The sequence below is a fragment of the Neovison vison genome, chromosome 5, assembly GCF_020171115.1.
Source record: "Neovison vison isolate M4711 chromosome 5, ASM_NN_V1, whole genome shotgun sequence".
NCBI classification, from domain to species: domain Eukaryota; kingdom Metazoa; phylum Chordata; class Mammalia; order Carnivora; family Mustelidae; genus Neogale; species Neogale vison.
The window spans coordinates 91,776,887-91,837,834 of record NC_058095.1 but is presented as its reverse complement, the minus strand read 5'-3'; the positions used below and the strand labels follow the sequence as shown (position 1 = coordinate 91,837,834).

The window sequence follows — 60,948 nt, the reverse complement described above, 5'->3', positions numbered from 1 at the left end:
GACTGAATGAGGCTAGTTGTGGGCAGGACCCAGCATGCGGTGGGCGTGGGAGAGATCTGGCTCCTCCACACTTCACCAGGCCTTCCTGGGTCCAGGAGGAAGATGCCCTCAGGGCGACATCTCTTTTCCCTCCCCCGTACTTTGGCTGATCAAGGTGTGGGGTGTGTCCTGATGCTTGCTCTTTCCTGGGATGTTTTCACTGAGGAGCCTCGAAGGCTGGCCTCCTGGTGGGGAGGCGGTTATGAAAGGGTGGGGTGTAAATACCTCTATGAGACCTGTTCTTAAAGAATAAAGTTCTGATTCACAAACAAGCACGCTCCTAGGTCTTGCTAATTCCTTTCCCAACTGCGCCCCTCCCCATCCAAACAAAACCACAAGGCTCTCTTTGTTTCAGTGATGGAGGATCCGGCAGAAAAGCACAGACTTAAGGAGTCTGTGCCTGCCTTTCCATTTCAGAAACCAAAGCATTTGTGCATCAAGGCCAAGGTCATGAAGAATGCAGGCATAATCACCAGATTTAGCAGGAACGTGAGCAATCGGAGACAGTTCCCTGGACTCCAGGCTCTGGTTGGGGGGTCTTCTTGATTGATTTGGCTGAAGAGACAGAGGAGTCTGAGGGCTTGAGTCCCTCACCAGCTGGTTCTGGGACCACAAGTAGGTCAAGTCACATTGGGGGTCTCAATTTCTCTTCTGTGTCCAGGGGTCCTGCACCACCCACCCCAAGCCAGCTGATTGTCCAGAGACACAGACATTGGGAAACCCTCAGCTGAATCATTTCTCCCAGCTGTGACATCCTGAGTGTCTCCAAAGGGACCTCACTTCCTCCACGTGCCAGGCGAATCCGATTTTCCATGTGGTTGCCCACGTTCCCAGGAGAGGGAGTGGGATAGTGGGAAAGAGCTGGCCAGGGAACTGGACAGAGGTGGGTTCAGAATTCTGATCCAATGGCTTTGAGCTTTGTGTCATCTGAGCCCCAGTTCCTCACCTGGAACATGGACACAAAAGGCTGTGTCTCAGGGCGTCGGAAGGATGAGAAATGACACGAGCACCCAGCAGAGCGCTGACACAAAGCATCTTCAAGCCCAACAGCTACCAGCTCAGCCTATGTGGTCAGACAGACTTGGATTTAAATGCACTTCCATCACTTCTGGCCGGAGGTCATGGGCAAGCACGAAATAAGAATTATCATTATTATTAGTGATTGTTGGGGGTGGGATTTTGGCAATACATAGAGGTTAAGAGGGGCTTCTTGTTTTCAAGTGGGTTTTGAGGAATATAGTCATAAATCACAGTGCATTACAGAGCTCTGAGTTACAAAGATAGGGCACAGGAAACTTAATCCAAAGGAGCAGAATTGCAGGGAGTAGCAATTTTACTTACATAGATAATCCTTCTGCAGATAAGATCCAAAGCCCCTTCTAGCCATTAATCATAGTGTCTTCTCTTGTGAAAAGATTGATTAAGCTTCTGGGTTCTATGCCCACAAAGCCAAGCTCCCAGGGAAAGCCTGAGAGCAGCCAGTTCAGAAGGAGTGGGTTGATCCCAATAAACAAGGCAGGGTTCATACCTGGGGCCTCCCCCACCTGTGGTGTGGCCATCCCCCAGGGGCTGAGGTTCCTACAGAGATAACTGTCTGGTCATCCAACTGCCCCCAGAGATGGCCGATCAGGAAGGTCAGGTGACCACCATGGAAGAATGTGGCTGTCGTCCACACCCAGAGGGCTAAGCTTTGTTCCCCAGGAGATCAGGACCACCTCCCAGGTGAGTCCCTGGAAGACTTCCTCACACTCCAAAGCAGATTCTGATTCTGCAGATCTGGGGGAGAGCCTGAGGGGTGTGCCTCTGGACCCAGAGCCCTCATCCGGGGAGACCGGCTCTTCCTTGAGAATCCCAGATGAGTCTAGGCAACCCAGAGGACTCCGGACTTACTGCCACCATATTGCAAAGACCACGACGAGAGGTAGGTAGCTTTGACCCCATTCCCATCCTTGCCAGTTATACCTGATGTGACAATCACACGATCAAATTAAAGATGACATAAACCATTGATATAGGATTGCAGAAAAGGCAATAAAAACCAAATTGAAAATCTCAGTCAGAATGAGTCACTAAAAATAAGAACTGTTGAAATCGATGTCAGGAGGTAAGTATAAAAACCTGGGGTGGAGGGGGGGGATCCAGATGATTCTGCATTCCTATTGCTCCCCAGATGTCTTTAGTTCCTGACAGCACAGTGTGGAGTGGGTATGACTTGCACAAGATTATGTGGCATTTGAGGCAGTAGGGACTCACACTCAGAAGGATTAATCCAGGGGCACCTGGGCGGCTCAGTCATTAAGCATCTGCCTTCTGCTCAGGTCATGATCTTGGGACCAAGCCCTGCTCCCCTTCACCAGGGAAGCCTGCTTCTCTCTCTTTCACTCTCCCTGCTTGTGTTCCCTTTCTCACCGTCTCTCTCTCTCTCTCTCTCTGTCGAAAAAATAAATAAATAAATAAATAAATAAATCTTAAAGAAAAAAAATAAACCTTAGGGATGCCTGGGTGGCTCAGTGGGTTAAAGCCTCTGCCTTCAGCTCAGGTCGTGATCCCAGGGTCCTGGGATCAAGCCCCGAATTGGGTTCTCTGCTCAGCAGGGAGTCTGCTTCCCTTCCTCTGTCTGCCTCTCTGCCTCCTTATGATCTCTGTCTGTCAAATAAATAAAATCTTTAAAAAAAATAAACCTTAGTCTACAGAAAAAGGTGGAAAAGGAATGGAACTGTGTATTTTTAAGGTAAAAATAAATACTGTCTCTGATATATGTACAGTTTTTTAAAATCACTGGCTCCAACTGAATTGCACAGGAAGGATTCCCTTGTATCACCTCCAAAAGCAAGTTAATAACCCCCTGTAACATAATTTAGTACATCATTGGGTTTTGCTGTCATTACTGCTCCTTTATATCATTTGTAAATTTTTAAAAATCATGCAACAATGAACACTTTTTAGGCATAAGGTTTTTTGCTTATTGAAATTTTTTATGATAATAATAAAGAATAGGATATCTGCTTCAAAATGCCTTTCTAGATTTTGGTTAAGGATTACTTTTCTGCTTTCCAAAAGAGTAATATTCCCACTTCCTTAATATAAGTCTGACCCCCATAACTTATAAGTGACTTAAAATGACCAGCATTTCATTATCTCCTGTGGTTCTGAGTGTTGACCATGGTTCAGCTGGCCGGTTCTTCTGCTGGTCTCACTTGGGATCTCTCCTTCAGCAGCGTAGTCAGTAAGGACCTGGGCATGTCCTGAGACTTTGGTGTGAAATCTCCAGGCTTCTGGCAAATAAGCTGCTGAGCTAGGCATGGATAGGAAGGCTGAGAATTCAAAAGCATGAGAAGGAAAGACTGCTTTTAAGATCAAACATTTCAATCTACTCCTTCTCCCTCACTCCCCACCCCAGGTGTGCATGAGGGAGGAGGGATAAAGCATCAGAGCGCAAGTCAGAGCATGGGCCCAAACTCCAAAACATGGCTGGATTTCAAGGACACGGAAGTCCTTATTTAAGTTATGCCAAGAACCTTGCTCTAGCTAGAAATGAAGAGGATTCCAGCTTCCCCCTGAAGCAGTGGGAGTACAACACTTATGTGAAAGTTTTTGTTCTGAATTGATTCTGATACCCGCATTGGGGTGTGCAGTTAATAATTACTACTTTCTTTTTTAAACACCACTTCGGCAGAGCTGGCACGGAGACCAAATGTATAAATAGCCCTTCTGAAGGCACAACAAAGCCTGGGCTGTGACCTCCAGGGAGGAATCAATATTTCCAGTGAGGCTCAGCGCTTCTGGAAACATAATTCTGTCTTATCAGCGGGGCCCCATCACCACCCTCCACCATGCCGTTCCCTCCACATTCCACCCCTCCCCTTCACCAGCGTCCTCCCACTTCCCACCTCCCAACAAAAAAGCAGAAGCTCAAATATAATTGCAGAAGGTCTCCAGCAGCACGCCATGGCATGGCTCTCAGTGACAACTTCTGGAAGGAATGCAGGACTTCACAGAAGGCTCTGGCATCCACCCTCCATTTAGAAGTCAGCAGTGGCTTAAGAATGCCACGGGAAGAGTTCCCATGATTAACCCATCAAACAATCATCTCTCCCCATGGTCCCCTGCCCCCTGCTGACCCGAAATTCTTCCTGGGTGTTAGAAGGGTAGAGAGAAGGTGGAAACAAGTTATGGGGGGCAGGGAGACAGCCATGAGATGGGGAGAAGATCTGTGGCCCTTATGGTGAGGCCACGTCAGGGATGACCACACGTGGCTGCACCCCTCTGAGCCCCAGCGATGGCCACCTTGGCTGCTGTCCTGCTGAAGGCTTTCTTCTCGGGCAGACCCATTGTGAATGGTTCTAGTAGTTTCAATATCACCAGCTTGTGGAAATCCCAAACCTGCCCACCCTCCAGCCCTAGATGAAGTACTTTATCATAAAACCACAATAGCACTCAAATTGTATCTAATATAGATGCAATGTTCCAGCTATGCATTAAAATTATTTATCCCCATTGGGCAGAGGAGTACAACACCATGCCCGTCGTAACCACTGGCAAATGGCAAGGCCAAGGTTTCACCTACCAGCAAACCTAGGCTCTTTTTCACCTTGCCAGGTGGCCTCTGTTTGGGAAACATGCCAAGCCAGGAGAATTGCTCAGGGTCTCCCCATCTAAGAAAGCTGTGATCATACCCTGTCATTTGAGTTTGTCCATGTTCCCAGGGGACAGCAGCAGACACTGGCAGTCACTGGAAAGTAGGTGTTGCACAGAGCCCACCATCAAAATGGAGCTGTATTGAAGCAATAGTCTGGAAAGAATGTTGTTTACCTCGTTTTCCTGACCCTGTGCCCTATTCTGGCGGCAATCAGCAAAGTCAGGTCGTCAGTTTTAGGTAGGGACTCTAAGCAGTCCTCAGCAGGGGTCCCTAGCCGTCACCCTTCAAAGGGTGATGAAGGATTGGTGAGCATGATGAAATATGTGCTGTGGACTGAGTTCTACTAATCACCATGCGACCTACTCAACCACCACTGTATACAGCAAACTCCGGGAATGGGTGCCTTGCCATTTACTTGCTGTTTGGTTTCTCAGGAGGGTTTAGTGGAAATAGCTCGTGTTTCGGGCCCCTGTCAGCCCCTCGAGGGGGCATTGAACAGAATCTTGAAGAATGAAAAGGAGTTCATTAAGAAAAATATTCTCTCTTTAAGGATAGTAATTGTGTCTTACTTATCCTCCCAACATGGTCTTTTCTAGAGATACTCCACCAGTACTGAATGAACGAATGAATGAATGAATGAATGAGTGAAAGAAAACCTGTCTGCATTGGTGCGTCTCACACTTTAGTACACATCAAAATCACCTGGAGATTGTCACAGCCAGGTAGCTGGTTCCCAGGCCCATAGTTTCTGAATCAGTAGATCTCTGAAGCGGCCTGCAAAATACCATTTCTCACAAGCTTCCAGCTTCCAAGCTGCTGGTCCACAGACCCTACTCTGAGTAGCGCTGATTTACGTCATATCTTCTCTCAGGTTTATGCCCAGAAGTCAGAAAATACTCAGAGAAAAATATTTCGAGGGAACCTGGATCAGGAGATGAATAATTTCGGATATTTGTATACTGATTGGCAATTTAAAAAATATTTTAATACATCTAACTTGATCCCTACAAGCCTGTGACACCATTACCCCATTTTACAGAGGAAGAAGCAAGGGTCCGGAGAATCAAAATTAATTGCTCTAGGAACCACAGCAGGTAAAATAGGGAGTTGGGAAATACATAAATGTACCCTGATTCTCACTATGAAGCTCTATCCTCCCCACTGAAATTTTTAGCATCAAGTAAACAGTAATATAAAGATTATCTCATGATTTTCGGTATGGCCTTCCTGGCAGTGTTTTTGAGAAGGAAAGGAATTATAATTCACTTTAAGCAAGACCTAGTCCCATATTTAGTTTAACAACAATAAAAAATTACTATTTTATTGTTATTACATAAATAACATACCACAATATTATTGTTTTAGCTATCACTTCTGGTTTGGTAGCTAAGAGTATGAACTCTGGAGACAGACCTCCTACACTCTAATCCCAGCTCAACCATCCACTGCTGTGTGATTTTGGACAAGTTATTTGACCTCTCTTGCCTCAGCTTCCTTATCTACGAAAGGTATAGAAGAACAATACCAGTACTTAATCATAGGATCTTTCATGGGAACTAAGTGAGTCAATATATGTCGAGCCGCTTGACATACATGGTAAGCTCTATATCTGTGTACGTGTGTACATATTATTACCTATTGTATCATTATCACTGACAAAATGCACTAAAGGTATTTAGCCTTTAGGCTGGGGTCAAGTGGGAGGAGATATGGGAAGTCGTAACTCAGGGTGAGACCCCTGGGTGTTGAGGCTCAGTTTTCTGATCCAGAATTCTCTTTCTTCAAAACAAGATAGAATCCCTCCATCCCCAAGACCAGAGAAGAAGAATTCTTGAAAAGGAATATCAAGGAAGAATTTGCAGAGCAACCCAGACCCAGGTCTGGTCTTGGAGGCGGGAAAAGCCCAAAGGTCCCTGTGGGAAGGGAGTGTGGGACCGCCAGAGGAGCAAGATGGGAAAAGCTGGGCAGCCTTGCTGGGTGAGCACCCCATCCCTTTCCCCCCCTCCCCCAACTCCCTGCCTCCATATGTACACTTGGCTGGGTCACCCGGGTTTGGGGCTGTTACAGTGTCATTTCCAAGAAGGCACCGAGGCTGAAAATTAGGCAGCTGGGGAATGCAACCCCTAGTGGCCAACGCTGCCACCAAGGACACGCTCCTGGTCCGAGCCAGGTGTCGTGCAAACCCCAGGTACGCGACTCTGGGAAGTTACTTCCCCAGGTTGATTGAGCCCCTCCGGTACTCACTTAGCCCTGGAGACCTTTTTTTTTTTTTAAATTTATTTATTTTCAGAAAAACATTATTCATTATTTTTTCACCACACCCAGTGCTCCATGCAAGCCGTGCCCTCTATAATACCCACCACCTGGTACCCCAACCTCCCACCCCCCCCCGCCACTTCAAACCCCTCAGATTGTTTTTCAGAGTCCATAGTCTCTCATGGTTCACCTGGAGACCTTTTGATCATCATTAGTGCTCCAACCAGCACATCCTTTCTGTTGTCAACTGGGCTCCTGCACTCATCTCTCCTTTACAGCTCTCCTGGCGGCTGTGCATGCTGCCCCCCCCAGGAAACCCAGGGGTCATTTGTCATGGGATTAAGGACAGAATTCACCACGCCATTGGGCTCCCTTACTCTGGAGCCTGACTCCTGTTGAGTATAGTATCTTCAGGCCATAAAAATGATTCAATAAGTAGCATTATTTTGTGACAGAAACCCTTAAGCCAGTGAGGCAAGATGTTCATGAAAGTGTCTAACAACAGAATGGAAATTCTGGAATCTACAGGAGTACGTCGCAGATCCAGCTTCTTTCTATGGACATCTTAGACACTCAAGCACTTTGAATGTGAAGGGTCAGCTCTAACCTGGCCTCCTCTCATTCAAATATTTTAGACAATCGGCAAAAATAAGAAATCTCTATTCTTATTGGGATAATGGAATAATAAGCTTTGTTATTCATACAACTTAATTTATAAAAGAAATTCATTTGTGCACGGCCTGAACTTGTAACATTATCTGTCACTAAAAGTGTGATTCATATGCAGTCTAATGCGAAACATAGCTGTGTTTCTATTCTTCTTGTACATAATATTCTATCAGCAGTAACCAAAATGATATCTTAAAGTTATGAGAGCTTTTAAACATAAGCTTCATAAAAATTTTGCTATAATTGTATTTTTTAATTACTGAGGCAAAGTATAAAACCTGAACACCCTCAATCCCATGAGATGCTGACACACTAGGGAAAATGCATTTCTACTCATTACCACATAAATTGGAATAAACACAAACTGCACTTTTGCATGATAATAATTTTAGAAAATAGAAATGCTGATCATATTTAAGATCCCAGTAAGTATTCACTGAGACAAAATAAATGCAACACTGAGAATAGAACTTTGGTAAAATGACCATTTTATTATATAAGATTTTCCTACAAGTGTTTTAATTACTTTATTATTAAAACAGCCTTTCTTTCTTCTTCCTTCCTTTCTTTCCTCTCTCCTTTCCTCCCTCTCTTTTCTTTCTTCCCTTTCTTTCCTTCCTCCCTCCCTCTTTCCTCCCTCCCTCCCTCCCTCCCTCCCTTCCTCTCTTGCTTCCTTCCTTCCTTTTCTTTCTTCTTTCCATTTTTCTTTTCTTTCCTTCCTCCTTTTCTTTTCTTTCTTTCTTTCTTTCCTCCTCTCCTTTCCTTTCCTTCCGTCATCTCCTTCCTTCCTTCCTTTCTTTCTTTCTTTCTTTCTTTTTTTCTGTTTCTCTCTTCCCTTGAGTAGGCCCCAAGCCCAAAGAGGGGCTTGAATTCCCTACCCTGAGATCAAGACCTGAGCTGGTACCAAGAGTCAGATGCTTAACCAACTGAAATACCCAGCCATCCCTTCTTTGTTTTCTTTAAAAATAACTTTATTGATATATAGTATTGGTACATGCCATAATTCTTACATACCATAAAATCACTCTATTTTAAGTGCATAATTCAATGAGTTTTAGTAAATGACACAGAGTTGTGAGACCATCACCACAATCTAATTTTAGACCATTTCCATTACCCTAAAAAACCCAAATCCTTTTCCTTTGATAATTATTCCCAATTCTCACCCCTGTCCTAAGCAACCATGAATCGACTTTTGGTTTCTATAGATTTGCTCTTTGGGGATAATTCATATAAATGGAGAAACGGTAAGTGCTCTCTTATGTCTGGCTTCATGCACCGAATGGAATGTTTCTGAGTTCATCTGTGTTGTAGCATGGATCAGTACCATTCTTTTTTTTTTTAAAGATTTTATTTATGTATTTGACAGAGAGAGTGAGCACAGGCAGATAGAGAGGCAGGCAGAGGCAGAGGGAGAAGCAGGCTCCCTGCTGAGCAGGGAGCCCGATGTGGGATTTGATCCCAGGAGGCTGGGATCATGACCTGAGCCAAAGGCAGCTGCTCAACCAACTGAGCCACCCAGGCGTCCCGGATCAATACCATTCTTTAGTTGATGGGTATTGATGGGAATTTGGGTTATTTCCACATATGACTATTGTGAATAATACTGCTATGAACATTCATATACAAGTCTTTGTGTGGACATGTGTTTTAATTTCTCTTGGTTAGTACCTAACCAATGGAATTTTGGGATCCTGTGGTAAGTCTATGTTTAACTTTTAAAGAAACTCCTCAACTGTGTTCCACAATAGTCACACCACCAGCAATTTATAAAGGCTACCAATTTTCCCATATCCCTGTCGACACTTGGTATTGTTTTCTTTCTAATTCTAGCCATTGCAGTGGGGTGAGAAGTGGGATCTCATTGTGGTTTTGATTTGTATTTCTCCTTCGATTTTAAAGATCTTTATATTCGTCCAAGGTCAACATCGAAAACTTTTTATGCCTTTTTCTGATCAAAAAAGTCAATGACTTTGAAGTCAACAACTCTGTTGCCCTGAAATGGTGGCAACTGAAAGATGTATAAAAAGCCATAGGCTACTTGTCATTAAGATTCACTCAATCAGAGAAGCCTAAGACAACGAAGCCAAATAGTATGCTCAAGGTATAAGAAAAATAAATTCAACTGAAAGAAAATGAAGAAGATTACTTTTATAATCCAGTTTTAAATCACATTATCAACAAAAAAATAAAAAGGTGGTAGAAGAAGATCAGTTTGGGATTGAGGAAAATTCAGCCAACACAGTCTAATCTACTGCTAGTCCCAGAAGGCTAGTCTGGGTCTTTCCTGGGAATGACACACTTACTTTCCATAGGTCTGTTTTCCATGTATGACTTTTATAGCTAACGTTCGTTGAGCAATCCTCAGGGCCAGGAACTGACCAAGTTTGCATGTGTGTCATGTGTATTTTTTAAATGTTCACAAGTCCACGCAGAAAATACTTTTGCTCTCCCCATGTAAGAGACGATGAAACTGCTCTACAGGGTAACGTGAGCGAGGCCACACAGTGACCAAACCAGTGGGACCTGAGGTCCCAGCTCCTGGTTTGCACTCCTGCTGCTGAGCCTTATGGGTAACTGGCGCTTGGCCATGTGGCTCTCCAGGTGTCCTTACACATGTAGAATTAATTCCTTGTTGCCCTGTGCTTCCTTCTCTGGCTTTGTTGCATTAACAGCGTGAATGTGTTTCTCAGCCTTTTTATCCTTTCGTCCTTGCCATCGGTGTGCAAGCCCTCTAGCCACACTGGATGTCCAGGAAGCGAGGAGGGCCTGGCTGACCCAGACTTTGGCTAAAACGAAGGTCCCATTAGACCAACTCTAACTTGGAGCTCTCTCCCCCATTCCAGAAAGCAGGTGAGTGAGAAGCCAATTATAAAAAGAATAATTTCAAATTCATTCTAATTGGTAAAAAAATAATATTAAATGAGTGAAATCAGTGCCAACTTCTGTGACTTGTGCTTTTATTAATATAAACTTAGGCCTATCAGTGTGTCATGATATGATGGTTGAGTGTGAAAGGGGTTTGAGGAAAGTCAAAGGCTATCAATTATAGACTATAAGTGATGTATCATAAATGTGAGGCACACATACCTTTTTCTTCATTATCCCCCATTACTCTGTTGCATGCCTCGCATTTATGATGCATCCTTCTAGACTATAATAAAATTACAGTTATAATTACATGTGGATCTATTTTATGGTGTCAGGGTTTTGGTTTTTTTTTTTTTTCCTCTGAGCATTAATACCCAAACCTTTGACTGAGCCAGTCACAAAATCCATCAATTATGTACAGAACATTAAAGAAATGGTTAGACTGGATTTTCTACTGGGCTGTGACCTTCCTGCCTTAGAAGTAGCAAGGTTAACCCAATGTTACACATGTGTGATCATTTGATAATCTTTTTGAAAATGATGATAATGATTATAGGCCATGCAGGTTGCAATTATAGAGTCTATAATGTAGTAATTAATAAAAGGAATCAAAGACCTCGTTATTACTCCTTTACGAGACAGACTGTGATTTTTTTGTATATTTTTTAGACTCTCTGCAGGTCTCATTCAATAATTGTAAATCATGAGGGTCACAAGTATACTACTTAGCATGGAAGTTTGCTTCAATAAAAGATGCCTACCTCAGCCAAACTTCCTATAGTGATTGAAAGATTCCTCCTAAAACCATAATAAGATACCTAGAGGTCTCTTATTAAGCGCTCTCAACTCAAAGCAAGAAAAAAAAAAAAAAACCAGTAAGGGAAGCCTCTACAACATACAAAGTCTTGCCCCAAACCTCATGTACTTCAACCAAGAGAGTTCACTTTCTCTTATTTCAGAGACCATTAGAAAAGGCTTAGCTGTGTACTCTATAGCCCACAACTCTTCAGCAAATACTTAATGTACACTAAAGGTATGCAGTTTGTTGCTAGAACCAAACTGGCAAGGGTACAGTCTCTCCCTCTAAGGGGCTGGCAATGCAGAAGGCAGGACATGCCAAGTATTCAGGCAACTATATTGGGAGGCAGAGGAAAAAGAAAAGCCACAGAATAAAAATATATAAAATGACAGGGGTCAGAAAAAGGGAGAAATTCACCCAGTTAGACTAAGTATGGGAAGGCTTCATGGAAGAGATGGCATTTGGGCTAGGGCTGGAAAGATGGCTCTGTTCCAGGCAAAAGGTAGGGCAAAAACAGAATAGCATAAAATATGGTTAGGGAACAGCATGTAGTCATTTAGCTGCTTGGCAGTGGTGGAAGAAGAGAGAGTTAGAGCTATAATGATTTTGGTGGCACTGATAGAAAGGTGTTGTGAGAAAATCCACCTAAGAGGTATGTACAGGTGGAAATGCAGACCAGTGGACTCCATGGAGACTGGAATCAGAAGGTTAGACATGAAAGCTTCTACCCCGTTTTTCACCAAGCCCCACAATCTCCTATTTTTCTGCATGGTTCTTTCCGCATGTCTGTTTTATTCTCCTGCTTCTCTCTGCAGACCAGCTCAGCTGCATGAAAACTCCAGTGTGCGTCACTGGCCTGAATCATAAAATAAACAACTTTATATGACTTTTTGTGTGAGTGACATGTTGCAGGGGTAGGTTCAGCTGCAATATAAGAGCTTGTTTCTCTCGTACAATCAGTAAATCTAGAAGCACCATGTGCTGGCGTATAAGGGCCCAGGTTCCTTCTATTTCATTGCTCTGCCATGCACGCTTTCATTTCCAGGAGCCCCTCATGCTCCAGGATGCCAACCAAGCTCCAGCCATCCTGTCCACCTTTCAGCTGGCAGAAATCAGGAAGGAGAGGAAGAGCACACTCTCCTTCTAAGAGAACTTTCTGGAAGTTGCACATACCACAGCTGATTTTTTTAGTGTGGCCATGTGATATGCCATGAAAGAGTGAAAAGGATGTTATTAATAATTATACTGGGATAATAGGCATAAACGAGGACTCCTCGGGACTATGGGATAAGTCACATGGGAGTAGGTATACATATATTCCACTGGCCAGAACTCAGTCATGTGGCCACACTATTTGTTGGTGAGGCTACACACACTGTCCTTATTCTGTGCAACTTTGTGCCCAGCTAAAACCTGGGAAAGAGCAGAATGAATATCCAATTAGTATCTCCTGCCACATTTGACATCCAGCAAATGTCCCAGTCAGAATATGCAAGTTGTCACAGTCTGTGGACTGGACTCCTGCAGGGCAGTCTTCTCCTCTGGTCCAACCAGTTGTTGAACAGGAAGAAGGAATGAGGACAGGACTTTCGTTCTGCAAAGCTCCCCTTTGGGGGCCTGAGGAAGGGGCCTGGGCAGCGCAAGCAAATTGACTCACTTGCCAACCCCAGTAGGTTTTAGATCCATGCAGAGGGTAGTAAATGCTAGAGCGGAACCTCACAATCCAAGTCAGCAGGTGGGACGAGGAAAACCGTCACAAGGAAAGTGTGCAGGTGGAGCTTTCCTAAAATAAGGTTAGCCTGGCTGTGCTGTGAGGGCTGATTTGGAATAAGGACAGATGGAGGGTAGAAGTCCCCTAAGCAACCCTTGCATTAGGCCAGGTGAGACTGAACTTGACTTTGAGCAGAATGTTAGAAAGTGGGGAGAAACATAAAGCTAGGTAAGTGAATATAGCAACAAGAAGGGGGAAGTTAGCAGTATAATGGTGAGAGAAAAGTAAGAAAACCTATGACGAGTAGAAATTACAAATTCAAAAAAACTGCATTTTGGACAGTGGTATTTGATACAGGTATGACTATATTACATAGCACTGTATAATAATGTATAGTCATAACAATGCCCTCGTTCTTAAAAAAAAAAACAACTCATTATACCATGTTTCAGAATGCAATGCTTTGTAATAAGTTATATAAAATACTTTTACTCAAAACGGTAAGACACTTTGAGTTCGTTTGAGAGGTATGGATAGGCATCTGGAGGATTCTCTGAGGGGCGCCTGGGTGGCTCAGTGGTTTAAGCCTCTGCCTTCAGCTCAGGTCATGATCTCAGGGTCCTGGGATGGAGCCCCACGTCGGGCTCTCTGCTCAGCAGGGAGCCTGCTTCCCCCCCCTCCCCCGCCTGCCTCTCTGCCTACTTGTGATCTCTCTCTATCAAAATAAATAAATAAAAATCTATTAAAAAATCATTAAATGGAGGATTCTCTGAGACAAAACATCTTATTTCCTAAATAATAATTACATGAGTCTTCATTGTATCTGAAGCAAACATGTTGTCAAATGCACAGTATCATATAGCACTTAGATGTGTAGATTACACTCACACTTCTGACTGTCAGATAGAAACCATGGCTCTGGAAACCCAGGTTCAGCATTCTAAAACCTCAACCATGTGAATGTATAAAACTCTTTCAAAAAAAGTCAAGCTGTGTATTTATCATAGAAATGCGGCTGAAGCCTTCCTATGATCAGCAAGACAATCAACATCAGTTCTAGGTAAATCATACCTATCGAGAAGTGTGAGTTTCCAATTGAGAGGCTAAAGCTGACCTGACTCTCTTTCCAAAGACCAAGAGTTGGGCCCTTGAACAGAAAATATGGATACTAGAATGAGCAGAGCGTGAAGGACTTATGCAGAAATCTACAGCCCTGTTTTTTTTTGCTCAAATAGAGAAACAATACACAACTAGTTATGCCCAGTACTAAGTTCTAAATTTAGAGAAACACATGTATGGAAATCCAAGAGGGGGCCTCTTTGGTCATTTTGAAAAACAACTGGTGGTTGAAAGTAAAATACACACAAAGAAACTTCTAGAAATCTGAGCCCCTGCATCTGACTGCTGAAGCATTCCTCCATTTCTAGTGGAGATTTTTTCCCCCCCGCATCCCTCACAGATTATTTTTGACTTAGCCAAGCAGGGAGTCTATTTTAAAGCTCCCAATTCGAAAATCATGGAAGCTTTATAACGTCCTCCACCTGCACCTCTCTTTAGGAACACAATCCTTTATTCTCTAAAGGATGAAAACCTCCAGCATATAACAACTTTGTTAAGCTGTCACTATCAATAGGGGAAAAAAAAATAACAGTTGACAAAGAAGAAACAAATTGCATCTTCGAATAAGTTTTCTTGAAGCTGTTGTTAAAAGCTATAACCTCTGATGTTAACTAAATTTAACCCATTCTGACCCTTGTGGTGGCCCTTAACCTCTTCTTTCTTCTGCTTCCCGTGGCTGCTGGAGAAAACGGGCCCAGTCCTTGGAAAAGAGTTCTCTGTAGCACACAAAAGGCCCAGCCTTCCTGCTACCCCACCAGGAGGCCCTGGATCGACCGAGGGGTCAGCACCTGTGCACAGAAGCAGGTGACAAGGGACTGCCTTCATCCTTCCCCAGCAAGCTGTAAGAGTGGCCAGCCTTCAGCCACCACGCTGTGGTTTCAAGCATTCAAGCCCCTGCAGTTCAGGTTTTCTTTGTGAACACAGACTTTACACAAATTAATCTATTGCTGTTCAACTGACTGTAAAATTAATAGATTTACTGTTGCAAAAAAAAAAAAAAGAAGAAAAAGAAAAAAGAAAAACTGAGAGCTTTCACTTCCACTTTGGTAAGGTCACGCATGCGTCCTAAGCTGCCAACAAAAAAAGCTTTGGAAATCCTTGCAGCAGAACTGAGCAACTTCCAGGGAGGGGACAGGAGCAACCAGCGCCGTATAGTGGGACATCCTCCCGATACAGGAAGAATGTAGAACTCCGCACTGGAGATGCTTCTCGACACAGTACAAATTTGTTTTATTGTGAACATTATACTGGTGGCCAGTCCTGCCTTCCTTGAAGGGCCTTGTCACTAGCAGATCTCAGGTGTTTTAAAAACATTATTGGGTTTTACTTAAAATGTGAAATGCTATTAACTTGTTTCTGTTTTGCTCTGAGTTACACAGTAGTTCACATTATATATGTTTTAGGGTTTCTTATGCTAGCTCTCTATATTTCTTCAGGACACTCCGCAAAGGTGATGGAAATCCTTTTTATTAAGGGTTTCAAAATGATGAAAGTTAACTGAATCGCCCCCCAAAATTTACTACCTTCGGAAAGGTAACACACAGCTCTGTTGTTTTTCCAATGGAGACTTCTGAACCTATTTTCTGCTTCATTCAGTTGCACAAGACTTTTCACGGAAGATAAATGGACATTCCATGTAGAACTACTCTTCCATTTCACAGACCTGAAAGGTTTTCAAAAAAATATGTTACAATGTCATTCATTTTAGATTAATTTATTTTGCTCATTCACAACCACCAGTTGTGAGGACAGGAAGGGTTTTAACACAGATGTGGTCACCAGATGTCCTCCAGCTTCTGGGGAATTGGCACAAGCAACCACATGATGGATTTAGGTTGTAGAAAGAGATTCCCTCAGTCTTGCGAAACATTGAAATAGGCTACTTAGGGAAAGCTAAATCTCCCTGCCTAGAGTTTTCTTTTCTTTTTTTAAAGTGTGTGGATGCTTACGTGTTTGGAATAGACTAATCACAGTTCTGCCTGAGGAAAAACAGTAGAAATTCCATAAGAAGGCTTCCAGCTTTCATGTGTTATGATAACGGACACATGGTATTGGGCTGAGGGTAACTTCAGGATGTTTTGATAAGTTATCCCACAATCTGCCATAGCTCCCCACACACCCTGCTTTCCATGTCCCTACTGACAAGCTTGTAAACATAGACTAAGGCAAGCGAGCATGAACCCTCTGTCAGCTAGATTTAGTTTGGTACTGCGTAGCATCTCACATATAATAGACTGCAATTTCCCTATTTTAGCAAAACTGTCCTGATAAGAGCTTACAGTCTAATATTGGACAGGGTATGTAGAACTAGCTATAATCCATGAACAATTAGTTGTTGAGGAATACGGTGAGTATGTGAAGCCACACAGGCTTTGACTTATCTATGTAACTTCAAAACAAACACAGGGTTTGATTAGTGTAAGATTGGCCTCTTAAAGTAACTGTTGTAGTGATTGTGGCATCATGAAGATACAGCCTAGTGTTAAAAACTTTTTAAAGACATCACCCAGGGTGCCTGGGTGGCTCAGTGGGTTAAGCCGCTGCCTTCGGCTCAGGTCATGATCTCAGGGTCCTGGGATCAAGTCCCGCGTTGGGCTCTCTGCTCAGCGGGGAACCTGCTTCCCTCTCTCTCTCTCTGCCTGCCTCTCTGTCTACTGTGATCTCTGTCAAATAAATAAATAAAATCTTTTAAAAAAAATAAAGAAATCACCCATAGAGTAATAACTCTGTGGAACAATGAATTGTATCTCAATGAACTAGACTAAGACTGTGTCTAATGGGCCTCCCTGGTCCAAAGGTGGGGAGAGGGGACTTTGGAAGCTAACAGGTAAGGGAGGGGGGTACAGAATATTTCCTTTAATCCTTCCAGAGAGAAAAACACCAATATATGCATTGTGTGAGAAACCGTGTGATTTGGGGACCAACCATGGAAATTAACATGGAATTTATTCTATGGAGGAAAATGTACAAGTTTTAGAGTTACCTGGATTTGAGTCTTACTGAGTCACATTTCTATATTTTGGGGTGGTTTTTTTGTTTGTTTGCTTTTGTAAATTATAGGTAGAAACAATAGCCATTGGGAAAGCTCTGTAAATTTCTGAGAGTTCTGTTCTATGCACGTATTCAACTAGTTTACAGAGGATTTGTGCCACAGTATAATACTTCCCCTAAACCAAGAAGTTGAGGCCATATATACAGGAAGGGGATCCAAAAGATCCAGCTGCCTGCTTTACTATCTTTACTCAAGGGCTTTCAAAATCCACCACAAGGGAGCTGAATCCAAGACTCTCAATGACTCTTTAAAAGCTGCCATGTCCCATCTCAGCTGGAGGTCAAAGCAGAGTTCAAAGTAAGAGATTTTTTAAAAAATGTATCTTTGAGGGCACGTCTTCTGTGCACCTTGCTCTACTCATCTCCTTCCAGGAACAGTAAAGCACCCCCTTCTTGAGATAGCTAATGACAGCCGTCTGGAAAACTGCCCAGGTCATATATTTGGAATACATACGCCTCAAAGAGCAACCACCACACGGGTGCTGGCTGGGTAGCTCCAGCTACCAACAAGTACTTGGAGTAAATTCATTCAAATTACAGTCTTACCAAATTTCAAGCCCTTAATTTGGGTGTTAAACCTCTTCAGTTTTTCACATTTCACTAAATATCCCCGCAGACTTGTAACTCTACTGCTTCACTAGCTACTTGACTCTAACAGCCTAAGGAACATTTAGCATCTGGGTGGCTCAGATGGTTAAGAGTCTGCCTTCAGCTCCAGCCGTGATCTCCAGGTCCTGGACCAAGCCCTTGTCAGGCTCCCGGCTCAGCAGGGAGTCTGCTTCTCCCTCTGCCTCTCCCCCTGCTTGTGTGCTCTCTCTCTTGCTCTCAAATGAATAAATAAAATTAAAAAAAAAAAGTGCACCAACTCTGGTTTCACGCTGCCTGCATTCTATTCTGGATTCCACCACTAGTTGTGTGACCTTGGACAAATTACTGAACTTCTTCAGGCTTCAGTTCCCTCATCTGTGAAACAGGGTAAGAAGCTTGTCTTGAGAACTAAATGACTAAGAGAAATAAAGCGCTTAGAAGGGTGCCCGGCAGGCACACAGGTATGTACTAGAAACACGCATCTGTAACTGTTGAGCACACACCGATCCTACGGCAACCGCTGGTCACTCTACCCCCTATCTAAACAAACTTGTATCTTGGTATTAAAGAATAATTTGGGTGGCCTAATTCTTGCTTAACTGGTAAATGGCCAACACACAAATACTAACCTCGGAGTATGGACCACATACACACAAGTCTTCTGAGTTGATTGCTGCACTTTTTCAACAAAATAGTCAGCACCTAATGCGCTGGACACTGGGATTCGATGAGGAAAGAGAAACTCGGGACTTTAGCTCTTAAGGCTAAACTAGCGTTTTCATCTGTAACAAAGCAGGTAAAAAGTGATTCACGGGGTCATTTAAGGAGAATAAAGCTATGTGTTCAGCCGCACTATATCCGTAGATGCCGTTTCCTCCCATATGGTAAATTCTCCCGTTAGGTGGCTTCACTGCGTCATGACTGCAGATTCTCACTGGGTCGTCCCACTGAAGACGAGGTGACAGGTCAGGTCACTGACATCAGTAGTGCGACGGAGGGCACAGCAGCCTCGCAACAGGGGTGTGCCCCCACACGGGCACGTGACAGCCAGGAGCACCGAGGTTTGCAACTGCCCTACTGACTCCTGACAAACCACTTCACCACCACCGGCCCGTTTTCGCCTTCGTGAAACTGACGGCCTGTTCGAAGCTCTCCCAGTCACGACAGTTCTTGAATCTTACACGCCTGAACCCACTTCAGATCTCAGGTGGCCCCGCGCTCGGGAACCTAGGGCAGTCTTTCACTTCCTGAGTCTGTCTCCTCACCGGCCAACCGGAGGCAGTGCTTCTTAAACCACAGGAACCATAAGAACATTTATGAAGTATTTTACTCAACATTAAATTAATAAGAGAACGCCTGCAAGAACCGCCCTCCGCCCTTCTGCGGAGGACTTCCGCCTTCCAGCCAGACGGCGCTCCTCCCTGCGTCACCTTTCCTGCAGAAGACGTGAGCCGAAGCCCCGCCCACTACGGAGGGCGAAGGGGGCTCCCCGCGGGGGCCGTTCCCTGGCTTCTTCCGCCAGGCCTTACAGTCGCTGGCCCGGCGTAGATAAAACCAAAGGTGAGGGGCGCCGTGCGAGGGGGGGGCCTGCGCAGGAGGACGTGGGCTTAGGCACAGTCCTGCGGAGGAAGCGGCTTCGCGCTCAGCTGTGTCCCTGGAAGGTCAGTGCCCCCTCTGCCGCCGGACGGAGCGCGGAGAGGCGCGGCAGACCCTGCCGCGGGGTGGGAGATTCGGCCGGTCTCTAGAACCGTCTTTGGGTCCGGGACGCTGACCCTGCATCCGGGAACCGCAGGAGCTAGACCCGACGCCGGCCCTTCGGCCTCTGAATGTTACGCCCCGCCATCGCGGCGTACATACGGGCACGCGTGCACGCACGCCGGCCCTCCGTCCCCAAGTCCCTCTCTAGCCGGAGGGTGCTGGGGGACCACTTCCCGCTGTGGGCGTGGCCGCGGCTGACACACGTGACCGTCCGCCGGCGGGGAGAGGAGTAGCAGGGAGTGTTGCTAAGTGATTGGGGGATTTCTTCTTTCCCTACTCACAGTTTAATAGGCTCTATGGGACAAGACTCTTGAACGAAGTAAATAAACTTTCCTACAAAAAACTCAAAGTCTAAGAAGGTGCAGAGTGGAGGGGCGTTTGCAAAGTCAGCGACCTCTTAGTATGCCAGGGACGGGACAGAGAACTTACCGGCTATTGAAGGAGAGAAACAGCAATCAGATAATCACCAGATTGTGATTGTGATTGTGATTAGTACTAAAAGGGAAAAAGATAAACTATACTACGCGAGCGTTTAATGTTGGGCATTAATGCTGAGCTCAACAAACAGATGAGGGGGCAAGGGAAGTAGGGACTGATCGGCTTCGTTTGGAAGGTAATCAGAAGAATGCCTGGAGAAAGAGCACTAAGCAACAATCCGGAGCTTCCTAAACTTAAGGGAAGAGCATTTCAAGAATTTGGACGGCCATTGTGGTTTAGGGAAGTAGAAAGTTTTGTATAGAACGAGGCTGGAGAGGTGGCACGACCCTTTAGGCTTCATGAAAGATGTTGGTCATAATATGAGGCATTTTTATGGTGGGGAGGGTGGGGATGTGTGGTGACAGCCGCGCAGGGATAACGGATTGCGGTTCCAAGTGTGTAAATCCTAGTTAGGATACTGGTGGGAATCCGGTAGTGGCAATGGGCGTGGGGAGAAGTGGTTGGATTTGAGTGGAATTAGAAGAAGATTTATGAGACTTGGTGTTGGGTTAGCTAGGAGAGTGAGGGAGAGCAGAGATGGAAAAGAGGGGTACTCTTTTGGAGGATGGACTGTGATGCTGGGCACCGAGATAGGAAGTTCTGGAAGAGCAAAGGACCAGGTAGAAGATACATGTGCTGGAATAAGTCCAATGTTAATATTGAGTCTGTAGCTCTGGATTTAAAAGCTTTTTAAAAAACATTTCCTGGATGGTCATTAAGCTATTTCAAGAAGATAAGTAAAATATAAAGCAAGTTAAATATTTTATAGGTAAAAAAAAATATGGTTAAGTAATTGACCAAAGATATATGTCGGCTTCTTTCAGTGTTGTAAATTGGCGTTATTGCTCTTAAAAAGCTAACCCGAGTATGGATAGTACTTTGTACTCCTTATGGAAGAGCAAAACCGGAGCCAAGGGAGAGCACCATGAAGGCTCAGTGACCGTGGTTCAGTCCTCTGGTATTAAGGCTGCAGAGCCCACTGGAACAGAACACATGGCCTGTTGGCAGGTCTGCAGGCAGAAGCAAGGATTTTGTGAAACTTTTGAAAGGTGTGAGGAAGGATCTTAAAGTCATAGGAACTGGCAAAATTGATTTCACAAATATTTAGTACTCTAGAATCTATGTAGCTTTGATCCAACCTCCCTGGAAATAACAAGTATTAGTAAGTATGAGCTTGTAAATATCAGCTATAGAGGAAAGAAGAGCAGTGAGCGTGCAAACAATTTAATTTCTTACAGGACAGGACTCCCTCATAACCACATATTTAAATCATATTCCAAGAAGTTTCATTACAATACATTATCCGTACCTCCTGAAGAAGTACTTGGTAATGCAAAATAATGTATCATAAGGGGAATACAGCTGTCTTTTGGAGCAGTAATCATTTGATTACTTTTTTTTTCTTGTACAAAAATGCTCATAGCAAAACACACACACACACCCCAAACCAAAAATACTTATAGCAACTTTATTCATAACAGCCCCAAACTAGGAACATTCTAAATGTTCATCAATAGAAAACTGGATTTAAAATTTGTAGTATATCCATACACTGGGACAATTCTGAGAAATAGGAACAAACAAGTGACACCTCCAAAAACACCATTGAATCTCAAAAATATGCTGACGTGCCTTACAACAAAGAGTACATAGGCTTGATTACATTTGTATGAAATCTGAGAACAGACTATGATAGAAAAATATCAGAACAGTTGTTGCTTCTGGGTGGGGTTGGAGACTAACTTAGACATGAGGTAACTTTCTGGGGTGATGGTAATATTCTGTATGTTGAGAGGAGTTGTGGGTGGTTAATTAAAAGGTATATTTAAGATTCAAACTTTTTTTTTTTTTTTAGATTTTATTTATTTGAGGGAAAAAGCAAGAGACAGAACATGAGCCAGGGAGAGGGGCATCAGGAGAGGGAGAAGTAGGCTCCCTGCTGGGTGGGAAACCTGACGTAGGGCTCCATTCCGGGACCCTGAGATCACAACCTGAACTGAAGGCATATGTTTAACCCACTGAGCCACTGAGCCAAAATTTATATGTAAATTTTGCTTCAAAATGGAAAGAGTCCAAATACTGAACCCTAGTTGATGGAATGCATGCTGAAGTATTTGAGGATGAAGCATTTGAAGATGTCAGTGTCTGCAACTTTACTTTGAAATGCATCAAAACATAAATGGATTGAAAGAGGAATAAATAGATGGGTAAATAAAGATAGCAACATGTAGAATCTAGATGAATGGGTATTGGGGTGTTCAGTGTACAGTCTTTCAAGTTTTCTGTATATTTAAACATTTCCATGGTAAAAGTTGGGGGAAATAGTCCTCAAAGAATATTAGTCATTTTAAACAACTGCACACTTAGTGTGAAAGTATAAAGAACGGCCCCAAGCTCTCCCGAAATACTGTGTATGGAAGTAGCCATGTATTTATTTCGTAATTTCCCACTTTATGGCTTATTATTTAAAATCCTTTCAATTTCTTATGGAATATGTGGGTCAAACATTAAAATTACTCTGTGTTGTGTGCATTTGGAATAATGCCATTGTCATTTTTCTTACATGGTCCCAGGCACGTTAGGGGTGGTGTTGAAGAGGGCCAAGCAGGGGAGTGAGGACTGAAATTAGTGGGACTTGCTTAGACAGAAGAGTGAGGGGGCTCTGAGGGCACTTGTCCGTTTATCTTCCAGTGCTTGAGGATATGGAGTTTTCCACGCACCTAAACAATTTCATGCAACTAAGGAACAACAACAAAAAATTTTATATTTTCTCCCCAGAATGTGAAGTCAGCTGCGGAATTTAAAACTCCCAGTGGGTGCAGAGAGCTGCAGCCTGGGATGATCTTGATCAGATCCAGGTTTCTGTGAAACCAGATATGGCTGTCTCACTACACAATTACGTATTTTAAGTAAATGACTTTAAGATAATTGGCTTTGCAAATAGTTCTGGATGTCTCTGAAGGGATAGCTGTGGCAGTGAGTGACTAAAGGCGCCTATATTGTCATAAGAACATGAGAGCTTACTGCAGTTTAGACTGCTGGCTCAGTCAGCCGACCATTTGTTTGACAAAGTTGTCAAACACATTTAATTGGAGAAATTTCATAAAGAGCAAGGCTTTCTGTTTTGCATTCACCCGGAAAGCTTTCTTTTTTTAAAATTTATTTATTTAAATATTTTATTTGTCAGAGAGAGAGAGCACAGGCAGGCAGAGGCAGAAGCGGGCTCCCTGTCGAGAAAGGAGCCCTATGTGGAACTCGATCCCAGGACACTAGGATCATGACCTGAGCTGAAGGCAGCCACTTAACTGACTGAGCCACTCAGGCATCCCCTGGAAAGCTTTCTTAACCTTTTCTTAACCTTTGCTCTTATACTCCCCAGACTGCCTAGCTTAAACCACTGGAGCCCACTAACGTTACAGTGTTTCATCATTTATTTTCTTATGTCTTCCTTTTTTGAGAGGGTCTTCACCCAGTGGTGCTTAACAATAGAGGAACAAGGAAACATCTTGTGTTTTGAAAATGCATTCCCAGATGATGCTGGTAGGCCTCCAGTTTCTGAGAACCACTGCTCCAAAACATGTTCCCTTTTAACCACCAGTTAGCCAAACATTGCACAAGTTCTACTTGGACGTGAAACCATCTTCATTTATGATGGGGAGATGCTTTTAGACTGATGAAAACCAGATGGAGAATAAAGGTGATCTGCATTACCAAACAATTCAGACTTTGCAGTCTGTAAAGTTCCGTAGACATAGAATTCATCTAGATAAGGCCTTGAAACTAATGAAGAGAACATTTTTTTGAAGATTATATAAAGCCAGAATGCCAATTTATTAAATTATAGTGACATGTCTAACTTACATGGATTGAAACCGTCCTATTGGCACGACTAGTGAACTGTTTCTTCTTCGGGCAGCTGCTTCTCTTTTTAACTTTTTAATTATGAACAAAATTAAACCTATAGGACAGTTTAAAGGCTCAATAACCAAACATCCACATAACCGTAACATAGATTCAGCAAATGTTGTCATGCTGCACATGTATTTTCTGCCGAACCCTGTCCAAGCAAGTGGCAGATGTCATGGTCCTCTACCCTGAATACTTCAGAGTCCCCTCCCAAGAACGGCATTTTCCCACCTGAGACAGTCACAATACTTCTCCGGATCGCACCCCGTCCATCAGCAATCTTCTTACTTTTCAAAAGCTTGTCCCCTATATCTCAACACCTCTTTGTAGTTGTTTTTTTTCCCAAACACATTGCATTTTACAATTATGTCTCCTCTTTTTATTCAAGAATAGCCCCTTTCTTTTTTCATTCCCTTTTACATTGACTTTTTTTTTTTTTGATACAAGCCACAGTCTGCATTTGTCAGATTGTTTCCTTGTGGTGGTGTCTGTTTTGTTCCCAAGTCTGGCCCTTGTATTCCCTGGAAACTGGAAACCATCTAGAGGCCAGACCAGGTTCTGGTTAAAGCTATTTTGGCAGGACTGTTTCACAGAAGGTGTCACCCCCATGCCATGCTGCCGGAGGAAGTGTGTGCTAGGATGTCGGTTTGTCCCATCGCTGGAATGCTGAGTCTGACCTTAGGTGAAGGAGGGTGACAGCCAAAGTGTGTTTTTCCCATTTCAGTTTGCAGGTAACCTTTGAGTCACCCTTGGGCACCATTATAATAAATATCTTGTTTCTTCATTAGCTTTGTATCTAATGGTTTTCGTATCCACCCTTGCCTGAACCTGTTATTTGATTGAAGGTGGCAAAATGGTGATTTCTAAATGGCTTGTCTTCTCCATTTATTAGCTAGCATTCTCCTCTAATGAAGAGCTTTTCTTTACCCACTGGGGATGATTGCTGATGTCAGTTCTTCCTAAAAAGGTAGGGTGAATGGTTAGTCCTTTCTCTTTACCAATTTTAACGGTAAGGAATCCGGGTAATAGTCACAGCGGTTCTGGCAAATGATCTTTCTTTTTTGTAGATTTTTGCATATTCCATGTGTTGAAACAACTTTCTGCCATTGTTCTTTAGTGTTGTGATTACCACACATTTGGACCAGTGGGAGTCTGCCCATGCACCCAACCTGTGAATGAAACATAAACAAATGAAATTACAATAGTGTGGGGGAAGCCAGAAAACTGGATATTTGGTAATAGAAAGGAATGATTATTAATTGGGGTAATGTCATTATGGTCATTAAAAGACAAAAGAAGCCACACCTCTTGGAGATGACTTACTGAGGTATATGCTGGTGAGATAGGATTGACCTTGGAATAGTTCATGGGCCTCTGGGGTTGTAGGAGAGTAGATGAGGCAGAGAGGAGGCTGGTTTGGCTACATGCTATGAAGAGGCTGCGTGATGGGTACTTGGGGCTTTATTATACTGTTCTGCCTGAACATGTTTGAAACATTCCCGAATAAAAAGCTTTTTAGAAGTGCCTGGGTGACTCAGTTGGTTTAGTGTGTGCCTTTGGCTCAGGTCATGATCCCAGGGTCATGGGATCGAGTCCTGCTTTGGGCTTTTTTTTTTTTCCTTAAAAGATTTTATTTATTTGTTTGAGAGAGAGAGACAGGCAGTGAGAGAGAGCATGAGCGGGGAGAAGGTCAGAGGGAGAAGCAGACTCCCCATGGAGCTGGGAGCCTGATGCGGGACTCGATCCTGGGATTCCGGGATCATGACCTGAGCTGAAGGCAGTCGTTTAACCAACTGAGCCACCCAGGCACCCCTGCTATGGGCTTTCTGCTCAAAGGGGAGTCGGCTTCTCCCTGCTTGTGTTCCTGTGCACTTGCTCTCTCTCTCTCTCAAATAAATAAACCTTTTCTTAAAAAAGCTTTTTAATTATTAGAATTTAAGTTGGTATTTTTTTCTTAACATTACATTTATATTTTACGGCTTTTTTCTTAACATTACGTTTATATTTTTTTCGTTAGGGTTAGGGTTAGGGTTTTTTCTTAACATTACATTTATATTTTATCTGTGAAAAGCTGATTTTGAAGAAATATGTATTTGTTTACCTTGCCATAAAGTCAAAATTTAGCTAGTATTGGTGCTTAATTGCTGTCAAGAAAATTTAAAAGTGGGGTGCCTGGGTGGCTCAGTGGGTTAAAGCCTCTGCCTTCAGCACAGGTCATGATCTCAGGGTCCTGGGATCGAGCCCTGAATCGGGCTCTCTGCTCAGCGGGTGCAGAGAGCCCTCTCTCTCTCTCTCTCTCTGCCTGCCTCTATGTCTACTTGTGATCTTTCTCTCTGTCAAATAAATAAATCTAAAAAAATTTAAAAAAGGAAAGAAAATTGAAAACTTTATTGAAATTTTAAAAATGGTGCAGAACTTAAAGAAAAATATAGTTACAGTATTTTTCTACTCCTTTTCCTTTTCCTGGAAAGTGTTTTTTAAGCTTTAAAAAAAATTCTACATCATTTTTCTGAAATCATCTTTATTTTGTAATTTCATTTATTAGTAAAAAGTATTTCTTCCATGTAAAAGATGGAGGAAAAATGACAATTAGGAAGGATGAGGGGGGAAAATCACTTGTGTCCTTTACCGCAAACAACCAGGGTTTTCATAAATTTTGTTTTCTCTTTTTCCTATGCTTTGTCTATTTATATGCTTTCTTGTTTTTGAAAATCCTACATTTTGAGAAAAAAAAATCCTACATTTTGAAATAATAGTCTCTGTTTTAATGTGTTGAGAATCCATTACCCAGGATGCAGTCGCTCTCTTCCGTTACTCTCAGCGCCGTCCTAACTCTTGGTGAAATTTGGTACTGCTGCTATTTTTCTGATGCTAAATGGAAAACAAGTCTTCTCTGGTCTCAGGCTTTTCTGCCTTTTTGGTCTGGGGGCTTCCTCCACCAACAAATATCTGACTTCTTTTGTTAAACAGGAGTATCTCAACTACTTAAAATGCAATCTGGGGGGCATTTGGGTGGCTCAGTCAGTTAAGCATCTGCCTTCGGCTCAGGTCATGATCTCAGGCTCCTGGGATCTAGTCCTGCGTTGGGCTCCCTGCTCAGTGGGAAGTCTGCTTCTTCCTCTGCCTGCAGCTCCCCTGCTCGTACTTTTTCTCTCTCCGTCTCCATGTCTCTCTCTGTCTCAAATAAATAAATAAAATCTTTTTAAAAAATAAATAAAAATGAAAAGAAAAAAAAAAAAAGATCCAGTCTGCTCCTGTTCTTGAGTTTTTACCACATCTGCAGCTGGAGTCCTGACCAGGTAGCGACTGAGTTCATCTCCTCCCTTGTGGGTAGAGCATCTGCCCTTAGATCTCAGTGAGGCCAGTGACATTTGAGAGGCCAGCCAGAATGTGAAGCACATGGGCTACCTGCATTTGTGTGTTTTACTAGGGAATGACACATCTGAGGACCCAGGGGTCAGACACCAGCAGACACCACCTTCCCTCCTGGCTATTCCCTTTGGCTCAAACATTGGTTCACTCAGCATGTCCGTGCTGATAGCGGCTCTGGGCTCTAGTGTTAGGAACTTGCATTCTCGTGAGGACAGATTGTGCACATGTGTGCAAAGTAGCTATAGACTATGGCGGGATGTGGATTCTTTCAAAGGCAAGGTAATGGATTTGAAAGTGATGAGAGTACAGTGTTCTTTAGAGTGGATGGGGAGGCCTCGCTGAGCGGTAACCCTTAAGCCGAGGGAGGCCTGAGGTAAATGAACCACGTAGCCGAGGGAAGGGACCTCCTGGGTGGAAGGACCCAGAGGAAGACTGTGTTCGGTATGTGCCAGGAACACCCCCTAGGCCAGTGAGGTTGGAACAGAGCTGGAAGAGGTGGGATAGGCGCGGTGGGCAGAGGTGGGTGGGGGCCACTGTGGGCCTCTTCAGGGGCTTGGCTTCCCCCCTCCCCTCCCAAGAGAGGTGAAAGCCGGCAGAGGGTTCTGATCAGAGGCTAGACGTCATCTGCCATGCACATGTTGATGTGGGTGATAAATTAGAGGGGGTAAGGCAGAGGCAGGAGGGCAGTCAGGAGGCTGACCGCAAACCAGGTGAGAGAGGGGGATATTTTTGTAGTGGGGTAACAGCAACACAGATGGCAAGGTATGGTTGGATCCCGGATGTTTTTAGAGGCTGAACAGCCAGCTGCACTGCTAAATTGCTAAGAGAAAAGGGAGAATGAAGGATAACTTTGCTGTTTGCAGCCTGAGCGGCACGTGGTCTTTCTATGACATAGGGAAGACTGAGGGAGGAGGCAGCATAGGGGGAGAAGACTGAGAGTTCGGTGGGGGACGTCTTCACTGTGGGCGACATTAGATATCCAAGTGGACAGCTTGGGCCGCAGTCAACCCAACCCAAGGCCTAAGACAGGATGATGATGAAGGTTGCGTCAGTGATTGTACAGCCCAGTGGGATCAAATCTAGGCACCAGAGGGCACTTCCAGTTTTAGCAAACATTCCAAGTGACTCTCCTGCAGGTGACCCAGGGACCATTCTTTGAGAATCACCGCTGAATGCCCCTCTCCCTTCCTCTTTGGTTGTGGACAGCCCCACCTCCCTGAGTCCTTGTGTGGCCCACCCCAGATGACATGATTGGGCCCTCTCTTTCCTCCTCCAGCCTGCCCCTTTAGGCTTTGCCCAGCATATGAATGGAAGGAGAAAGACTTATTGGGGGAGAGAAGCAAGTTCAAAATCAAAATGCCATTTTTAAGAACAGTGGTTATTCCTATGAAATAAACCAGAATCACCGTGTGTACCAGATGCTTCATTAACGTTGGCTTTTCATGCCTTCCCTTGTGGGTCATCGTACAGTTTATGAGTTCAGCACTCTGATTTACGTCAGGATATTTCCTTCCTGAGAGTCTCCATCAGTGCTCCCAGGGGTCAGCTTGCTTCGTGGGGGTCCCTTTCCCCAGAATAGAGCTCTTGTCTTCTGTGTACCAGTGGATGTATTGATAAATTGTCTTAGCAATTGATTGTATTAAAAGCTTATGAGTTGGTGTTTATGAATCACCAAGGATTTTATATATGCATTCTCCTAAATAAACCTTTAGGATGATTCTTGGTTTTAGAGTTGGCGCTACAAGATCCTTGGGAAATAGGGTCAAATGAGCTAGTATTGGGGGAAGAAACGACGGAAAGTGACAGCATGTGCAGGTACTGTTTAACTTGCACGGGGGACAGTACATCCACCCCTTAATATGACTACGGAGCCCTGACAGTGCATGCCATTGGCGTAAATTCCCCAGGCACGGATCCACAACGTTCGCAGGTGACCTAGGCCTGCAGCCTCATCCACGCCCTCCATGTACCACAGCATCAAAGCACAGCAAGGAACTGATGGAATTGTAACAAACCTTCTCTCTGCTTTTTAGGATGGCCGCCCTTCTTCTAAAGAGGCTAACATCACAAACCATAAAGACTGGAAATAACTACATCAGCAGATGTCCTGGTAAATGCAGCCTGTGTGAGACCGTCCCAGCGCAGCGGTCCCTCGGAGCTTCTGTCCCAAGACTGTCCTCCTGGGTTCATGCAGAAGCTTTCAGTACTGTTGCAGACCCCCAGGACGAAGAAAGAAAGAAGAAGAAAAAGAGCAAGCCGGCTTTTAATAGCATCGGGAGAAAAATTCACGAGCGAGTCATTCACGTGCTGGATGAGGCGGGCAATGATTTGGGAAACATGCACCGAGCAGACGTGATCAGGCTCATGAACGAGCGGGACCTGAGGCTCGTGAAACGGGACAGCGGCACCGAGTCTCCCCAGTACCAGCTCTTAACGGGGGCACAGATTCATAAGGAGCAACTGAGGCTTCGGGAACTGGAAAAGGCCAACCCCAAAGCTGGTAGGTATCATGCTGTCTGCAGACTGAGTCCTCGGGACCGTGGACCAGCAGTTGAGAGCAGCATCTGCCACGGCTCCTCGTGACCGCGGGGATGTGAAAAAACAGGGAAGTTTACGGTCTCCCCACCCCTGCCCACATCTTTCTTCAGCTCTCCATTATTGCCATTCCATTTTTTCCTGGATGCCCTGTAGACAGCATCTCTTCCTTTAAGCCTGTGTAAAAAGGTGGAGGGTGGGGTATAAGGTAAACTCCCCAAAGTGATGAAATCACTTTTCCCTGTGGTCCTTAGCTCAGTCTCTGATCTGGGGGTGGCAGAACCATTCACAGTGGGAGAGAAAGGAGACTCGGAGGGGGCAGATTCGAGTCCCTGTTCCAGGGCTGGGCCATTCTATTCCCCGCCTTTCCCCCCATATCTCTAAAGTGGCGGTGCCTCATTAATTGCTTGGAAGCACTTTCTAACCTCCTAGGTGATTCAGGTGATTCTAACCTCCTAGGCTCTCCCACCCCAGTGTTTTGTTACAATATTGGTAAGTAATGCTCATTTACGCATTTTGCCAATCACCTTCCAATGCCCTTGTCTCGGATGCCTTCGTGGAACCATGAATTGAATAGTCATGGATTAGTCACAATTCCTGCGAAGTGCTGATCATTACGGAAGAGTGTTTTCTGTTAAACAGCCTGGAACAGGGACCAGGAATACTGGTCCCGAAGCCGCCACAGCGAGGTTGTGTGTCTTAAGAAAAGCACACTCTGTCTGCGGCTCAGTCTTGTAAGCCCACATTCAGCGAAGATGTTGACTAGAAAACAAAGAGCATTCAGAGGAGGCCAACTAGGATGGTAAAGACTTCAAACTGTATCCCAGAAAAGTAGTTGAACAACCCAGAGAAGCTTGGAGAAGACCCGTTGCTGTTGTGAGCACTACTTGGAGGGCTAAGGTGTTAAAGGCATTATTTTGTTCTGAGAGAGACCTAGGACCAGCTGTAGGGGCTTGAGGGAAGCAAGGAGGTGTTTCTTTTTTTACAAACATTGCTTTTATTTTGGGAATTGGAAAGCATACAGAAAAATATAAATACCTACTATCCACTGTCCAGAATGAACAAGCATTAACATTGTTGTGCTTCAGATTCTTAAACAAAATAAAACATCCCAGAAAAGTTGGAAGTCCCCTGTGTGCCGTTTCCCGGTGCTGTCCTCCCTTTCCACCATCACGGACTCTGGGTGTACTAGATCTGTGTTGTTAAGCTTTGGTTCCATATAAACAGTGTAGAGCAGGATTTTATACACATAAAAATTATGTCTTGCTGTTTTCAAGAGCCATGTTGATAGAACAGCTGTAGCTGATTTATTGTAATTACTAAATTGAATCCTAAGGATATACCATATACCATGGCTTTAGTGCCTTTGCGTGGACATTGGGCTCGTTTCCAGTCTTTGATTGAGAACAGTGTGCCTGTCAGTGTCCTGAGCCTGTGGGGCAGATGAGCAGTATATGAAATTTCTTTCCCCACATCCTCACCCACACTTGGTACGCTCCTCTCGTTTTTTGTCACGCTGATGGGTGGGAAAGCCTGTCTTATTTATTTGTGTTTCCTTTCACCATTTGAGTTGCCTCCTCTGTGAATTACCGGTTTATCATCCGTTTTTCTACTTGTATGGTCCTCCCCCACCCCCGATTTATTAGGGTTCTCTGTTCTGTGTGATGCCAAAACCTTGTGCCAGTTAGATTTCTTTGGTTGCCCTTTTTAAAATTACCAGTAGTGTTTTGATAAAGGAAATTACCAGTTTTTTTTCTTAACAAAATCCTTCTCCCGTCTTGAGGTCACATACACTTTCCTTTCTCCTGTTTTAAAGTTGTAATTTTTTCACATTTAGTCAGTCCTCCTAGGGAGATTGTTGTATGGGTTGAGACCTAATTTTTCTTCCGTATCAAAACTCTGAATTGTCCCAGCGCTTTTACTAGGTAGTTTGTTCCTTCCCTGTAAAATAATTTTCGAAAAGTCAGGGTTTCCATTTTCGGAATACAGGACACAGGGAGCTCCCTCTTGCCTCGTGCAGTCTGGATGACCCCACTGTCACTAGGAGGCCATCGCAAAAGGAGTCAGATGAGAAGAGGACTTCCCAGCTGCTGCTTTAATCAGAAGGAAAAATAAGGATAGTCAAGTTTTATCATAAAGCTAGACTTGTTCCTTTTAAAGGACCATTCTTTTGTTCTTTCATCAAGTGAAGGTAAGGATTTTGGAAGCATTCTGTACATTACAGAATATCTACTTTTAAAGGCTGAGACCAATATACTCTTCCTTGGCAGGTAAAAAATCGGTATCTTTAAGTCTGTCCATCTCCCTTGTTTAAAAAAAACATTTGAAACTAAGTCAGAGAGGAGTGTTAGGCCCCCGTGCCAAGCTGATCTCTCTCGAAGTGTGTGGTACAGCTCAGGTCTCATGAAGAGACCAGTGAGCAGTCCTGGCACCAAGTCTCCCTGTTTCAAACTAGGACCTACCCTGACAAAGGAACTCAGTTTTTCTTCAAATATTGGACAACATGACTTGGATACAAAGAGTAAACAGATTCAGCAGTGGATTGAGAAACAGTACAAAGTTCAAATTACCATAAAGAAAGGGAAGAACCCAGAGGAACCAGAACAGAAGATGGTGAGTACAGGCAGGTATGAGGAACTGCTCACGGTTTTTGTTTTCTGATCTAAAGAGAAAATTGTAGAAAATCTGGAGAATGTAAAGGCAAAGACGAGTAATGGCTAATTCTATCCAGTGATGGCAGTAGATTTCCAATTCATTTTTCAAAATGTAAGCATACTCTGTGTACATCACTTTTTCCATGGAAGTGTATTTTGTCATGTGAAAACATTGCGCTGCATAATCGTAGGGCTGTCTACTATTCTTTTTACAAACTGCACAATATTTATAATTTAAAAACACAAGATTCATTTTTAAAAGTCTCCTATTTATAATGCCCCTGAGAAGCATTATATATAAAGTCACACTGCCGTTCTGGAAAATATCAGTTTATACTCCCAGGCTAAGTTTCTAGAATATTTGTTTTGCCCTTAGAGTCCAAGACCTTAGCAGCTAAAAGGCAGCATTAGTCTGGTGGTTTCCGCCCTCACTCCAGGTTAGAATCACTTAGGCCTAGGTTTCAGCCCAGAGTCTCTAGAACTAGGTGTATTCTTCTAATCACCCCAGTGACTCTGTGTTACCAATGTTAAGAAATGCACTAGACTGACAGCTTGGGGGATAAAGAGGTCCTCTGTCAGTACCGAAACCCACTGCTTTGTATCTCCTTTTTTTGAGATGGTAGAAGGGCCCAGACACAGTCCCACAATGCCAGGACAGAGTGGGAATTTAAAACTATCAACCTTCAGTGCATCAGTTAGTTATGCGGCATTTGTAAAAATCCTGGTTATCGTACAGGTTTCAGTCAGCTTAACCAGATAGGCACAATTTGATATTAGGTAGTCACTTAACAGCAATTCAGGAATGCTGATTTTTATGTGTATTAGAGCGTTAACACTAGAAAGCATCAAAGACAGTTTTAAATTAATCTTTGGGTGTTTTCCCTTTCTAGGAGGAGATCTGTCATCAAATACTCCAGACCATGCCTGGACTAGCTACCTTCTCATCCCGGCCGCAGCCTGTTCGGGGAGGAAAAGCTGTAATGTGTGTTCTTCGTCATTTGAGCAAAAAGGAAGAGAATGCCTGGAGAGAAGCTCAAGGAACCCAGAAAGGAGACGCTTTGAACAAAGAAGACAGAAACCATCAAGAATCAGATGTTGTGCATCAGTGATTTTAATAAAGAAAAATGTGCTTCTGAGCGGAAGTCACTGAGCTGGCTGCTGCGCGTCATTTAAACAAAGCAGGGTGAGGTTCGGCTGAGGGTAGGGCCGCAGCAGTGGAGAGTACCTGGTCTTCAGTACAGTTCAGGGTCTCTCCGTTTTTAGGTGCAGATAAGCCTTGTTCTTGCTTCCTTTTAGGAGGAATATAACCACTGAGACGAGAGGCCAAACTCCGTTTTCCACGAGAGGGTTTTACCTTTAGAGATAAGAAAACAAGATAATGGGATTCAAAATCAAGCTGTGTGAACCAATCTTCTACTAGCTGTAACCCCTCCCCTCCCCCGGCACACAGCGCTCCTTTAGCACACAGCGCTCCTTTAGAACAGAGTGAAGGTCGTGCCCTCCCTTCCACAGCAGTGCAGGCTCACTGGCTACTAAGGAGCTGAAACATTCTAGATTGTATCTGGCTGAGGTAACTGGTGTTTAAAATCAATAGCTTGCCTGACTCAACTTACTTTGAGCTTCATTTTCTTCTTATCAGGGTCATGCACGACGGCATGCCTAGTGAGACTTTGCTACAATGAAGGAGAAAGAAACAGTTACATCTTTAGAACACTGCCATTTTGGTATCTCTTAATAGGAAAACTCCATGACTTACTTAAATAAACTGTCCACCTTCTTTCTGTTACATCCCACTGAAGGATGTGACCTCAGCTTACAAAGATTCCCCCACCAGAGCGAATTCTTCCTCAAATCCTAGACCTAAATCACTACCTTTCTTAAGGACCCAGGTTAGGAACTTAAACAGTCTCAGCCTCCACCGGCTTCTTAGTTGTTTCGTAAGTAAGAGGAGGGGAAACCAGTTCTGAGTGAGCTATTCCAAGTCGAAGAAGGTTCTTTTAGCTGCACCTTTAGCTGAACCTCAGCGAAACCCCAGTGGAAAATCTGACCGAGGCCTTCCCATCCTCAATAATGCTGACCATCAGTCAGCCCCAGGTGGTTTTCTAACGGTCTGGACGCACTCGGTGCCCACCTCACTGTCTTCAGACTCAGCTGTAACTCATGGTTCACACTTGTAGGAGCACCTGCCAGACTGAGGGTCCGCAGAGCAGCGCGGGTCATCTGGTAAGTGTCCCGTTCTTACCTATTCAAGTCACACCAAGATCCAGACTTGATCCCCAAGTGCTATAGTCCCTAATGTCCTTGTTGCCCACTCTCTCAACCCCTAAAAGACAACAGTCTAAAAGGACACCCAAGTATTATCATACTCTTACAATTAATAAGCACGTGGTACTGCAGGCCACTGGTTCTCAAGGACATGAAGACCCAGAGGGTTTGTTAAAACACAAATTACTGGGTCCCATCTCCAGAATTTCTGGTCCGGGGAAGGCCTGTGGATGTGCATTTCTAGCAAATTCTCAGGTGACACCGATGCTCCTGATCCAGGGCCATGCTTTGAGAGCCACTGGCATAGGAAGATCCGGTGGTTCTGCAGACCTGAGTTAAGAACCGCTCCTGCTGGGGCGCCTGGGTGGCTCAGTAGGTTAAGCCGCTGCCTTCGGCTCAGGTCATGATCAGGGTCCTGGGATCGAGTCCCGCATCAGGCTCTCTGCTCAGCAGGGAGCCTGCTTCCCTCTCTCTCTCTCTCTGCCTGCCTCTCCATCTACTTGTGATTTCTCTCTGTCAAATAAATAAATAAAATCTTAAAAAAAAAAAAAAAAAAAAAAAAAAAAGAACCGCTCCTGCTGAAGCCAGAGTGGAAGGTCCAGAGCACCCGGTTTTCCCCATCTGTAGGCCCTGGGGCACCATCTTGGAATCCAGAGCTCCCAGGAACCCAGCTGGGAAGCCCCAGACCTAAAGGACAGCATCCGGGAGGGCGAGTACTTACCTTCATTGCGAAGGTTTTGCCACAGCCAGGATGTTCACAGGTAAATGGGCGCCTTTCCTCGTGAAATGAGAGAATGTGGCTCTGGAGGTTAAACACGGTTGTGTAGGTCCTACCACAGCCTTCCCTCGGACACCGGCATACATCCCTTTCCGGGGCATGAGTTTTCATATGCTGCTTAAGGTAATCCTTGCGCTTAAATGTTTTCTGGCATACTTCACATTTTATGTCCTCTGGTGGAGTAGACAGACAAACTTAACCGATTTCCCCAGGTATGACCATACAGAGAAAATTTACTTCAATATATAAGTAATATATTTGATGCTGAAAATGTCATGATTATCATAAATCAGAAAACGAAGTCCAATTTTTATTGCTTGGAAGTCTGTCTCAATTCTCCCATGTTCTTGTATTACAGAAAGTCACTCTTCCCTTACCAGGGAGCAGGGGTTCTCAGCATGGTAGCTGAGGGGCAAAGGGAGATTGAGACGACCAGTTTCCTTCCTTGTCTGCCAATACGTAAAGCGCTATTTCCCAAACTGTCCCATTGGCCACCAGTGCCTCCCAAAGTTCTTGACTACTAATTTAGGGGTGCCTGGGTGGCTCAGTCTGTTAAGCCTCTGCCTTCGGCTTACGTCATATTCCCAGGGTCCTGGGACTGAGTTCCGCATTGTACTCCCTGCTCAGTGGGGAACCTGCTTCTCCCTCTCCCTCTCTGCCCTTCTCCTCCCTGCCTTGTGCTCTCTCTCAAATAAATAAATAACATCTTAAAAAAACACAAATGTGCACAGCAATTCCTTGCATAGCTCCTCCTGAATCTGGGACCACAGCTCTGTCTGCTCATTTGCCAAACGGCTGAGGTACCCAGCAAGTCTCAAAACATGACACAGAAAAGTTATTATTTTAAGGCCCATGTTTAATATTTTCCTCTTTAAGAGCAGTTCTATAGCGACAAATATTTACACTGTGCCATACACGTCTGCCTTACCTTTGTGGGTTTCTCTCACATGTTTTAGAAGTTCTGTCCATGTTTTTGCCACAAAGGAACATTCTTTTTGACACATATAGCCTGTTGAGAAAAAAATACATTGGTGTATTGCCTTTCATAAATATTCAGCGTAAATACCAAGCATAATTAGAAAGGAAACTTGTAAGCCTACATAATCTTTCTCCAGTCTCCCAGTAATGTTCAGTTAGTCTTTAGAGGTGGGAATAAAAACTCAGTTTTGCAGGGAAACATAATCATCGTGTAGCAAGGTAGTCCACGTAGTGTCTTAGGTCTGTACACTCTTCCCGGTAAGCACGCCGTTCCCGGTAAGTTGCTGCCCTTCCCCAGCCGCCATGGCTTGCAGCGCCCTGCCCCTCCCTGCTTTATGCCTGCCTCTTGTGTTCCTCGTGAAAGCTCCTTGGTCCTCTGGGCTTGGCACACCACCAACACTACGTCTCAGGGGTTGTGTGCCTACACCTGGCCTCTAGTCTTACTATCTGGTAAGTTATAAAATACAGGAAAGACGAAGGGTGCAATTAAGGGAGAAAATAAGAACCCAGAGGAAACACTGTAGACAAAAGCAGACATCATGCGAAGCACCAGAACTGGAAGAATCTGTCACTGTTAACAGCCGATCTGTATTTCACCAACTCAATAGAGAGAAACTAAAAGGAATGAGGGTACCTCTTACTCTTCAGCTACTAGTGAAATGTTTAAAACAACAACAACAAAAACCCCATATACTCAATATTTAGAAAACTGGAATACAGAATAAAAAAACCCTCAAGGAGGGGCGCCTGGGTGGCTCAGTGGGTTAAGCCTCTGCCTTTGGCTCAGGTCATGATCTCAGGGTCCTGGGATCGAGGCCCATATCGGGCTCTCTGCTCAGCGGGGACCCTGCTTCCCCCTCTCTGCCTACTTGTGATCTCTCTCTCTGTCAAATTAAATTCTTTAAAAAAAACAAAGCCCTCAAGGAAACAGAAGATTCAAGTAATTTAATCAAGTGTTTCTGGAATAAGTTACAATCTGATAACTCCAAAACCTCAAAATGTTATCCAAGCCCTGAGGATGCCTGTAATGAGAAGGAGGACACAGGCATCGAAGAGGTAACAGCGGTGAAAAAGCCAACCATAGTGCTCCATAGCCGGAGCGCTAACACTCTCAGAAGCAGAGAACCCCCAGGCACTTGTGGCAGACCAAGAGACACTGGTTGTAAACAGTGACGACAGGAACCCCCAGGCACTTGTGGCAGACCAAGAGACACTGGTTGTAAACAGTGACGACAGGAGTGGAAGAACAGACGAGGGCGTGCAGTGTCTCTGGTCGAGTCTAAAATCTGAACCTGCAGCACGCGGCCCCCACCTAAATCGTGTTGGGTGCCACGGGACCACGGCACAGAACAGAGCATCTTACAAAGAACTTGACACAACACATACACTCTCTCTCTCTCTCACACACACACACATACACACACACACAGTCTCTCCTGGGGTGGTCTCAAAGCGGGGGCCTCCTGGGAGCGCCAGACATACCCTCATGGACCTTCCTGTGTCGCTTCAGCTTGCTGGGTGAGGCGAAGTGTTTGCCACATCCTTCCTGGGCACACCTGGGTTAACAAGAGGTCCCGTATGAGCCAATCCGCTTTTGTGGAGCATCTGCTGAAGGTCAGTATTACTCTGTCCTTTTCTGCTACCCAAGTCTCTCCCCACCACCAAACCAATCATAAAGAGGAGATTTGAAATTGAGACCGAATCCCAAGTGAAATTCAAGTGACTTGACCAGCCTTGAGACCAAACAAACTAAGAGTCATGACTTCTTTTTTTGGCGTTGTGATCATATTAAAGTGTTCATCTTCACCCTTCTGAGACTGGGCTGTTTTCGTGGCTACGGGACAGCTGAGGTAAACCACTAAGGCATTCTCAACTGTCTCCTGGGTCTCACGCTGCCACCTGGGGACGGTGTGGAAGGAAAGCAGCGGCAGACACACGGGCTCTGGTGAGCCACACAGGGCATAGCCGCTTCCTTGCAAAAGGCCCGGGTGGCACAAGAGGTGGCAGGCCTGCCAGCGGGAGACGCAGGCCCTGCAGTGACCCCAGGCAAGCCACAGCTCTGGGGGGACCAGGAAGGCACTGGGCAGGATGGTGGCCCACAGAGAGGCTGGCTAGTGCCCTTGAAGATGCACCTCCGAGCAGGCAGCTGGAGCTCCCTGACACCCTCAGCAAGTCCAGCCCCGTGTGTCCAGTCACCATCCCTGTTCCCCAGGAAGGCCACTCTGAAGTACACAGCCCTGTGACTTCTGCTCTGTAGCAAAGGAATGCTTCGTGTCTGCATAATGACAGTTCACACAATTACACAGCCTCTCTGGGACGCGGGGGTGGCTCAGTCAGTTAAGCGTCTGCCTTCGGCTCAGGTCATGATCCCAGGGTCCTAGGATCGAGTCCCACATCGGAGCTCCCTGCACAGTGGGGAGTCAGTCTGCTTCTCCCCTCTGTCTGCCGCTTTCCCTACTTAGGCGCACTCCCTCTCTCTCTGACAAATAAATAAAATCTTCAATAAAAATAAAAATAAATGAGCTCTAACTAAATAAAGTCATTTCTTAGTTCTCCCTTCAGGCTTCACCACAACTGTACTAGTTTACAAATCATTTGGAAATACATTAACTATTTCTGTTGGAAAGGAAAAGCACAATCAAACTTTTGAAATGCCCCACTATATCAATGGGCATTCACGGTACAGAAAAGCGTTAAGAAATGGTTTCTGAACACTTGCACCCAACCTCTGCCTTTCAATCTTATCCCCCGCTCAACTGTAAGAGAGCCCAGGAGCGGGAAGCACCTACGTGAACAGCGGCTCGTTGGTGTGCTGGCACTGGTGGATTCTCAGCTGCTGGTGTTTCCTAAAGGCCTTCTTGCAACCTTCAAAAGTGCACTGTTTAATAAAGGTTCATTAGTCTGAAGAAAAAAAAGAACCATTCACAAGAGAATTCCCTCAAGATAAACACATTATGGAAACTTTATACTTGCTACTTGTTTCCACTGAGTTACTGTCAAATTCTAGGCCAGGAAGCTTTGAAGAAGAACCCATTTGAAACAGCGTAAGAGTTTCGTTTGGGGCAGCCTACCCATAATAAACCTCATCAGCACGAAAATGTTTGCTTTCAAAATAAGCTGCTGTTATGTTAGCTAGGAGTTGGGCTAAATTCAGGTATTTGGCAGACAAAATCTGGTTGATGAGCATTTTCGAAACATGGACAATAAGCATAAAAATAGAGAATTTAGGCACAGAAAATCATTCATACTTACTACATATTGTTTTTGCTGATTTTCATGTTTACGTTCAAAATGTTTCTTCAAGTTTGATTTTGTGTTGAATTTTTGATCACAACCGCTGGCTGTACAACTGTAAGAAATTGTATAAATCAAAATATTTACAAGCCGAGAGAAGAGAATTTTTAAGATGCATATATCCTCCAACTTTATAAAAGTACTTTCCCAAGTACAGTATAAAATAGTCTTTAACAAATTCCAAAGTGTTAAGTCAGTGTCAGCCTCTCAGTTCTGATATGATTACCAAGCACTGAGATGTGTTTTTCATGTTAGGCCTCTGAAATCAGGCATAGTACAGCACACATGCTTTGTGAACCGGGCAGAGGGAAAGTGGAAAACACTAGTTCCAAAAGCCCAAACCTGCTTAGGCTTAAATTGTATTTAAGTTAAACTGTTCTCAATTTAGAATTGGATAACCTTAATTTTGCTTGAAATGTCACAATAAGCTGCATTTCCAAAAAAACCCTCAAAAACACTAGTTTCTGCTTACCGTCAGAGGTAAAAACAGATATTTAGAGCAAAACCACAAACCATATGGCTTCTCGCATATCATCAAGTCGTTCTAGTCCCCCCCCTTAATGAGTGCTTCTATATCTCACCCTTGAATTACCTAAATTCTTTGGGCAGTTGCGTTTTTTACTGTGTGCTCTTCTTGTGATGAGTTCTCCAAAGCCTGGTGGACGAAGCAGGACCTCCCTGAGAGCCCTGATGTCAGCTGTCATTCACTGATAAATACTGGGTAATAGTCCAATCGGGCACAGGGACAGATGGGAGACACACAGGTAGGGGCCGTGCGATCGATGGCACTAGAAGCACACAGGAGGGGCGCTGGGGCAGAGACCACTATGAATTTCAACAGGGGTTGTTTTTCACTTTGGGAATAGAACGCAGTTTTAGCTGGGTACACGATGAACAGAAATAGAGCTTTTTCCAGCCTCCCTTGCAATTAGGGGTGGCCACGTGGCTCTTTTGGGCCCGTCCAATTAAAGCAACCATAAAGCATCTGAGAAGGGGGCACACCTCTTTTGCTCCTTCGTCCACCCTGGTGGCGGAATGCCTGTGTGACAGCTGAGCTCCAGCAGTCCTCCTGGAGCATGATGTTGAAGCCCCAAGATGAAGATGGCAGAGGCAGGCTACAAAGAGCCCAGGTCTCCTGACTGTGGCACACCCCTCAACTGTCCACTCCTGCATTTCAGTTAAGCAAGAAAAACAGAGACTGTCTTGTTTAAGCCACTAGGGTGCTGGGTTTTCTGTCACTCTGGCCTTGAATCCTGATCCAAGCATCTAACCCAACACAAGTTGGGGCAAGAGGACAGGGCCCAGAAACGTCCTGACAGGAAGCAAGGAGCAGGCACAGGGACCCAGTAGATGCAGGCAGCGTCACAGATGGGGCTGCTGGTCAGTTAAGTGCTGCTGGACCACAGTTTCATGTCAGAGAGTCAAGCAAACAGGGCAAGTTCATGAAAAGGTGAGGTCACCAGGGTCATTTACACAACATACTAAGATCCCAGACTTGGTTATGAAAGCCACACTTAAAACCTGTGCCCAGCCTTAAAAAGGGAAGCAGTCTGGAGGCAAAGAAAACACCATTCAAGTGGGAGTTAAGAGGCTGGAGTAAGACCACAGCAGCCAGAGGGACAGAGTCTGAAGGACATGGTCTGAGGGACAGCTAAGAGGGTGAGGCACCCAGGGGAGCTGCCTTGTCTCTGCTATGGGTCATCAGGTAGACACAGATGCCACCCGACAAGAACAAGGCAGGTGAAGACCAGGCAGGTGAAGACCAAAGGAAGCAGAGCTCAGACTTGACTGGGAGGGATTGGGGCCACAGGAAACTTAAGAAGTCAGAGAGACATCCAGCAGCACTGTCCAGAGGGGAGCCTGGAACTGAAGACAGGTCAGGCGAGGGAGAGAGCTGGCCAGGATTACCCTAGAAGTGGCCTTGGTCCAGAGGGAAGAACACTCAGCTTTCCTAGTCCCCCTATGCATCTGTACCCAGCTCATTCTCCTTGAGATTTCATCTTTTAAATAGCACAAAGTATCTTAGCTCAGAAACCAAAAAGCATGAAAAGGGACAATGCTGTGTGACGCCCCACCACTCTTAGGAGAGGTGACACTTTCGGTTTTATTAAGTAACTTTTAACGTTGCAAATATAAATAGAGATTCTTCCTGTCCACTCTTCCCTCCTCCTTTTTTTTTTTTTTTAGATTTTATTTATTTATTTGACAGACATAGATCATAAGTAGTCAGAGAGGCAGGCAGAGAGAGAGGGGAGGAAGCAGGCCCCCTGCTGAGCAGAGAGGCTGATGTGGGGCTCCATCCCAGGACCCAGAGATCATGACCTGAGCCGAAAGCAGAGGCTTTAACCCACGGAGCCAACCAGGCGCCCCTCTTCCCTCCTCCTTTTTACACACAAAAAGGCAGCTCTCCATACACACTCTTCTGAACTTTGGTCTTTCGGTGACTATGCCTTGGAGATCCTGTTTCCCAGACAACACCTGCATTCGTTTTCCCAGCTGTAGACTATTCTACTGTGTTGCTATGCTCTTTAGTCCCTCGTGACCAGCAGGTGGGTTGATCCCAATGCTCGATCCTACTAACAGTGTTGAGCATAACCTCATACATGCATTTAATACAGGCACGAGTGTACCTACAGAATAAATCCCCTAACGTGAAACTTCCAGGTCAAAAACTATAGTCCAGCTCTATTTTCCAGACCATGCTTAGTTATTCTCTGCTGGGCTAGCTGAACTACATTTTGAAATCCATTAAGCTTTACTTAGGGCTATTTATTTTGATGATACACCATGTGCTTGCGCGGAGGCTGAGATAAAGACATCTGCCCCCCCAGTACTTTGTCCCATTCCCGCTCGCTACCACGCTGGTCACACAGAGAGGTGGCTCTCCACGTGGAAAAGGACATGAAGATGATCCCGTGTCAACTACTGACAACTCACTTGCTTGGGCCTTAATGAGACATGAGACACTTCACCTTCACCATCATCTTAAAACTAAAAGAAAACAACTCAGATCATTAGAAAACCTTACATGCAAGGAACTGTCTCATGGAACACAATTACGGTATCAAATTCCAACATGGGCAAAACCGGTCTCCTGTATGTAGCTCTGGACAGCTAATTACTATTTTTTCAATGAAAACTAAGTGTTTCCACGGAACGTTCTATTCAGTGGATCTCCAAGTATGGATGTCAGACCAACAGCATCATCACCTGGGAACTTTCTGGAAATGCACATTCTCTGGCTCCACCCAGTACCTATGGAATCAGAAACTCCGGGATGGGATCCAGTACTCTGATTTTAACAAGCTCTCCCGGTGATTCTCACGCTCCCTAAATCTGAGATCCAGTACTTTAAAGAAGTAGCTGATTCAAAAGGCAAGCAGTACCTCCGTCCTTTCAGAACCAGCAACTCCAAGAAGAATAAAATAGAACCTGGTGTGGGAGAGGTGCAGGGGCTTAATTTGAAGAAATACAAGATAAAACTATTAAAAGCTCTACTTCTTCATGCTTCTGTCTCTTATCCCAGAAGCTTATTTACTGGTTCACAAAAACCCTGTAACCCATGGAGGCAAGACTCTGCCAGGGAACCATTATCCCATCTAGTCTGAACAGAGTGTTTTGGCGGGAGGATTTCCCAGTCAATATCTACTTTAAAAGGAAGAAGAGGGGGATGCCTGGGTGGCTCAGTTGGTTAAGCAGCTGCCTTCGTCTCAGGTCATGATCCCAGGGTCCTGCGATCGAGTCCCACATCGGGCTCCTTGCTTGGCAGGGAGCCTGCTTCTCCCTTTGCCTCTGCCTGCCTCTTTGCCTGTGCTCGCTCGCTTTCTCTCCCTCTATTTCTGACAAATAAATAAATAAAATCTTTAAAAAAAAAAAAAAAAGGAAGAAGAGGGGTGCCTGGGTGGCTCAGTGGGTTAAGCCTCTGCTTTCAGCTATCGAGTCCTATATTGGGCTCTCCACTCAGTGGGAAGCCTGCTTCCCTCATCCCCTCTGCCTGCGTCTCTGCCTACTTGTGATCTCTGTCTGTCAAATAAATAAATAAAATCTTAAAACAATAAATAAATAAAAGGGAGAAGACAGGATGCAAACTCAAGACAACTTCAGATAAACTCACTGCTTAAGTTATCACACACAAAGGACCCACAAAACCCCCTCTTCTCTCCCACACATCCAAACCCAGTCTCCTCTTGGACCCAGAGAAGCAAAGGAAAGAAGCTGCTCGCTCTTGGTCTTAGGAGTGAACAATCTACTTCCTTACCAGGAATGATATGCCAAATACAGGTCGCTATGCCAAATACAACCGCTTCAAAGGCCTCAGAATTGTGCTCTACTTACGCAAATGGCTTTTCCCCCGTGTGAATCAGGATGTGGCGACTCAGATGGTAGTCCCTGACAAAGGCTTTGCCACACCCTTCATGGTCACAAGCAAATGGTCTCTAGCAGGAAGGAAAATAAAAACAGGTCAATCCTGCCCCAGTTAGTAATTCTGGTATTATTTAAACACCTAAAATGTACAGGAGGCAAAACCATGGACGCCACCTCCAGAGATGGTTTCCTCTCAGTAAGTGCTGAGCACCGAAGCTAGAAAATGGTGTTCTACAAATGCTACAACTTTCTCACAAAGGCAGTGTGACAGATTTTGTTCTATGGATAGCAGATGAAATTAGCAGGTAGCCTTCACAGTAAGAGATGTCACTGCTAACCTACTTCTAGCCTGACAACAGGCTTCACCGGTACCACCCCACCCCTGAAGGTGACTTGTCTGCCATCAGCATGGCCAACATGCACGTGTTTCCAACCACAGCGTATTTTTATCCATTCGAAGCCTAAGGCACAGGAACGTGCAGGTTCCGTCCCATCCCAGACAAGCCCAGTGCCTATGCTAAGAGAATGCCCAGCATACCTCCAGGAAGACATTCACAGGTGCCAGAGCAAAGCCATCAGCTCTCAGCCTAACTGCAACCACCACTTGGGACCCAGGGAGGAAGGGTATCCATTCTACACCAACAGTAAAAATAAAAAATGTCCCCCAAATCACCAGTTTTATTTTATTATGAAAAACGTAACCCCAAGACGGTCCAGGAAGGAGGTACCAAAGCCTCAAATATCAGTACTAGTAGCAAAGTCATTAGACAGGAAGACAGAAGAGTTTATTACTGGGGGAAAATCCATGGAACTTTGCACAGTATTTGTAAGTCTTTCTTTTTTTATTGTTTTTGTTTCTTTACTTGATTAATTAATTTATTTTATTTGACAGAGAGAGATCACAAGTAGGCAGAGCAACAAGCAGAGAGAGATGGAATCAGGCTCCCTGCTGAGCAGAGAGCCTGATGATGCCGGGCTCGATTCCAGGACCCTGAGATCACGACCTGACCCCAAGGCAGAGGCTTAACCCACTGAGCCACCCAGGCGCCCTTGTTTTAAAAAGAGGGCAGTTTATTTATCTAGAGGGCAGAGCTGAGAGAGGGGTTGGAGACTACTTGTCCCATGCCCCAAGGTCACAGACAGTCTATCCTTCCTCTGGGCCATGGCTCTGGGGGTGACCCACAGAAGGGAGAGGAGGCTCATGCTGCCCCAAGGGTTTTCAGGGAGGGACACAAAAGTGACCACATGCTTCCCTACTTGGACATACAAGTTTCAGAACCCACAATCTGAGGGACAGAATGGGCAACAGAAAGGATAGGGTGGCAGAACTTAATGGATGTTTTGAATGAAGACAGTCACTGGGTAAGACTGCCAAGACAACTGGGTAGCATGGGTAAAGTCAAGGGCAGAAAGGAGCAGTGAAAACAGTAGGTGAGGAAGAGGAAAAGATTTGGAGGAAATGGTCAGCCTTCCAATACTGGAGAGGGTAAGGAGGTTGGGGGCCATGAGGACATGTGATGGAATAGCCTATATGTGTGGTAGGTGTTAGGTGCAAAAGCAGGGGCTGCAGGCCTCTGGTTTAAGAAATTAAGGGCCTTCAGAGGCACCTGGATGGCTCAGTCGGCTGAGCATCCAACTCTTCATTTCCTCTCAAGTCGTGACCTCAGGGTCATGAGATCCCGCTCCACACTCAGCGCTCAGTCTGCTTAAAAGATTCTCTCTCTGCCTCTCCCTCTCCCCCTCCCCATTGAACTCCCTCTCTTTCTCTCCAAAATAAATTAATTAATCTAAAAAAGGATGGAGGCGGGGGAAATTGGGGGCCTTCATATGAGGCAATGTGAAGCCAGGTTCTGCCAAACATTGGGAAATTGGGCAGATTCCTCGGCCTCCGTGAACTTCCCTTTCCCCAGAGGTCATCTTCCAAAGACTTCGTATTGCCCTCAAAATAAAACCCAAACTCCAAACCCTATTTGTACCCTGGCCAAAAAATAAGCCCACCAGACATGCTTCTCAAACCTCCTCTTGTATTGTCCCCAACTCAATCACACTCAATCACACTCAATCACGCTTCCTTCTGCAGTTTGTTTTTTGTTTTCCTGCCCAGACTGTTCTCTCTTCAGGGCTAGAAAGGTCCTGAATTATGAAGGAATGAACGCATGCTGCTTGCCAAAGCTCCAGTACTTAGAAGTCATTCCCCATTCCAGTTCTAGGAGGCCAGGGATTAAGTCAGGTGTCTGTTGGGGGTAAAAGTAGGGGATATAGAAGGGATGCAAATAAATGTATCCTTCCTCTGCACCTATTTACAGATTACCCGAAGGTGATGACTGGCCAAAGCTCAAGATCAAAGGGGAAGCGTTGGTTTAGAAAGCCCCGAGCCCATGACAAGTGTCTCGGTCTCAGAACGTGTCTACCTCTCCTCGGCTCCTCCCAAACCTAAGGCAGAGCTGGTTCGCCTCTATGATCCAGGCTGCCAAAGATGAACATGTCTTGCAAAGGCATGTGCACCCACGTGCTGCCCCTGGCCTCACGGACAGGGCCCGCCAGGCCGGCCACCACGTCCCGAATCCCTGGGGCTGGACGCCACGCCCCTCCGCCCCAAGGCTGGTGCCCGGTTACCTCCCCCGTGTGCTTGCACAGGTGCGCGTCTAACTTCCAGGCCTTGTTGTAACTGGCGCTGCAATCAGGGAAGGAGCAGATGAACCTCCTATTGAGCCCGGAGGGCGGCGGGGCGGGGCTCTCGCCGGCTTCCGTGAAGGCGTCGGCGATGGTCAGGAATGACACACCCTCCGCAACCGAGGCCGGCGGCTCCAGGGCGCCCCGCACCTTGGCTCAGCCAAGTGCCGAGACACGTGCAGCAAACGGCTGCGCGTGACCGACGCCCAGCCCTGCGCCTTCCGTTCCGGGAGCACCCTACTTGCGAGCCCTCCGCACTTCCGGGAGCGGGACCTTAGCGGGGCGGGACTGGAGCGGCGGCGCACGCGCAGATAGCAGGCCCCGCCCCCACGCCGGCGCCGCGTCTGCGCAGGCTCCGGCAAGCCTCTGGCGGGCCTGCGCCCCTCCCGCGCTTGGGGCTGGGGGCGTGGCTTCCTCATACCTAGCAGGAGGCACCGTTAGTTTGCGACCTGCTCCCCATCTCCACCACCGCCCTCTGCACTGTGCCGTGCATAATTTAAACTAACTTGTCCTTACATTATTGATTTGGCTTCTTATGGATATGTTTGGTCGTATGCTTTCTACGTGCTTCCTGAACTTGTCTGCGCGTTAGAATTAAGTGGAGATCTTTTACAAATTCCAAACTCAGCGCATACCCCAGACCAATTAAACCACAATTTCTGGAGGTAGGACATAGGAATCAGAAGTTTTGGAAACGCCGCCAGGCATTCGAGTGCTCATGGAAGTTTGGAAACCACTGCCCTAAGGCCTTGGCCTCTCCAAGTATGGTTTGCGGACCAGCGACATTGATAGAAATCAGAACCACAGACCTACTTGAATCAGATCTCCAGGTGGTGTGATGCACATGAAAATTCGAGAAGCGCTGCTCAGGGGCTCGAATGAATATAGGTGTCTTTTTTTTTTTTTTCTTTTTTTTTTTTTTTTTACGAGGATCACATGTTTAAAGGATGTCCTTGGATGAGGGTAACAGTGATGGGATAGATTGTCTGACATTCTGCCAGGTGTGTTTTTTTTTTATATCCTGCGTCATTCCAAATCGAAACGGGTCTTTGTCAGAGGTTGATGAACAGGTCCCTGCAGAGAAGTTTGAAAACAAGCCAGGGCTTACAAGCCAGTCCTGATCTGGGATCCTCACAGCGTACTCACCCCTGAGCTCAATCCCCTCATCTTTACAGTGAAGATGATGACACGTCTCGGGGTGTCATGAGACTGAGAGAGGGTGCTGGGACGTGGGTCCACCTGTAGCTTTTCTTGGATTGCTGCCGTAGCCGGGATCTGTGGGACAAGCTCACGTGCATCCCACCGTCCCACCCTCCCACAACTCGGAGAGTCTTAAATGCTTTCCCTTGTGTGGGTTTTGACTTTCTCCTCCTCACTCCCACTGTACCCTAGACATGTCAAGGATACTGGGTGAATCTCTTCAAGATACTCCCTTAGCCTCCTGACTCCATTCAGTGTGCCCACGGCTCTCCTCTTGTCTTCTTGATTTTTCCTGTATCTTTAGTTCTCTTTAGTTCTTCCCACCTTCTTAGTTCAGTACCCACATTCTCGTGCTCAGCCCTCTGCTGTGATGTATTGTGGTGGGAGAGCCTCCTACTATACCTACCTTTGGGTTCCAAGTTTATTAACTGTAGGAGTCTAGATAACTTTGACTCTCTTTTCTCCTAATACCCTAATACCCTAATACCCTAATACCCTCCTGATACTCACCTGTTATAGTAGTTTTTGGAATGAATGAGATTATATGAAACAACAGTTCCATTTATTACAGGCCCCTGTGCTAGGCCCATCCACCACCAGTTTCAGTTTCCCCCACAACACTGCATGTAAAGCCGCTAATAGGATCCAGGCCACGCCTTTTTCCTTCCGTCTCTTTCTTTCCTGTGAACGGATCCATTGTTCACCTCTTTCTTTCTGCAGTTTACTCCACAGTGTGTTTTTCCAATACCCATACTTCTAAATGACAAGTGGATTTTTTAAAAATTTTAACACCAAGCAATCAATCTTACTTCCTCCATCTGGCTATACCTCCTTCCCTCTCTTGCCCTGTCAACAGTGATGAGCTCTGTCTCCCACTCATGAAATCCTAAAACAGTGGTTCTCAGCCCTGGCTGCACACAGGAAATTCACTTTTGAAAACGATGACACCTGGGGCGACCAGTGAAATCTGAATCCCTGATCCTCCTCCTTCCTCTTTCCCTTTCTCACTCTCTGTCTAGTTTTTCTATACTTGGGACCTACACACCTGAAACAGCCAGTCAGGCGGCTTCCAGCATCACCTCCCTAACACATCTGAGATTGTATAAGTTTAAGTGTGCAAGACTGCTAATTGCAAAGCATTTTCAGTCCTCTTGGCTATTGTGCCTGCAGCTCAGGTAACAGCACTCAGGTGGGAAATGGGGGCCCTGAGCTCAGCCCGCCAGCAGTCTCCTTCCTACTCTGAACAGATCTGGTCCTATTTCCTCCAGATAAGCCTTACCTGATTACTGCAGCCCTCACCCATCTTTTCTGCCTTTGAACTTCTGCAGTCCTTTCCTTCCATAGCACTGTGTAGAAAGTTTTCCAATGTCTGGGTTGTCTTTGACTAGCAGGCTATAAATTTCCTGTTTCCCCAATCCTGATTTACTCTCCATAAAGGCAGAGACTGGATCATATTTTGAATCCCCAACATCAAGGTGACTTGCACACATTATTTCTTGGTTATATGAGCACAACCATGAACTACTGTGTGAAACCTTAAAGGTTTTACATGAATGTATTCATCAAGGAATCTTTCTATACAAGGAACGCTCGAACTAATTCACGTGAAAAGAGACTTCAAGGGAGTCTCTCTGCACCCATTGTGGAAAGACCTGATAGGATCAGTCATCGGCAGACAGTCCACTTCTCCGTCTGACTGTCGATACTTGGATCTCAGGCATCTGTTAGACTACTCTAGGAAACTACTTGCCTGGCGGTGTGCACGTATTTTTGTGTGTACACATATGTGTACATGTATGTCTGCATGTGTGTGTGTGTTTTTCCCTTCCCCCTTCTCTCCCAGGCTTCATGCCCTCACAGCCCCAGATCCCTGGTCATCCCTGCCTGTTTCTCCACTCTTCTCTATAGATTAGCTTCTTCTATGAGATTCTGAGTTTCTACCCTTGTGACTGTGGTTTTCCAAGGGCTATGGCTCAACCCAAGCAGTCCAGACTTTTTGTAATCTGGCTCCTTAATTGCCCATAGATAATCACTCCTGAAAGAGAATCTTGGGCCTACCTGAGGTTCTCGCTCTTTTCTCCAGGCCCAGACAGCTTCAGCCTGAAAGGGATAAGACTGTGCCTCTTGTAAGTCAAGCCAAAAGGTTAACATAGACAGAATTATGATATACCCCTTCTAGCTAGAAAATTTCATTTACTAGCCTCAGCTTTTTATCAACTCTTGACCCTCTTCCTCCCGTGAAGGGAGCTGGAGATCTTCTCTCTCTCCTCAGCTGTGCGACTTGCTTTGGCTTGGGAGTTGAAAGTGACAGTGTGCTGGTTCCAAGCCCAGGCCTCAAGAGAATTTGTGTGTTGTTCTCTTAGACTTCTGTCATTGGCCCCAGGAGGACATTTCAGCTTTAGCCTGTGCTACGTAGAAGGGAGACATGAGGAACAAAGTTGAGTCTTCCCTGCTGAGGCATTGTCCATCACTCTACTGTCCGCTGACTGTCCACTTATCTACACATCTTAACCATAAATGATTGGGAGCCATTATATTGTAGGATGGCTTCTAACAGTTCTTCTAGCAGTTTTGTGTCAATGGCTGAGTTGTACTCTCTTCTCAAGTGTTTTCCCTCAGCCAATATATATGCTCTAGAATCTCATCTTTAAAACCAAAATGAAAAACAAACAAACAAACAAACAAACAAAAAAGCCCACAAAAAACTCCTTCATGTCTCTGTGCTTCTCATATCCATTGCATGGTTTCCCTTCCCAGCCAGGAGACAATTCCCCTCAATAGAGAGGGATAGTCTGTGCCCTTCTTCCTTGTTTCCTCTTCTTGTTCTTATCGTCATCGCCACCATCATCATCTTTCAGACCATGTAAAAATAGAGTGAATAGTATGAGAAACCCCATGGACCCACCACTCCACTGTGACAACCAACAATTTGTTTTCATTCTAAATGCCTCCATCCCCAACTTTCCCCATGCTTTTTCTTTTTCTTTTCTTTTTTTCCCCCGGATTATTTTAAAGTCCAGCAAAATGCTCCTTTAAAGAGTATTTTTTTTAAATTAATTTATTTATTTATTTGACAGAGAGAAATCACAAGCAGATGGAGAGGCAGGCAGAGAGAGAGAGAGAGGGAAGCAGGCTCCCCGCTGAGCAGAGAGCCCGATGTGGGACTCGATCCCAGGACCCTGAGATCATGACCTGATCCGAAGGCAGCAGCTTAACCCACTGAGCCACCCAGGCGCCCCTCCTTTAAAGAGTATTTTAGGACACCTGGGTAGCTCAGTCATTAAGCGTCTGCCTTTGGCTCAGTTCGTGATCCTGGGGTCCTGGAACCAAGGCCCACATCAGGCTCCCTGCTCAGCGGGAAGCCTGATTCTCTCTCTCCCACTCCCCCTGTTTGTGTTCCCTCTTTCTCTGTGTCTCTCTCTGTCAAATAAATAAATAAAATATTTTTTTAAAAAAGAATATTTTAGGGACGCCTGGGTGGCGCAGTTGGTTAAACGACTGCCTCCGGCTCAGGGCGTGATCCTGGAGTCCCGGGATCGAGTCCCACATCAGGCTCCCAGCTCCATGGGGAGTCTGCTTCTCCCTCTGACCTTCTCCTCGCTCATGCTCTCTCTCACTGTCTCTCTCTCTCAAATAAATAAAATAAAATCTTAAAAAAAAATTTAAAAAATAAAAAAGAATATTTTAAAGCAGTCTCCTACATCATCTCATTGTGAGAATTAGCTCTAACTGCTGATTCTAATTATATAATCATATCTTCATTCTATTATCAGACCCAGCAAAATGAACAGTAGATCCTGCAACCCACCTAACACCCACAGGTGCTCAAACTCCACATATTCAAAACTTCTCTCCACCCCCCTCTCCTCCTCTGGGGTTTTCTGGTCCCAATGAATGTGGCCACCATCCACCCAGCTGACTGAACCCGTGGCTTCTTCCCTTCTTTCACCTTCTGCATTTATTAAATGGCCCATCACAGTTGATTTCACCTCCCCATCTTCAGTTACACCCAAGAAAGGCCCTAATCCTTCCCGTTGCCACTGCAGGCTGTGATACCATCAGAAAATCAGTGTTGAAATTATGCCACGCCCCAACCATTTGGAGAGAATTCTGCTCAGAGCTATCCTCCCCCAAACTGCTCCAGATCTCCCCAGTCCTCCTAGAGTTACTCCAGCAAGACCTAGATCTTTGAATGCTAACAAAAATGGTACTAAAGTAAAAGAATGTAGATAGTAGGATTAGAAGGATGGATCCTGACGTTAGAAAGGCATACTAAGGTACAGGACTGTCAAAAGAATGGAAGTCCAGGCTCAAGGGGGTGACCATGAGAGAGGGAGGCAAGTAGGAGCCATTTGAGTGCACAGGTGAAAAGGCATCCCAGTAACAGATGGGCTTTGTAGTTTGGCAGATCTAACCTTGAATCCTGGCTCTACCATTTACTATTTGACCTTGAGATAGTTACTTAATCCCTCTGAATTTTGTGTTATCTGTGGGATAATACAATGGGAATAATAATATATATGCCACAGGGTTGTTGTGAGAATTAATTAATTCTTATGTGGTGCTCAGCACATGATAAGTCAGCAAAAAATAGTAGCCTTTATTTTTTTTCTCATTTGCTGCTGCCTTATGCCTTTCACTCTCAAGCTAGGGTTGTGTTTGGCAGGCTTCTGTGATAGCCCCCAATAATCGTTACTTCCTGGTATTCATGTCCTTGTGTAAGTACCTCTCTCCTTGGGTGCAGACAAGGACTCTCCTTGTAAGTTGCTTCTAACTCATAGAAAAAGGTAAAGGTGATGGGCTGTGATTAAGTTACAAAATATTGGGCTTTTGCCATCTTCCTAGCAACTCCCCTCCTTTTCTTGGCTTGTACACTTTGATGAAACAAGCTGCCATGTTGGAGAAGCCCACAGAAAACAGTTGAGGGTTGGTTGGTTGGCCAACAGCCAACTAGAAGTAGAGGCCCTCAGTCCAGCAGGACTGAATAGTAAGTGAATCCTGCCAACAACCATAGAGACTTAGAGGTGGATCCTTCTCCAGTTGAACCTTCAGATGAGATCCTAACCCTGGCTGACTCCTTTATCACAACCAGATAGATACCCTGGAGCAGGCAACTTAGTAAAGCTATGCCTAGACTCCTGACCCACAGAAATTGTAAGATAATAAATGTGTGTTGGTTTAATCCATCAAGTCTGGGGATAATTTGTTATGCAATATAAGTAATACATAGAGTCAGTATCTTTCATTACACAAAGTAATGCTAGACCTGGAGCTCCTGAACTCTCACTAAGGGCAGAATGGCGAACAAAGAGGGTTCTGACAGCAGAGGGGACCCTGACACAGCATGTAGCCATTATACAAGTCTCTTCCTAACCAAGTCAGGTGCACAGTGCAACAAGAATTAGTGCAGTTACTGTGGAAACTAGACAAAATAGCTCAAATGTGTACAGTTCTGGGAGACCTTCAGCATGTAGTTCCTTTCACCCCAATTTTACTCTCATCTCCAATATTTACTTCTTGTGGGTTGGCCCAGCACAAGCAAGGTGATTAGCTAGAACTTTTGCCCTTTGGATCAGACAAGGAACCAAGACATCATCCCCAAAACACAACTTTAACTTAATGAAGCAGAGCCACATACTCTTTTTTCCTTTACAGGCATGTGATAGAAAGAAATTGGGATTGGGCCCCCATCACTACTACTTGAGTATGACTTTGGGCAACTCTTCCCAACCTGCTTTGCCTCATCTATAAAATAGAGGAGACCCTGCTCTACTGCCTTCACAGAGTTGTTGTGGGTATTATGTAAGAACTGACTTAACCTCTCTGTAAGTCAATTTAGGACAGTAGTACCTCAGGTTGTGAGGAATGAACAAGAAAACATGTAAGCCGTGTAGCAAAACGCATGCTCAGAGGAGTTGCTCAGGGAATGTTAGCGCTTGTCACCATCATCACCTGGTATGTGTGAACACTGTGAAGAGCTATATGTCTGTAAACTGTAACTGACACTAGGTTCTCAGATATTGGCTCAAACAACAACAACAACAAAAAAATGAATTAATGGCTGAGCAGTATTACATTGGCCAAGGTCAGTCCAAAGTGAGCTGGAAGACAATGGTTAGGCAAAGTTCCCTCCACTTTGCCTTCAGATTGAGCAAGAAAGATTCTGCCCCTTGGCCACATTCTCACTCTATGGCCCATCTTTCAAGGAGCCTTGAGGAGTCACTGATTGTCTAATTGCCCAGTTAAAAGATGTCCCCCAGGCTGTCACCTGTATCTTTGTCCTTGCTCCCAGCTGTGCTGTGTCAGCAGATTTCTTGCCCTCTCTGAACACCTGTTCTTTGAATGTCTCACATGACTTGGCCTGGAATCAACCAGTGCACAGTGCTTAGATCCAGTATTCTTCTCCTCCTTGGTTGTCTACTCACTGCGCAGTTCCAATCTGGCTTCTCAAATCAGCCCTCCTCTAGCTTCGGTCTGACCATCACATTTTCCTGCAGCTGGAACTCCCCCGCCAGGGTACCGCCACAGGCCTGGACTTCGCCATTCCCTCCCACTTCAGTTCCATTTTAGTCTGGAGTGGCCAGATTGCATCAGTGAGTGAGGCCTAATTACCCTCTGATTGCCCGCAGGGACAAGCTGCTTGAATGCGTGCAGTTTCCACCTACAGCCCACAGAGGATTTTTGTGTTTGATGATTTCCTCCTCCAGCTTTTCTCGCTGAGCCACCAGACACTACCTCTGCCAGAGGTGAGCAGGCACTTTTAGGGAGTCCTTCGGAATGGATTTTTGGTTTCCACGAGGGGCAGAATCCATCCTTTTCCTTTCACCTCTACCGCCGGCATCGCAGTCCAACCCATCGTCCCATCCCATCCTCCATCTAGGCTCACTCTCTCCAATCCTTTCTCTGCATCACTGCCAAGGGATCCTTCCCAAATGCCAGGGATCACAGCGGCATCCCATAGCCTTTAGGACAAAGTCCCAACTCCTTAGTAATACCCTTGCAAGGCCTCAGGGAAGCTGGCATTATGCCAGCCTTATTCCTTGCCACTTCTGCTCTGCCCCAGCTGTGCTTCCTTCCTTCCTCACACCTGCCCAGCTCTCGCTTCCCTTCAGACCTCCCCAGATACTCCTCCCTCTCCTCCTTGCTCCCTGCTGTCCCTCCAAACCAGCAAATGTCAACTCATCCATCGGGTGGCAGCTTAGGGTCAATTCCTCCAAAGGCTTTTGCTTCAGTTGGGCAAGGGGCTTTGCTGTGGACCCCACAGTACTTGGCATGTCTCCACTCTTGGCACCAGACACGCTTCACTGAAATTCTTCAATTCATCGTCCTTGGCAGCATGACAGCTCTGCAGGCCAGGCTCCGTGGATCTTGTTCACCACTGTAACCCCAGCATCTAGCACAAGGCCTGGCACATGGTAGGTGCCAATAAATATTTCTCAGTTGAATCAATGCATTTCCTACTACTGCCAAGAAACAGCAGAAATAACAGCAGACATTTTTATGACATCTCACTTTGTCAAACACTTATTCGTCCAGAAAGCACTTCACATAAAACATGAATTTGTTGCCTTTAACAAAGGTATAACTATCGCTTTCTAACACGCCTATAATGTTTTTACTTTCTACCTTTCTCTCTCTCATGTGCTTCATGGGGTCCCTGTAGCCTCTGAATTGACTTTGAAATACCATTTCCCCCTTTCCTTCTCAGTCACTGAAGTCAGAGCAGCTGCTTCCGTTCCTATCTGGAACCTGCCTCCGTATGAAAGGAGAAATGTCTTCATCTGTTTGCAGCTAGTGGATGAAATGGTTGTTTGGCTCTTTTCTTTTTTCTTTTCTTTTCTTCTCTTTTCTTTTCTCTCTTCTTTCCTTTATTTCTGTTTGGCTTTTCTGTTTTCCTAGCCTTTTGTCATTCTTTCCCCCAATGGAGATACTTCCTCTGCCAAATGTACAAAAAAAATATTCCACTGTGCACCAAAAGCTCTCCCTTTGTCACCCTTCCTGCCTACCGCTACAACTGGGAGGTCATCTCCAGGGTCCTCTCCCTAGAAAATACACATCTAAGCAAAAAGACTGTCCAACAATCTCGTGGATTTGGACCCCACGTTAAGAATTACTGCTCTAGGGCCAATGGGGTGGCTCAGTAGGTTAAACGCTGGACTCTTGGTTTCCACTCAGGTCATGATCTTAGGGCTAAGAGATCAAGCCCCATGATGGGTTCTGTGCTGGGAGTAAAGCCTGCTTAAGATTCTCTTTCTCCCTCTGCCTCTGCTCCACCTTCCCCTTGTTTGCGTACACTCTGTCTCTAAGAAAAGAAAAAAAAAAATTCCTGCTCTGGAAGGTGAGTAGAAAAAGATTTTTCATAAGTAACGCTTAGGACAGCCAAAATGAAATGGAGCCAACAACTTGGTTTAGAATTTTAGATCTTTCAGTTGATTTGTTGTGGTTGCTGTCATCATTTTAAATCCTAGAGTTAGCAAAACAATATAAATGTAATACCCTTAATTGAATAATATAATTATATATTATTATATAATAATATAATTATAATATAATATAATAATATAATTATAATTATATTATATTATAATTATATTATTATATAATAATATAATAATATATTTTATAATATATAATAATATAATTATATAATAATATAATTATATATTTATTTATAATAATATATTTATATATTATTATATATTAATATAATAATTATAATTATTATATAATTATAATATATAATTATATATAATATATATAATTATAATATAATTATATATATTATATATAATTGAACAGGTTGTCTCCAGCTTAGCAGTGTCCTCCAACATCCCAAAGGGTAGGCAGCCCAGGAAGGGAAGCACTGTCAAGTTAGAAGGGAGCATGTTCTCCCGTGTGATCATTTGTGACTGTAAATCTTGTCCATAAACCAATGGCTTGCTTATTCACCTCCCACAGAGATTTACCATGTATTATGATATGATTGCCACAGACAGACATGTGTTTATGGTCCCTGTGATAATGGGAGGGAGCCTGCATGTAGCGGCTTCAGGTTGGTTCCTTCAGATATTTATTGGGGATCTCTGGGTGAGACGCTGTGCCAGCTTCACGTGATGCTGGGGTGTGTCCCACAGAGCCTTCTAGCTGACCACCAGGATGCCTGGGCCAGTGCCATTTTGGTGGTAAAAAATATAAAAACCTGAGTGTGAGATCCCTTCTTGTTTTCAGTAGGATTGCTGGGGAAAAAAAAAAACTTTCTATGGATTTTAATCATGTCATCATATACAAACTTTTTATTAAGCTTCTATTTAGCAATCCGTGAAAGTATGTAAATCTGGAAGAAAGGTAGGGCAGTGTCCTCTGGAGAAAGTTGAAGGACTGGTTTTCTTCTTTCAAAGTTATCTTGAGCATTTAAGAATCTTTGGTAATATTTTGTTGCTGGTTGTTTATTTGCCAAAAAGTGCTGTTTGAATATTATAATTGTCCTAAAGTTTACTTAAATACTGTTGTTTCTGTCTAAATTGCTTTGGGGGAAAGATACAGATGTAGTGATCTGAAGGGGCACCTGCACCCAATGCTTATGACAACAATGTCCACAATAGCCCAACTATGGAGAGAGCCCAGATGTCCATCGACAGATGAATGGATAAAGAAGATGTGGTATATAGATATATATATGAATTATATGCATATAATATACATTATATATATTATATATATATATATATAATGGAATATTACTCAGCATCAAAAAGAATGAAGTCTTGGGGCGCCTGGGTGGCTCAGTGGGTTAAGCCGCTGCCTTCAGCTCAGGTCATGATCTCAGGGTCCTGGGATCGAGCCCCACATCGGGCTCTCTGCTCGGCAGGGAGCCTGCTTCCCCCTCCCCCTCTGCCTGCCTTTCTGCCTACTTGTGATCTCTTTCTGTGTCAAATAAGTAAAATCTTTAAAAAAAAAAAGAAAAAAGAAAAAAGAATGAAGTCTTGCCATTTGCAACAATGTGGTTGGAACAAAGGGTATTATGCTAAACGAAATAAGTCAATCAGAGAAAGACAATCAGCTCTCACTGATATATGGAATTTAAGAAACAAGGCAGAGGATCATAGAGGAAGAGACGAAAAATGATACAAGACAAAACCAGAGGGGTCGAACCATACAGGACTCTTAATCCTAGGAAACAAACTGAGGGTTGCTGGAGGGGAGGTGGGTGGAGGGATGGGGTAACCAGGTGATGGGCATTGGGGAGGGTATGTGATGAAATGAGCACTGGGTATGATATATGACTGATGAATGACAGACCTACACCCTTAAGCAAATAATACATTATAAGTTAAATAATTGAATTTGAATAAAAAATACATAAATAATATAAATTGCTTTGGGGAGGATGCCAATAAATGATAAGGTTATATTTCTTGAGCAGCCACCCACTCATAGCATCGAGACTGACAAGGCAGGTGTGCCAGTCCACGTAGAGGGATTTCAGGGGTTCAAGGAAGAACCCTTCCCCATGCTTAAATGTACACACTGAGAAACTTAGGTACCTGGGGGGGAAAAATCCTTGGAAGGCTATCTCAGCCTCCTCCAGCCACAGACCCCTAACTGTTGAACAAGTTGGGTTTATTGCCCATCCCAGCGAGGTCTGGAAGAGTTTGGCTGGAGATACAAACTGGAGAGTTTTGAACACTATTTTTAGAACCTTTAGCTAGCTAAAGGCCACGACCCATTTGTACATTTCTTAAGGTCTTTGTACATTTCTTGTACATTCTTTTGTACATTTCTTTGTACATTTCTTAAGCCTGACACCCGTGCAAGCGGGCACCCAGGACTATCTCTCCAGAGGCAGGGTGCCCTGGGGCGGCGGGAGCCTCCTTTACCTGCAGGCCGGTGGGTGTACCTGGCCCCCAGCCAGAGGTGCGGAGAGGCTGGCCCAGCAACCTTGCTTCCAGCAGAGTCAGCCTGAGTCCACCCCAGCCCTCTCTCTCCTCCCCTCCTATCTCCCACGGGAGCCCTTCCTTGCTAAATCCTGTCCCCAAATTCTTGTCTTAGGGTCTGCTTCTGGGGAACCGGCAGTTAAGTCATTTGACAAGGATTATTACGAAAAAGAACATACTTTTGCCCTTCCCACCTTCACCCCAGGCTCCCTCCAATTTCGTCTTCAGAAGCAAACATTTTATGTTCCTCTCAGCTTTTTTTTTTTTTTTTTTGGTATGTTTATTTACATCCCCGAATCACATTTTTACAGTGTCATTGGCTTGTCATCTGTGGAGCACTTGGTGGCTTCCCTAGAAACAACTCTCGGGAAGTGCTTAAAAAAATCTTTTGTCTACTTTCTCACTATATTGTTTGGCTGAGTATAGAATTCCAAGTTTGAAATTTTTTCTTTTCAGGAATTTGTGGTTTCATTGCCTTCTTGCCTCTAGCATTGTGCTAGAAAATTCTGAAGACATTTTGACTCCTCATCCTTTGTATATTACATGTTATCCTTATCTATATCTCTGTATCTCATTTATGAATTGATTTTGTTTTTCCCTCGAGGACTCCGGAAGCTTTCAGCATCCTCTCCTTGGTGTCCTGAGATCTCCCAGGGGTAGGCAGTGCTGGGTCTTGGTGTGGTCTCTTTGACTGCTGGACCAGGCAGAGTGGGCTCACATGTTCTGGAAACCTGTGTCCTGCAGTTGAAAGTGTCTGCTTTTTTTTAAGATTTTTTTTTTTAAATTTATTTATCTGATAGAGAGACAGAGAATGAATACAAGCAGAGGGAGCGGGAGAGGGAGAAGCAGGCTCCCTGCTGAGCAGGGAGCACAATGAGGGGCTAGATCCCAAGATCTAGATCATGATCCCTGAGATCATGACCTGAGACAAAGGCAGACATGTAACCGACTGAGCCACCTAGGTACCCCTCTCCTTAACTGATTCTTAAATGATGCCCTTCACTTCCCTTATGTGCCCACCTTGTCTTTTTTTTTCTTCTTCTTCTTCTTTTTTTAAAAGATTTTCTTTATTTATTTGATAGAGATCTCGAGTAGGGGGAGAGGCAGGCAGAGAGAGAGAGGAGGAAACAGGCTCCCCGCTGAGCGGAGAGCCAGATGCAGGCCTAGATCCCAGGACCCTGTGATCATGACCTGGGCGGAGGGCAGAGGTTTTCTCACTGAGCCACCCAGGTGCCCCTGTGCCCACATTTTCAATCCTACTTTTTAGTTCTTTGACTTTTTTGCTCTGTTTTCTGGAAGATTTCCCTACCTTTATTTTTTAAGCTATCCACTGAATTTTCTTTTTCTCTCTCTTTTTTTTTTAAGATTTTATTTATTTATTTGACAGACAGAGATCACAAGCAGGCAGAGAGGCAGGCAGAGAGAGAGAGAGGAGGAAGCAGGCTCTCCGCTGAGCAGAGAGCCCGATGTGGGACTCGATCCTGGGACCCTGAGATCATGACCTGAGCCGAAGGCAGTGGCTTAACCCACTGAGCCACCCAGGCGCCCTCCACTGAATTTTCTTAATACTCTACAATAACTGTATGTTTTTATATCTTCTGCTATCAAGTTTTGAAATTTTAAAAAATTTGTTCTCAGGGTTTGTTTAAAACACACACACACATGCACACACACACACACACACACACACAAAATGGCATCCTGTTCCTGTTTCATGCATCTGGTATCTTCTCTTCTCTATTTGAGGATATTAATGATCATAGTTCTGAAATCTTCACCTCCTTGCCTAGATTCTGGTTACTCCACTCTGCTTTCTCCCCTTTGTGTTGAGCCTAGTCTTAGGTTACAGAGTTTCTTTAGCTGTGCGGTGATCCTTGGCAGCCCCGCTCAAATTTCCTTCAAGGCCAGTTTCATCCATGTGAGTGCTGACTGAGAGCTGCATCATGTCACCGGGAACCCTGGTGTTTTGAGGGCTGTCCTCTCCAGCTGGTCGCATGTGCCAGGTTTCTGCAAAAGG

General features: G+C 44.8%; 2 protein-coding genes and 1 long non-coding RNA gene across 5 annotated transcripts; 1 reads left to right on the top strand and 2 right to left on the bottom strand.

Moving 5' to 3' along the window:
- Nucleotides 1-15,554: 15,554 nt before the first annotated feature.
- LOC122906980 lies at nucleotides 15,555-19,195 on the bottom strand. Its single transcript, XR_006384653.1, has 2 exons — nucleotides 18,372-19,195; nucleotides 15,555-15,766 (listed from the first exon to the last, which is right to left on the bottom strand). It is a non-coding gene; the product is annotated as an uncharacterized LOC122906980 (long non-coding RNA).
- Nucleotides 19,196-19,210: 15 nt separating this feature from the next.
- MTIF3 (mitochondrial translational initiation factor 3) lies at nucleotides 19,211-33,586 on the top strand. 3 transcript variants are annotated; one of them, XM_044249502.1, is made up of 4 exons: nucleotides 19,211-19,302; nucleotides 29,289-29,755; nucleotides 32,246-32,417; nucleotides 33,335-33,469. In XM_044249502.1, the coding sequence occupies exons 2-4, from the start codon at nucleotides 29,290-29,292 to the stop codon at nucleotides 33,375-33,377; spliced, it is 681 nt and encodes a 226-aa protein (XP_044105437.1). In that variant the 5' UTR covers nucleotides 19,211-19,302; nucleotide 29,289; the 3' UTR covers nucleotides 33,378-33,469. The 3 variants fall into 3 exon arrangements, with proteins under 3 accessions (XP_044105437.1, XP_044105435.1, XP_044105436.1); XM_044249500.1 differs by having other exon boundaries at nucleotides 19,213-19,302; nucleotides 32,246-32,403; nucleotides 33,335-33,586; XM_044249501.1 differs by having other exon boundaries at nucleotides 19,232-19,403; nucleotides 32,246-32,403; nucleotides 33,335-33,586.
- On the bottom strand, nucleotides 33,538-46,953 carry GTF3A (general transcription factor IIIA; the record flags this gene model as incomplete). Its single annotated transcript, XM_044249503.1, has 9 exons — nucleotides 33,538-33,798; nucleotides 34,058-34,117; nucleotides 35,431-35,660; nucleotides 36,416-36,496; nucleotides 37,948-38,021; nucleotides 39,255-39,343; nucleotides 39,718-39,814; nucleotides 44,095-44,195; nucleotides 46,741-46,953. Coding segments are annotated over 9 exons (1,134 nt in total), but the record flags the coding sequence as incomplete, so codon positions are not given.
- Between the last annotated feature and the right edge of the window lie 13,995 nt (nucleotides 46,954-60,948).

Bases quoted from the DNA above. Each gene is read 5' to 3' on its own strand.
- MTIF3 (XM_044249500.1), top strand. From the start codon at position 29,290: ATGGCCGCCCTTCTTCTAAAGAGGCTAACATCACAAACCATAAAGACT. The intron at 29,756-32,245 runs GTAGGTATCATG...GTTTCAAACTAG, and splicing joins AAAGGCCAACCCCAAAGCTG to GACCTACCCTGACAAAGGAA. The intron at 32,404-33,334 runs GTGAGTACAGGC...TTCCCTTTCTAG, and splicing joins AGGAACCAGAACAGAAGATG to GAGGAGATCTGTCATCAAAT.